The following is a 72089-nucleotide window of genomic DNA, read 5'->3' as shown; positions in this document are numbered from 1 at the left end:
TCATTTCATGAATCCAACTGATTTGGTGCAAGACCAGTCGTCAATGAATCAATGGCACTGGTGATACGATTTGCTATAATGTGCTCCAGGATCTTTCCCACCGTATCAAGCATACAAATTGTATGGTAAGCAGCTGGATCGCCCGGAGGCTTATTGGGCTTAGGCAGTAAAACCAGGAATTTGACCTTCTAACGTTTAGGAAAAACAGTCCTCCTTACACAAGTGTCCAAAACTTTGGCGAAAACTTCTGGATATCGCTCTAGCGCTTCTCCTTCTTTTAAAAAGAAGTGCGTCTGGGTCCCATAATGGAATGGATTTAAGCTTAAAGGGTGAATACACCAAAACTGCGACACTTTGGGAAGCTTATAACTTACCCAAAACGAATTCAATATTTTGAAATTCAAATACCATAAGCTGACCACATGACCTTAGTTGGACGTAGAAGAAATTTCATTTGAATTTGATTCCTAGTTGAGTTAAAAATGGCAACCGAGTTAGAAACGAGACAAACCATTTTGCACGAGTTTATAAATGATCCGGCCTTAAGTACACGTAAAATTGCTAAAAAGTTAAAGATTGCACTATTCGACAGTTTGCAGGGTTTTAATCGGTACAAATAAGGCCTGGCAGTTACGAGAAAACCAGGGAGCGGGGGTTAGCGTGGTCAAAGTGATAAAAACAGTGCTCGGAAGGTCCTCAGTGCGTTTTCGCGAAATCCGAAGATTTTGTCGCGTTAATTTTGCAAAATCCGTACGCAGATCGCAGCTTTTCGTACAAAAGGTAAAGCGGGAAGCTTCATTGAGATGTTATACAGCTCAAACAGCGCCAGACCGAGGCGCAAAGTAGAATGTTACAGCGAAATCCCGCACTCTGAAGTTGTATGAATTCTAAATTAAAAAATACAACTGCATTGTACGAAACCTACTGCTATAAAAATTCAAAATATGTTGCAGGTCAAGATTTTTATACTGGTGCAAGTCGTGAAGATGCCCCTGAAAGTTGTAAGCTGAAAATGAAGTCAAAATTTCCAAAAAACACATGGTTTGGCAAGCTATTTGATCCTGTGGCCGTAAGAGCAGCCCTTTATTCCCATCCGGGACAATGAATGATCAAGTTTATCGGGATGAGTGCCTCAAAAGGCGTCTTCTGTCATTTATCAACAGATAAGGAGTAGGCCACTGTTTTAGGCGGACGTGGGAACCTACCACTATGCCAAGGACACATTGCCGTGGTATAATGCAAATAACATCAATTTTGTACCTCACGACTGCAATCCACCCAATAGCCCAGAGCCACGTCCTATTGGGTAATATTGGTCAATTGTCATAGAAATCTTGAAGAAAACAGGTGAAACAGTGAAAAATATTGAAGAGTGCAAAACAAAGTAGTTGTCCGCATCGCGTAAAGTCGATGATGCAGTCGTGCAGAATATGATGGGGCGTGTGCGATGAAAATACCGATCACTTGCATATGGAGCAAATAATAACCAATATTTTAACATTTTAATAACATCTATACTTCCAAGTTATATAATACAAAAAATAATAATTTCAAAGCCTGCTAGTTTGTTTCTGGTAGTAATTTCTAAGTGTCGCAGTCTTTAATCTAAATATTTAATACTTATCTGAATCCTAAACTCAATCTCAATCGTAATTCTAATGTTACCGATATTTAAGTTGTCATCGCAAAACAAACTTCTCTTCAAAAAGAATTGGCGCTTCACACATATCGCTTAGTCCTTTACGGAGCTTCTGGTCTAATATTTGTAATGGCAGATGTTTTTTTATGAAAAAAACTTGGTAAAACATGGTAGAGATACAATCGCAGGTTTTCCACTGCCTGCCGAGGGACAGTCGCTATCACAAAAAAAGTTTTTAAATTTTGTTGGTACCTAAAACGTACCTAAAAAAGTAAATATTTCACGCTTGCACTTTTTCTAATGCTTGGCCGGGCTTCTCCTCCGACTTGTGGTGTGCACCCTAATGCTGTCAAACAAATAGGGAGGGAGCGCCGTCACCCATGCGTACATGTTTCTATGCCAAGATTTATTCTTCGCTCGATCTCCAGACTGACATCATTGGTGGTGTTTATGCTGGATCCTAAGTAAATAAAGTCCTTCACTACTTCAAAGTTATGCCTGCCAACAGTGACGTGTGTCCCAATACGCGAAGACTTTTTATGTGTTGGAGGTGCTTTGCCTTGTCGTCGTTTACAATACTGCGCTGACATCCCTGGGTTTCAAGGCGACAATTATTTTTTTACTTTTATTTAATTACTCCTTAAGTAACCGTTATTTCTGACTTTTATTTGATAAATCAAAAATCACAATTATTTTTGATTGTTATCTTAATAATTGCAAATAACAGTTATTTTTGATTTTTAAATTATATGTCTCAGATACAATTTATCGAAGACTTTTATATATAAAAGTCATAAATAAAAATCAGTCTCTGACCTTTATTTTTTAAATCATACTTATGAAAGTCATTTGTATAAGTCGTAGAAAACTTTTGTTTCCCCATGTTAATGACTTTTATACGAATGATTTAAAAAATAAAAGTCGGTTACTGATTTATATTGATGACTTTTATAAGTAAAAGGCTTCAATAACTGTTATCTAAGACATAATATAAAAATCAAAAATAATTGATATTTTTTTTTTAATTTTGCATAAAAATTGCAAATTAAAATTTGAGTCTCGGTGAAAAAAAGAATTCCATTGGTATGTATCACTTAGTTGTAGAACATTTCCTTCATAGTGAATTTTTCCATGACAGTTTTTATCAATAACTCTTCGGTCGCTGACGCTTTCCAGCATCAGATTGGAAAAGTCGCACGAGAGTGAATCGTCTTGTCTAAAACCTTGTTTGGTCTCAAATTTAAACGGATCTTAATGTTGTACACAAAGTCTTTCTGCATAGCCTTATACGTTTTCTGGGGTTCCAAGTATTCGCACAGCTTTGCTTATCTGGTGTCTTCTCTAGGATTTGACGAACTGTCAAGGTACCATCAGCTGGTTAATGAAGGGCTTCAGTCTTTCACACAGTTTCGGCGATAAGTCTTATCCCGTGGTAATTGGCACAAAGTGCGCGGTACATGCTCTCTACCAGCTCTTCGCCGCCGGTTTTGAACAGCCCATCCGATAACCGTCTGCTCTGGAGTCGAGGGGTTCGCGTTCTTCTTCATAAAACGCACCAAAGGCGTCATCTTTGCAAGAACCAGCCCTGCTTGTAAAACCAGTTTACCCTTGCCTTATTTTTTTATAGAATTTGGAGCCGCATTTCTGTCTGTCAGCATTGCAATCGTCGCGCACACGCCAGAGTTCCCATATCAGTTATTAAATTTAACCGTTGTTTGAGTACGCGGTAGACCTTCTTTAAGGTCAGATTATTCAATGAGTACCCTGCAGTGAGGGAGAGCGACTACAGGACTGATTAATTGGTATCTACCAAGTAAACTCCGTCGATTACCGATCGACTACTTGCCGTGTATTTCAGCGATTACTCTTACAAGGCAATGCCCTAGGCGGTAGTCACCATCGGCTCTCTCCGCACTACTAGGAGTTACTAAAGTAGTTAATTGCGTGCTTTATGGTCAATCCCTTTCGTGCAAGCACAAAGCTTGATTAACTCATGAATTGAAAAGTTACTTTCACTAAGGTTGCAATTTTAATCATTTTTATGCCGCTTAGAACTGTATGTCAAGACAGGAAGGCTAGTACTCTTTTTATCAAACGTTGGCATGAACAATTTTTCCGTTATTTATTTGATTTAGTGCCGTTTTTTCAAGCAGATTTTACAATTTTTGTTTCCTTCAAATAAATTTCTTGAGAAACAAAATTTAGAAACGGCCCTTAACGTACAAATCGCTAATTTAATCCAGACGTTTTCAGACATTTCTGTATTTTGTGCAATTTTTTTTTCAAATTTGACTTGGTTGTAATGAGCGAAATTGTGTGGGCTCGGACTTTTCATGTCGAAAATAAACATTGACGATAATAAGAAGTGGCGATTTTAACAAATCGTTGAAGTTTTATGTAGGAAAAAAACTATTCATACACAATTGCGTAGATTCACATACATACATATGTATGCAGACAACATTGTAGACAAACTACATACATCATTAGGTATCATCGAATTAATAAAATAGAAAGAAAATAATTAAGGAAGAGAAAATCTTTATATTCGTTTTGAAAATTCAGCAGCAAAGTATGTTACTCTGCGCGAGAGTTTTTCTTTGCATTTCAGAGAAGAAATTTTTACAGATGTGATCATTGAAATAGGTACACATGACATCTTTTGTTTATTTAATGCTTATTATCTTTTGGCCTTATTCATAAAAAATAAAGTAGCTTTATAAAAAGTTTATAAATTGAAAAATGTATGAAAACGTCAATTTATAAAGCTCTTAAAACCTACTTTATTTATTATGAATAAGGCGATTTATCTATTTATCTATATATATAAAAATGAAATGTTTTTCGTATGACCGCGATGCCTGACCAAACGGCTGAAGCGATTTCAATTCTGTAAAAAGTGCTTTTTTGGACCTTTTGTGTGGAAGGTTTTTCGATTTAAAAATTTTTAAATTTTTTGTTGTTGCCGAAAAATGAGGAATGCTGAGACGTCACGATTTCACAATTTCATGGAGTTTTCCGTATATTGAATGTCACTAAACTACTAAACGGCTGGACCCATTTCGTTCATATTTGGAACATGTGTCAGCGCCTAGAAAAGAAATATTCTGACCAAAAATGCATTCGCTAGGTGGCGCTAGGATCGGAATATTCCTAAAAACTGCATTTTCTTGCCGATCTGGCTCATATTTAGAATACAATTCAGCCGATTGAAAATAAATATTTGGACTTAAAACTTAAGCTGAGATCCCACGATTGCCGCAATACACCAATTATTGCCTCATTTTATGCCCCAATCGTGTGATTTCGCAATAAATTGACTCATGCGGCAATAGAGGCCTATATTGTGCTTACAATGACCAATCAAATACAACCCAATTGAGGCAATCGTAGGGCAATGAAAATTTCAAAATTGCGGCAATATTTATTGTGTTCTTGTGCGGCAATTGAAGTGAACAATACACAACAATATTTAGGCTGTTTATTAAAAATTTACTTTTTTGCTTCATTTTGTGCCCAAAAATCACTGAAATGAATACCTTGTTTTCGGAAGCAACATATCTTTTAATTTGATTTGTATTCAAATTATAATTTTTCTTGAAGTCCGATGACGGAATCTTTGCTGCGATATATAACACCACAAGCATCCGAAAACAATACGAAAGATATTTTATGTCACCAATTGGCGAGCTGCCATGACAGTATAAATTTATTTTAAAAAAATACTTAAAAGTTCAATACAGCCCACGACGCAACGGTAGAACCTCAACATTTTGACCAGTTTTGAATATTTTTCTTCTATTTGTTTAGTGTTCATTATTTTTCTATAAAAGTATAGCTCATTGTCTAACAAAAACCGCATAAATCAAAATTGCAAACTTTATACAAAAAATATAAAAATTTCCTAAATTTTCGAACATAATTGCACGGTTTTTAATTTGGATTTCAAGAAAAAAAATTGTTATTCAGTTTTATAGCTCATTAAAATTTAGTACAATAAGGTGCAAGTTTGAAATTGCTGAAAAATCCTGTCGGCTTTTATAATTTTTTTAGCTGGCGGTATTATACATTTTCTTCTATGCAAATTACTTTGTAAGCTGCATAACAAAATTTTTTCTAGAAATCCAAATTAAAAACCATTGAATTGTGATAAAGAGTTTAAGAAATGTTTATAATTGTTCTATAAAGTTTGAAATTTAACATTAAACAAGGGAAGAAAAAATTTAAAACTGATTAACATGTTCGGGTGAGATCTTTTGTTGCGGGCTGTACATATAATTATAAAATTTCATTCCAAACATAAATTATATAAATTCACAGCTTTCATTTAAACAAACATAATTATTTTGTACCAATTTTACTTGTAATTAATAAAACAAAACCTCTACGTACCAAAATTAAAACGAAAACTATCGCAACTTGAACTCAACATAGCACGTTGCAGTTATCGTCGAAAAATAAAAAAACTGTGCACTCAAACTTCCAAATAAATGCGTCAGTTTTCATTGGACTCAAATTTTTGCTTCTTTACTCTCAAACAACAACAAATAAATGAGCCCACAATATACAAAGCAGGGGCAATTTTCTGTCTTTTTCTTAAAGAATACGCCATTTTTACACAACAAAGAACAGACCAAAATTTATAAGTCAGCGCATCATCTTATTGCCACAATTGCTGCATGCTAGAACAATCGTGTGATAAGTATGGGGCAATTATTTCCCTATATTGCTTTTCGACAACTTACGGCAATCAAAATTGTATAAAAAGAGGCAACCGTGTGACTGTACAGAATTTGATTGGGTAAATTTTTTTATTGTGCTCCATTACTGCACAATAAAAATTGTTCCAGATTGGTGCATTTGCGGCAATCGTGTGATCTCAGCTTTATACGATAGGTGCCCTTGGGCCGAGATATTCCCCAAAAATTATTTTGAGCTAAGAGAAGGATAGATATCTACTATATATTTGTGGAAGTATGTGTGTATGTATATATGTGCCAGGTTGCAGCCTAAATGGACGGACAGAATCGAACGAAATTTTGACTGAGTATTTCCATGACACCTATAATAGCGAGAAAAATTGGGATTCTGTCTTTTCCTTAATTGAGCTAATATTAATAATGGAACAAGATTTTTAGTACAGAAAGTGATGATCAATATATATTAGCTGAAGTACGATAAAGCTGAAAGTATGGCTCATAAGGATGCCTTAATTTAAACAGAAAGAAAATAGTTTTCCTCCTCTAAGTTATGCTGAGCTGAATAATTGTATTACTGTTTAATATTTTGATTTGTTTACCCCGAATGACGTCGGGTGCTCTGCTAGTTTCTTTATAAACGTCTAGGTGATTTTCACCAAGATTTAAAATTTTTAGAAAAAATTTTGGTATGCAGTTTTGTAGTTCATTTATTTATAGTCTAATGAAGTTCAAGTTTCATTAGACTAGATAAAAAATTGACTTTCAAGAATTTTTTTGGTTGAAGGTGTTTCATACAAAGTTTGTTCGACAATTTTCATTTATATGTAGGAAACTTCAGACTTATGGCAGTCCTACGGCAGTACGGTTACCATTCGCACTGTGTTTTGTAGTGCCTTACTGTTATTCAAAGGTCTGTCCTGCGTAGCGTCTACAAACATAAACACCTACTGATTTTTTCCAAGTGTCCTGCGTTTTATTCGATATTTTAAAATTACCGGCGGGAGCCATTTACTGATCAAAATATAAGCAGTGATTGATAACTACTGAGGGTGAGGCAAACTTTAAAGCTTCAACCAGTCAATGCGTTCTAAATATTGTGCAGTCATGGACAATAGATGACGAGCAAATGGAGACCAGCATCAGCATTAAAAATATCTGTAACACTGTTCTACAAATTTTGGGGTCATCGCGTGAGACAAAAATGTTTTCCAAGCTAATTTTGGTTCGCTGAACACAAACACAATACCGAGTTTTTTTCAAAGAAACATCCAATCAACGCAAACGAAAGGTGTTGATGTGCCTCTTACAAAAATTATATAACTTGTGCCGATTTCAATAGAAATTATTAGTTGTGACGTTATGCTACCAAAGTCAAAAAAGTGAAATCTTCAATAAAACTAAGTTAAAAAGTCATCAACATGATTCAACATAATTTTTCATAAGTTTGGTAATCGTTATTCAATTTACAAAAATTTGATATCTTCGGAAAGGCAATGAATTGGACTACACATCTATCCTAAGAGATTTAAAATTTTCATACACAACTTTTTTTTTAAAAACGTTTTTTTTTTATTTAACCTACGTTTCATATTCCCAAGAATTTTTTTTAACAAAATATATTTCCCGAAAAGAGAAAACAGTTACCTTTGATATGATTATTTTTCCGAGCTGGAGTCTCAAAAGGTCGAGAAGTTATGAATATTTGAAGTTACCCTAAAAAGTAAAAATATAAAAAATTATGTAGCTGAGTCTCCTTAAAAATTTTTTCCCACGCACTGTATGGAAGGTTGTTTTTTACCAGCATTTTAATCGTATGTCTCCCTTCTAATGAACGAACGAGATTATAGATTATAAAGATTATAAATCTTTATTTTATTCAATTATGGTATTAAACACTAATTTTAAACCGGTTGGTGTTGGCGAACGCGAACCTGTACTGCCTTTCCGAACGCACCCCAATCAGATGGAGTTTGACGTTTAGCTTTGTGAGGAGAATTCGCTTAGGAGAAAAATATTTCCATCAAGTTCCTTCCTTTTTCCTGCAGGCGTGCCAAATTTTAGTGAGAGTTTTTAGTGACCGTACACTGGCCATCCCACCTCCGCATCCTATACAACAGGTCGGGAGCGTGAGGGCATGAGCGTTATACCCTCGTTTCCAGGATTTATAAAAGGGTGGTTACAAGTTCCCACCCGAATGTGGTTATTGAGACTGCAGCAACGCAACGAATCTTAAGCAGAAGTCTCGCCACTTCTAGTCTTAGACAGTTAGACTAATCATTATTTTTCGATTTTTATGATATCCATCAATTCATTCGTTGTCCGCCGGACAGTAAGCGATAATTCAACTTATTGTCAAAGAATCTTTAATGATGTTTTGTACATTTTATGTTGAGCATTCTATTTCAACATTAATTTAAAATTTTGATATGTAGAATTAATACTTTGTAAGTCGCATAAAGAAGGTACACGAAAAAAACTGGTCACAGTTAAAACGTTCTAAAACATAAATATATTAATGGAATTCAACGATATTTACATATATTAACATATAAACTTAGTTTTATTGAAATTCGTTAAAAAAGAGTTAATTCTCCTTGTAATAAGCAAACGATCGCAATTTTGACTTTATGTCCTTCATTAGCCCTTGCACAGAAGTTTCAGTGATTTCCTTGGAAACCAGCTGCCATTTATTTTTGAATTGTTGTGCGTTTTTTACAGCTTTGTGGGTCTTAAGAAGTTTGGATTTCATAACGGCCCAGTAGGTTTCGATCGGCTGATGCTCTGGACAGTTAGGTGGATTCACCTCTTTTGCTACAAAATACACTTTGTTTATATGTTACCATCCTAAAGCCATTTTTCCGTAATGACATATCGCGAAATCAGGCCAAAAAAGCACTGGATCCTTATGAAGCCGTATAAGAGGTAAAAGTCGCTTTTGCAGACACTCCTTAACATAAATTTCTTGGTTAATTGTACCAGTGCTTACAAAAGGATCACTTTTGAAGCCGCATTGGCAAATTGCCTGCCAAATGAGACACTTTTTGGGAAATTTGTCAAATTTTTTGTTTTTATATTTTTCTGCAACATTGCCTCTTTTATTTGCAGTGTGAAATTCGCGGCCCCGGATTTGTTTAAAATCGGCTTTTACGTACGATTCGTCATCCATAACAATACAGCCAAATTTTTGTATGAGACTGTCGTACAATTTCCGAGCACGTTGTTTCGCCAACAAATTTTGCTTACCGTTGCGATTAGGTGCTGCATTCACTTTGTAAGAACGTAGTCCTGCTGTTTTGCATACTTTTTGTATATACGAAGACGACATGTTTAATTTTTTGCCGACATCTCTTACCGAAAGTCCAGGATTTTTCTTAAAAGCAGATAACACTTCCTTTGCCTTAATTTCGCAAGCAAATCCTTTCTTTCTGCCACTACCAGGGTTCCTTTTTAAAGATAAACATTCATTGTATTTTTTAAGCACATAAGTAACGGTAGACTTTGGAAATTTTAGCTTTTTTGCGATGTCGTTATGGAACATGCTGGGATTTTCCAGCTTTTTGCGCAATATTAACTCGCGATCGATTTCTTTCTTGGTCCTCGTTTCTACACTGATTTTTGTTACTAAAAAGAAATGATGCAGTAAGGTGGAAAATGCTTCAAGCTTTTTAAGTGTCTACCGATTTTTATTTTAATGTTATGGTTAACCGAGCTATGCTTGGTTATGTGCGACCAGTTTTTTTTCGTGTACATTCTTTAGTCTCGCACGGCACAGTGGTTCGGATAGCAGATCTAGCTGGACGAAAGTCAAAATTTTTTTGTTTTAAAAATACTTAATGGTACTTGGAATACATTCCTGACAATACATTCAAATAGAAATTGCACTTATTAAAGCATTAACATATGAAAAATAAAACAAAAAAAGGTAAGTCAACGCCGCCTATATGAGAACCTATTTTAAAAGCTGAAATTTAACTTAAAAGATTGCTGATTGCACTCACAGATATTTGCATAATGCACATTGACTTTATAAACAAAAAATTACGCTTATTCCGCTGTAGATTCAGAGGTCATAACGCAATTTATGTCCACATTGGTATAAGCAAATTTATTCTGAAAAATCGTCGTTTTGATTAATTAAAAAAATAAATTAAAGAGTAGAAAAAGTAAAGGCCGCCGAAGGCCGTTATAAAACTACTTTGCATATTATTCTTTACACCTTCGCAAATGCAGAGGGTAAGTTCGATAGCCAAGTATAACCAATTGGCTTAGATATTTACATTTTAGTGACAGTATGTCAAACCTCAAAATTCAAAAGTAAATATTAACAGGAATGTATCTGAATATAAATATAAGATCAGTGGCAGATCCACGTGGAAGAGGCGGCGGGGTTGTGTGTTAAAACAGAAAAATACTTGGAGTTATAAAAACTTTGGTTATGTAAGAGTCAAAAAAAAAAATAGTAACTCGCGAATTTTCTGCTTTCTGAAATTAAAAAAAGGCATGCAAATCTTTAAGCGCTGTTATACATTTTTGTCTGAAAATTATTTGTGTTTCTTGCTGTGATCTTAAATTTTAGTCATAGTAAAGAAAATCTTAAGAAGTGAGTTGTTTGACATTTGGAGAAGTGTTGCTGAAACTTCTAAAAGACAACAAGGTGTCCGTGATTATGTGATTAGTAAATTGAAAGAAATATCTGTTGAAAATGCTCGTTCCGAAGTAAATAAAGCAAATTAAGTAAGTGACTTTAGATATGTAATCAGCGACCCAGTAAACCCCCAGATAACCAGTTTCATAGAAATCTACCGATTTTTTTTTAATTTTCGTCCGCCATATTGGATCCGTCATTTTGAATTTTTGATAAGTGACTTCAGATTCGTAATCAGCGACCCAAAAATCCTCTAGGTAAGAAGTGGTGTAAAGATCCATCAACGAGTATTTATTTAAATAGTTTCGTCCAGCTAGATTTGCGATCCGAACCACTGTGCACGGGTGTGCTGTTATATCAGAACCGTAGCGCTGGTGAGAGGAACAGGTAGGGAGCTATAGTGGGGCGAACATATTTCCGCAGCTCGACTATTGCCGCGCAAGACGTTTGTAGGTGGTAGGTTAAGGATTATAGCGGGTGACTTCGTGTTCAGAAACCCTACAGTCCCCGAACCAGTTCACCTTAGCATTTGGTGAATCTCATCAATTTGTAATTCTTGCGAGACAGGCCGAATTTGCGAAGAGAGCGAGATTAGGCGACAAAATTGTATAAGCTTAGACATCCATTTGATTGAATTAAATTTTTAGTGTTCCGAAAAGCATACGAGCGATTGAACGCGGCAGTCTGAACGGGTCATAAGCATTAGTGTTACCATGTAAGTTAATTTTAAATAACACAATTAGGGGATTCACAAGACGTGTTAACCGTCGTAAAATCTTAAGGTTAACATCTTTTTTAATTAAAATGGTTTTAGGGGATTTCTAACTAAACCGAAATTCTTTTAAACTGATAAAGAATATATAATTAGCCAACCCCCCAACCATTTTAACCGCTATTTTACATAAACAAGTGTTAAGCTTAAGATTTTACGACGGTTAACACGTCTTGTGAATCCCCTAAATATGAATTGATTGCCTTACAGGAATATGTCGTTAATCATTTCGGATGCCAGACAGACGAACGGTAATGGGGGGTAGAGGGGAATGACTGGGCGGGAGCGTGATGGCCCCCGGACGATTATGTAAGTGGGTACGGAATTTTTTGTATGGTGCGTACGGCATGCCTAGTGAGTTGCAAGAACCACCCCATAGTCCGGCGAGCTTGCTCGTGCTTAAACACAAGCGTACCCAGGCGGCTCGAGGCATTCAGGATGAGGATGTGAGGGCTGAAGTGAAGGTGTTCGCGTTAGCTGCACAGAGGCGAGCATCCGGCGACCCGTACGCAACAAACTATCTATACTAATCTATATATATAATACGCGAAGGCATTTTTTGTGCAGCATAAAAGATCTGCACCGTTCGTTCATTTTCAAAAATGCGGTGTCAAATTAAAGCGCTTGGCCTGTAGATATGCAAACTGGTTTTATTTTTACGAAAAGAGTTGACGCCTGTTAAATAATTAAACTCAAATTATTTACTAATCAATGCCCTCAGATCCGCACCGTCCGTTCGATTTTCAAAAGTGAGGTACCAAATTAAAGGGCTTAAGGTGTGGATGTTCAAGAACGTTTTACTTTTTCAAAAAAGTTGCCACCTGTTAAGAAATTAAGCTCAAATTAATTAAAAAGTTAAATCAATTATTAATTATGGGTATCAATCGAAGTGAGTTTGAAAAGGCTTTATAACTTAACTACGTATAAAAGGGTTGCCATATGTTAAAAAAATTCAATACAATTGTAATTAAAGGAATTTAGTAAGTGAATAAGGTATCGGCATATGGGTGTCATACAAAAGAGGTTTAAGAAGGTACTAGTGGAAATACTTAGTTTGACAATTTAGAACAGTTTTGATGTGTTTGAGGGTTGCCCCAGTTTAAAGTTAAATGAATTACTAACCGATGGTTATCAATGGAAAGTGGTATTTCGTTTAATTATACATAAGTTACATGAAATTTTAAAATATGGCTATCAAAAAACGAGTGTTAAGAAATCTTTAAGCTGCACATTTGTTTTTTTTTTTGTAAAAAAATTAAGCTCAAATTATTGAATAAGTTAAATGGATTGTCAAAATATGGGTATTAATCGAAATGGGTTTGAAAATAATTTATCTCTAAACTGTATTTAGGAGAGTTGCCATGTGCTTAAAAAATTAAATTCAACTTAATTCATCAGTTAATTGAAATATATATAACAATACCAGACGAAAGATTTTAGTTTGAAAATACTTTTAAAGGGGTTGCCACCTGTTTGAAAAGTCGCATTTGTTTTACTTATACGGAAGATACATAAATGAGATATCGAATTATTAGTGCCAAACGAAAGAGTTTTAAGAAAACTATTATAGGCTGATAATATTTTTAATTAGAATTGCCATCTATTGTTTTTTTTGAAGGTCATCACATCTGCACCGTTATTTCCAATTTCCAAAATTAGAATTCAAATTAAAGAACTGGGATTCTATATAGATGTGCACAGGTTTTATTTTTTGAAGTTACAGGGAGATTTGATAAAATGAAAACCGACACCATGCGAGACCTCTCATCACTGATAAATGGTTTACATTAATCATTAGGAATATTTTAGAGGTTTTTGAATAGGGTTTTAGCGGTTTAAAAAATTTAATTTAATGTTAGCGTTTTGACGCGTTGCGGGTTCACTAGTTATATAAAGAAAAGTCCCTTTTTTGTAGCAGATAACCTCGCAAACGGAGGGACGGATCTATTCGAAAAAATCGTATTTATAGTCCGATTTGCCTGAAATTTGGCACGTAAGGTAGCTTTTTGCCTAGATTAACATATAGGATCCTTTTTTCCGGTAAATGCACCAGGGACCGATCGATTCAAAAAAGCTTTGTTATGGCTCGATATGCTTGAAATTTGGCACGAGGTATCAACTTCCTCCAAAGGCCCAACAGTGAAAATTTTCACTCTTTCTTCGAAACTTATTTTTGCAAATTTTATAAGCTTAGAGGCAAATTCCAAATTGATTTTAGACTCATAGTTTCTTGGACAAATTTACTGAGAATCTTCGTAGAATCCGCCTATCCGATGTTTGGGACCAGTGTGAAATGGTACTTCAATATCTCGTTAATTTTCATTATTTGCACCATAAGAAAGCATAATCATTTATATGTGACGAACTGTACTTGTGCGAAATGAGCGAAAAGCACACAAGAACTAATGCCACGATGATTCGAGCAATTTTTAGATTGAAAAGTTCGAAAATTCGGCACATTTCGGTTTGGTAGCTCGGTCCGTACGAATGTCTTTGCCGCGTAGATTTTTCGCTGTTTTAATTGTGTGAATGTGTGCGTGCGTGTGCATTTTTCATTTTCGCACAACAACAACGCGTTGCGGCGCTTGGTGTGAAAGCATAACCGGACGACCGATTGTGTAGGGCCTAAACATATAGAAATTAATTTTACTGAGTTTTCAAATTGACGAAAGATTTTTTCTAAAAATCTATTCGTTAATAACGGATATTCGTGAAAAACATCTTTCATTTTGAAATAAAAAGTGAGTTGAAGAAATTTGTAATCTAAGCAGAGAGACCAATGCGTCTCTTTCGTAATCGTTGAAATTTTGTGTTGCATGCAAATTTTATAGACTATGAAATTGCTGCAGATTTCTACATAGCTGATGAAGCATTTGTGAGTTGTTGCGAAAATTGTGTGAAACTACATATGTACATATATATATACATACATACTTATGTACATATGTACCATGTGTATATGATTGCAACATTTAAGCCAGCTATATGCTATACTGCCACTTAACTAAAGTATTGAAATATTTACTTATACTCAAAAATATTCATAAAATATCTGTTTTTAAAAATAGACTGAAAATGTGTGCTCCCGTTGGTGAAATTGTGTCGCCACAATGAACAGCGTGTTGAAGAGTGCCGCAGAATCGCCATAAAAAATATTAAAAAAATATTTGGTTTTAAAATTGAATGTTTGAATATTTGTGAGTGCAATATATTTATTATGAGTTGCAAATTTTCAATAATTGCGCCTCCACATTTATAGACCTTTTTTTTTATGGCAGATATTGGGGTTCTGTGATTTTTTCCTTTAATATAGCATACCAAATATATTTTTATCTACATATATGTATAAGATGTACATATGTGTGTATATAAATACCTATAGTATAATCGTATGACCTTTTCTAAAGATAGAAAAACATGTTTAACAAAGATTCTTTCATACATATGTATGCATATGTTTATGTATTAGAGTATGATTTTTTTTAGATTCCAAATACTATGGTCATATGCCAGCATTTATGGTCAAAATCACCGGAAAATTTACATGATTTTGTTCAGATATAAAAAAAATCTCACGCGCATAACGGTATTTCTCTTTTTATTAACTCAAATAAAATCGACTTGTTCTTAGCTGACTTAAGAATGACAAGTAATTAATAGAAGTAAGGAAAATAGTATCAGAAATTCCATAAACTTTTAATTCGAGCGTAGGTAAATAATATATATATTTGAAGAAAATGCTACGCTAATACACATAACCGAAATTTTACAAACATCATTTCATTGCACTTGTCAGAATCCAAAATATACTTATGTATGTACGTAAATATGTAGGCAGAATAGCCAGTAAGTAGTTTAATAGTAACAATTTCGGGTCGCCGATTTCGAATATACCCTTAAGCTGATGTCACATAAAACTTTTGCTTCGCTTTACGTGACAGATTCGCTTTGACAGATAAGATGAATTGTATGAAAATGCACAAAGCATGCCACATAAATCGTTGAAGCGGCAGCGCGAAGCGAAAAGATGGTCAACTCCCATCTTTTTGCGCGCTTTGACAATCAGCCGGTTTAATATTTATTTTGTTTCGTCCAAATTCGGGTTTTCATGCAGAAACATAAAACTTAATTACATTGCTGATAATTTTAAATCAAAATAATTAAAATCCACAGCAACTTTGATGAGTAAAAAAGCGGTACAACATTGTTTTCTTGGCGTTCATTGTGGCATACCTTTTGCGTCTGGCGCTTTGCTGGCAAAGTTATAAATGTCACGCAAAGCTACAAAGTTTTATCTGGCATCAGCTTTAAGCCTGGTTTTCATTGGGTCATATTTGACGTCAAAATAATGAAAATGGGTTGTCATCTGGTGTCATTTGCGTTTGTTTTCATATAACACCACGCACTCATATAAAATGACATCCAAATGAAAACGGCACTCGCCGCTGATGTGGCAGCATTTGACAACCAGAATGTATTTGCCAACATGTTGGTAATTTTGATTTCGTTTGCCATGCGAACAGCTGATTCTAGCTACAATACGGACCGTTTAGATACAAAAAAAAAAAAAATTCAGATCCATAGAACTTTTTCACTCTGATTGCAACCATACCCAAATTATTTGGGGGTACAACAAAGAAAATACAACAGGTTAAACTTCAACTTTCCTATTTTTATATGTCTAATATCTCGGAAACTACTTGAGAAAAGTATTGAGGCCAATTCAAAGATAATTTCAATACCTTTTTTACAACGTATTTACTATTACCATCTTTAAAACAAATTTTGGTAAAGGCTGTTTAAAAAGATATATAGATATATATATACAATTTCGATTTTTACCTCTACTTTCGTTAAATGTTGCCCTATAACAAACCTTTCTATATAAGGTAATAATTTGTACTTCCTAAATAATATAAATTTCTGTAGCATTAACTCCTCTGCAACTATCTCCAAATAAGGTAATTTAATAAAAAATTAAATTTTTTTGTTTTTTAGTATTTTTGACTTAAAAATATAAAAAATCAGAAAAATTAGGTACATCAACGGAAAGATAAACTAATCATCTTTATTTTGACATCATTAGTTGTTTAATCGGTTATGTAGTTCATAAGATATTGATATTTCAAAATATCGAAAACTTTAACTTAAGCTCCTATATCTTCTTAGGGCTGGTTTCTCCAACTCAACTTAACTTAGTTTAGCCACTTTTTGGACTTAAGTCAAAAGTTAGCCTACGTTTTACACAGCTTATTCTTGACTTAGTCAAGAAAATTGGCTTAACTAAGTTAAGTTGAGTTGGAGAAACCAGCCCTTAATGTTTTACTTGCGCTAAATAATTTTGACAAGGTTGAAATCAGTATGAAGAGTTCTATCTAATTACATTTTTGGTTTATCTATAGCTAAAAGGTCGGTATTCAACACTTTTTGTAAAAATTTAACATCACATTGAATATCAGTAATGAAAACGCAATGTCAATCATCTGATACCGAAATTTGACGACAATCTTTGACATGCACTGCGATATCGACATTTGGTCAGTTTTTAAAATCTAATGAAAACGCATTTGACACCAAATGAACAGCTGCCAGATGAAGGCAGTATTTGATGTCAGTGATTTTGACCTAATGAAAACCAGCCAATTGGTAGACGTCGATTATAAAACTGTAAATGCCATTGGAGGCTTTAAGTGGTCATCAGTGTTGCTACGCCGTCTCACGAAAATGTATCACTGACCAAGCCAATAATGTATCCAAATTTATCCAGTTTTCTCTTTTTACGTATACATCTCATAATTTGCAAGAAAACCGAAAATTTTCAAGAAAAAGACATAATTTAACCCATCCTAAGGACTTGGAATACATGTATATATATTTTTATGCTTCATAAAATCAAACATTTGTAATTTCAATTTATAAATTACATTTTTTGTGCATAAGTATTTTGCAAAGTAAGTATAATAAATAATAAGTAATATGTTACATTTATACCTGTACACTCTAAAAAGAGCATGTAAAACTACTACTGAAAAGTGTCTATTTTTCAACAAGAATCTGTATAAATATACGTATAAGATGTTCAGGATTTGATTTTGAACTTGAGATCTTTAAAACATGTACATAACTACACATAAAATGTTTAAAATTGCAAAAATTTTCAAACTAAAAACATTTCCTACTAATAGTAAACATTAGGGGCTCACATTTACTCTATTTTAAACTTTTAATGTGTAATTTTGCTCTTCGCGACAAATGTGGTATGTAAAAGTAAACAGGCAATGTTTAGTTTTATTACATGGTGTGCACATTTGCACACATTAAAAGAGGAAACTGGTTACCTCTCTTTGCGTGCCAAATGAAGTTTTCTCTCAAAGTTTAAACTGCTGGCAAATGTAAATAAGGATTAAAATTTAATAACTAATTAATACAACTACTTCAGTTAATCAAAATTTCTGCCAAAAAACGGGACATTTTCTGATCAAATTTATAATATCTTTAATTCAATTCATCGCAAAACATAAACTGTATAGTATTTTTATGAAATATGTCAAAACATTAGTCCCGAAGTTCACCTTGATCCATAAAGATATCTTAGTCAAAAACCGAATCGTCACCGAAAATTTTGGTCTGAAATAATTTTGGTTATTATTTTTGTTCCCATGTAAGTATATATGTATGTATGTACGTATGTATTTCTAAATGGCCTTGTGGGCGGTAGGTTTTTTTAAATCTGCGCAAAATAAGGTTGTTTACGTGATGCTATATGCCGAGGACTATCACATGGCACCGCAGGCTTTAACTAATTTTGAAAAAATATACAAAAAAAAGTCTTAACTTTAATAGGTGTGGGGGTAATATCGGTAGCGGAAGATGCTTCTATAATCCGAATAGAATAACTTACTGGCAGAAATCAGTTTCTAGTGAGCATATATTTATCTAAATGAACATTTAATATGTGTATACTATGTACATGCATACATAAGTACACACATACGTATGTACATACATATACAATAAAGTATTAAATAATATGAATGAACAAATGTGACTGACCACATTCGAATGTTTTCAAATTGTAAGGGACCGATTTTAGCCTGATCACCACTTAACAAGCTTAGTATACACATGTATGTAGTATGCGATAGATATTTGGCATGGGATTCAGATCGCCAAAAATCCGCTTACGTCTCAAAACGTCACCCGACCGCAAATCTTTCCAATGCGTCCTCCCATTCATTGTCCCTTATTGCCGCGGTAAAAAAAAAAAAACAAAATCATACAAACGCAACGAAAATAAAATGTGTTGGAAATAAAACAAGTACATATGTATGTATGTAGGTATGTAAAGAAAATTGTCAGAAGCGCCAGAAGCATTAGAACTGCAACGTCTTGTACAACTACATACATATTTGCCGATTTATTTTTAGCTCTGGCTTTTAAATTTTATGTTCAAATGTTTTGTTAGTGAATTTGCATTGATTGGCGAAAGATTTTCTTTGGCGTTTGCATAAAAATATCTTACTTGGGCGTCATTATTTTCACACAACTTGCTTTTGACTAAAATATAGAAAAAAAAAGAAATGTTATGACAGAAAGTTGGGTCAACACAACTCAGCTTCGAATATAGCGTCAGGTGGTGAGATTTTTTTCGTTATACGTATTTTTTGTTCTACGTTACGTGCTAATATGCCGGCTTCGCCCAAACTGCACCATATTTCATCTCTTGAACTGACCTAAATGATTTTCACTACTGTGTGCTGCCTACATTAAATAGTTATATCGCAAAAGCATGTATCTGAACAATGCGTGGTATAGGAGATATAGCTTATACATTATTTAAGAAGTAAAATTAATTAGAAAATAGCTCATTCCCACTTTAAGCTTTTCGTTGAAAATGAGTGAAAATAGTGCATAATTTCATCTTCCTAGCTGCATAAATGGAGGAGTTACAATGAAAAATCTCATATCTGAACAATCAGTTGTATGGGAGATATGAAGATAGAAATCTTTTGAGATGGGGATTTTTCAATAAAATTTTTCAACATAGTATCACAATTTTTTTCCATAAGTTATCACTTATCAATCTACTTGAAGTACATTATACGCCGCGCAACTAATATTTTTAATTGCTACTCTATTTAAACCATATTTTTTAAATTATTTCCTACTATCTTGGTCAAGTTAGATTTTCAAGGTTGCAGCAGCTAGCATTAAGTTGAAAATTGGTACTAATATAACGAACGACATTATAAATGAAATGGAAAAAGTCCTAATCGATCCCAGTTCTGTAAAAAAAAATTCAAGGTCAAAGGTCACATAAATTGATATTTACAATTTTTCAGCTAAACCGTAATGTTTATCATAAAACTAGGTTAGACAAAAGTGTAAATCATGCAATTATATCTAAAACCAGTCTTGACACTTTTGTTTCTAAGAGTCACCATTTCTGGAATGTAACGACTCGATCGACATCCATTTTGTAATAATTCATTTAACTTACAAAATACTTTGAATTGTAGTTAATTTTTTAACAGGTGGTAGTATAACAAATTCAGCCTGTATGGCAGGTGCCACGGGCCCTTTTCCAAGAACCATACATTTTTTCCATGAGTATAGTATTGATTTCATATACACTGCCGGAACAAAGTATTGGCACAGCAAATTTTTCGCAATATATGCAACAATGTTCATTCTAATATTTTTCCGCTAATTTCGTATAAAAATATGGTTCATTCTACAACAAAAAACATAAAAATATAATTTCTAAACTTTGTGCAAAGCTCGCGAAAATTCAGCAAATTTTCATAAAAATGTTCAACTTTTTAATCAGATTGGGCGTGGCACCGCCCATACAAACAGAAATTCTCATATGGCTTATTTCTGGAACCGCTTATACTAACGTCCTGAAATGTGACACAGCTATTTATGATATCATTAACGTACTTATGGCGAAAAGTGTTAGATAATGGGAAAGTGGGTGTCGCACCGCCCATACAAACTGAAATTCTCATATCGCTTATCTCTGGAACCGCCTATGCTAACGTTCTGAAATTTGAAACAGCAACATATGTTGCCAATACCGTACATACGGCGAATAGTGGTCGATTTTGAAAAAGGGGGCGTGGCACCGCCCGTACAAACTTAAATTCTCATATCGCTTATTTCTGGAACCAATTAATATAAGGTGATGGAATTTTATACACCTACATTTATACACATATAAAATCGCAAGAATCATTTAATAGAGAACCATTTTCTCCCAGATTTTAAAATCGCATTGAATGATTGTTGTTTTGTGCAAAATTTTTAGAAAGATCAGTGTGTTCGTCTCCCGATAGGTGGCGCAGGGATTGAGAGCTATGCTAAAAAATCATATTTATGTTCAGATTTGTTTCACTTTTAGAACACATATTAGTAACATAAAATTTGGTATAACTTGGTAGCCCAATTGTGTGATGAAAAAATATTGGGCTCTGGCCCAGTCTTGATAAAAACCCGTGTGAAACCGCCGTTAGAGAAGGAAATATTATATTTTGTTGTAAACCTTCAAGAAACTTTCTCAACCGTTAACGACTCTGATGAAAAATAGAAAGAGTTTATGTAGATGTGGGCAATTTAGTTTTTAGCCTCCAAGAGGTTCTCAGACAAATATAATGGGACAACTTATTTACGGTCTGAATTGGTATATGTTTGACATATTTGTCAGTGATGAACATCTCATCTATACATACAAATACATATGTGTATTTTTTATAAATGAAAATCGAGGTCCCTTGTTCGGTCTATTTTCAAATGCTACTCAGGAAATTTGAAGAGGACTTGGTAGAATTAGCATTAATCAATCCGGTATTAACGTCCATAATTCGATTTTAGGTTTTCCTGTAATTCGCTGTAGTATAGTATAGTTAGTATTGATGACAGGTAAAATTCAAAAGTGTATGAAAAAAGATGTCGAATTTCGACAACTGGGCGATACTAGTAAAATGAATTGCTGTTTTTGGTTTTTTGAGTTATGGCAGTATTGAAGTAAATGAGTGATCGTTAAATGCACTTTATCAATACATTTGTTTGTATTTTTAGCAGACTTCAAAAAAAGGAGAAGGTTATCAAATCGTTGGAATACTTTTTTTAAGTATGTTACCGCATAACTTTGGACCATGTCAACCGATTTCGATACTTGTTTTCCCATCGGAAAGCTAGTGTCTCACAGGTATTCCTAAATTTTTATATGAGAATTGAAGTCGGCTGTTTTTTTTGCTTAAAAATTACTTTTGTTTTATGGAATCGGCATCGGTATCTGAAAAAAATTGGAATCGGCCGGATTCTAATAAAAAATTACTAGTGTCTTAGACGCTTCATATAACGCAGAAGCATTGACAGGCTCAAAGTTTGGAAGGTGGCTTTGATACAAGGGCCGATCCTATTATTTAGGATGCTCACAGTTCTATATTATCTACTGTGTTAATTTTGCCACCTGGTAACTTTAAAACATTTTACCATGTGGTAACTTTGTTTGTTGTTGGTTCCCATACTAATTAGATATAACACTTTTGGGCAAAATTACTCGACTTTGGCTCATGTTTTTGTTTGGTGTTAAACTGGCATCTCTGATCAGCTGATTATTCACGCTAAGAAAAAATGGAAAGTGAAGCAGAAAAAAGTGAAACGCGTCAATTCTGCTAGTTTTGGATTTTGGTCTCTAACATCAACGCCAATTTCAAAAAATTAAAGCCGGTTTCCTGATAGGAGCATAACAAACCAGACGAAGGCTCCCCGCTCTTCTAAATAAATAATAATTTTGTATTATTTCTGTCTGAATTTATATATGACTCAACTGGATCTTTTTTTAAATACATTGATACTTATTTATATATAAGCAATAAGCAATTACATCCCTGCAGGAAATGTATCTAACTATAAGTTAACTTGAAGTTGATTAGGAAGGAACTAAAAGTCACTATTATCTGTATATTCTCTTTGAGGAAAGCTAACTATATTTCTATGGCGATGACCGCGAAATAGTCAAGGGTGTAACTAACTATTTTTGGACACAAAATATGACTAAGATTTTTTTTTAATTTTTTTACTGTGTATTTACTTTAATTTAACGTAACACATTTGTTTACATCATTCTGCTCATATTCTTTTTCCGTCAGACACAACTTCAAAATGATAGTATAAAATTTTGATATTCATTTATTTGTTCTGAACTCGACAAGGGATTTATGAAATGTGGAAAAAATGTATATTCGAAGTAAAATTTGTTTGAGGATATTTAAATAGAAACTTGTACTTTTCAACTAGTTGCAAGTTAGCCCTTTGTAGTTAACTACAAGTTATATATTTAAAAAAAAATCCCGTAAAAAAGCTAACTAAAAGTGAGTTATTTTTCATCAATTGAAATTTTTTTCTGCGGGGATTTGTACATCTATACCTATATACACATACATACATACAAACAATGCATATCACACACGTTTTTCAAAAGTGACTTAACTCAAAATTTGACATTTGTGAAATTATGTTCACAGATCGCTTATTTACTTTTAAGCAAAAGCTGGAGCAAATTTTTGTTAAAATTTGTTGAAAAAAATTTAAGGTAAAGTCTCCCTTGCCCATATGATTAACATGTGCTACGAAATAGTTTTTCGCATTTTCTGACGAACGCGTAATTTGGAGTTGTGTCACTTTGAAGATCGTATCCGATATGTATGTAAATATGTATGTAGATCACTGCAAATGAATGTTCTATATTCATTTCTTGGCAAATTATTTCCTTGCCCACCTGGTATAATAAAATACATTTTCCGTTCTATAAATACTTTAGAAATATGTAGGTATATATTTACATACATACATACATACATACATACATACATATGTAGTACTTAAGATTATTTTGTTTATATTCGTCATTTAATTTGCCAATACATATGGAAAGAATTTGAATATTTTCGACCTAACATTAGAACCATTGAACTATTTTTAACCCGTTCAGAACCATCGTTCAATATATTGGACACACTTTTTTGTGCTTAAAGCTCTTTTTTTTTTGTAAATAATAGATTTTTTTGTATGGATATCAGTTGTTTTGAGCAAATTGTATCAATCTTCTTTACCGCGTTTCTTTAATTTAATTTTTGGAATGCAAATGACCGTATGTTTTCACAAAAGTGAAAAGTGTCAGAAAAGTCGATAGTTAGCAGTGTAATCGTTTGAAAAAAATATTATTTTTTCGGTGGAATTGCTTATGCAAAAATTTTACATTAATTAAAAAAAAAAGACTACACTTTTCTTTAAAGAATGTATTAGTGAAGCTACCGTTAAAATTTTAAATCGATCCCGTGTAATGACATATATAGATGTAGCGTTTTCGTCCAGATTGAAAAAAGTAATTTCGAGAAAGTTTAAAAGTTTTACAAGTGCTCAGCGGGCGATCCAAGGCGCTGCAGGAAAGTTGAGCAATATCCATAACAAGTTTTTTCTAATAACAGTCGCCCTTCGGAGGGCAATGGCAAACCTGCGAGTGTTCCCTTGCCATGCAAAAACTTCGCAGAAAAAATCATCTACCATTCAGAGTTGCGGTAAAATTTCGGTCCCTTCATTTTTGTAATAATAACAAGAAATTTTTAACCAATAAACAAAACCGACTTCAATTCGCATATAAAAATGTATGAGTACCGTTAATTTCTTCATGATCCAATGATCGGATATAACCAAATTGGGCCACCTCGGAGTTACCGCCTTTCCGTAAAAAAAAGTTATAGAAATCGGTTAACGTGGTCCAAAAGTATGCGGTAACATACATAAAAAAATATATATAGGTATACATTCCGACGAACTGATAACGTTCTCATTTTTTTGAAGTCGGTTAACAAGATGCACACCTCAAATTTGCGAACGCCAAAAATATTTTTTTTTCTTAAGATTTATAGCGGAAGGAAATATATTCAAGGTACCAAAAGCGAATATTGTTCAAGAGAGGCTGCATTTTCAAAACCTTATGGCAGCAAATTTATAACTGCCATAAGAATGTTGAAAACTTATAAGTTAGGTAATAATTTCACCATCAAATACTTAGCGAACAGAAGTCGAAAAGTCGTGGAATGAGAGTCGATTCTAGTCGACTTGAGGTCTCTGAACTCGATTCCAAAAAGGCGATTTTATTTTTATATCAAATAGTAGGATTTTTATTAAAGTCAGAGGGGGTTATCGTCATCCTAAAGCAATAAAAACTTCCTGCGACACCCTTATGTACATATGTACATGAATGTGCCTCACTTCCGTTATTTTGAAATTTTGTGTGCCTTGAACGATTATAAAAATAGTAGAGAAACCTTTGTTGAACTTATAAAAGATTTTATTTTATTTATTTAGAAATACATAGCTAACGGCATACAAATCGTAACATTGTTTCCAGAATTCGACATATGTACGAATACACCTTATATACAGTTTTATAAACCAACAACTATGCAACAGCATGCTAATGCGTTTGTGGTATTTAAAAATAGCTTAAAAAAAATTCAATGTGTGTACATCTACTAAGTTTTGACACAAGGACACCTTTAACTCAATCTACCTCCCTTCCACTTTTCCCTATCATTTCGCATTTTCTAAGTTATATTTGACGCATTTAAGTTTTGGTGCTGCATAGTTTGTCGGCGCCAAAAGACTACCTAGTACCATGACTGTCGGCACCCTACATTCTATTGCCGCACTTACGTAAATTGACGAGTGTCTATAGAACACCCATCGTCCTGGCGTTTGTGCCCCCTAGCGACATTGATGGGCTTACTAACGGCAGCGGAACATGCCACTTAGCACGTCGGCAACACACTCGGTTCTCTTCCAATCGCCTGCAATCCATTCCAACTACACGATACCGTTTCTCCTCATGGTGATTTTATTACAGTTTTGCTCATGAATGTGCTTACATACTTATGCACTTTTGAATACATATGTACATACATGTATTCTCGTCCGCAGACGTCGTTGTATGCACTTGTCTAACAAAAAAAAAATGCACGTCCTTCAAATGTTGGCCTACCACTTATATACATACGTACATATATCCTCATTTTGCTCATTAAATCTATGTGGATATGTACATATGAACATACATACATATGAACATTTGTACCTCATATTTGCAGGAAGATTGCGCTTAGTATTCCAAAAAATCAAAACCTCCAAAGAAACAAAATTTAAATTTAATTTATTCTATCGTAAATAGAAATATATAATAAATCTTTTAGTAAATGCACTTACCGCTCATTAAGAAAACTAAATTTAATCGTTTATATTTAAAATGTAATATTTTTATAATGTCATGACTTCGTCTTTATAACACAAATACGTTTTATATACTTATGTACATACATATATATCAACGAGGGGTGTGCACCGGGAATATCCGGACCCTTAATGGGTAAGGTGCCTCTGCCCGGCTGGTTGATGTCCTCGAGAAGACAAAGGTTGACATTACGAACATCCAAGAAATCCGATGGAAGGAAAATGTGAAGGCTTGCGGCGTCTACTACAGCTGCCACGTAAAGGAGCGCCAATTCGATGTTCGATTTGCGGTGGGGAGAGACTCCGTCACCGGGTACTTTGGTTCACCCCAGTGGACGAAAGTCTAGCCACAATCCGCATCAGAGCGAGATTCTTCAACATATCGCGGGGCGTCCAGGGGTCACTTCTATGAGCGCTTGGAACGTACATATGAGCGCTGTCTCCGTCACGATATCAAAATCGTGCTTGCGAATTTCAAGGTCAAGATGCACGACGAAACGTCCGATGACGATCTGAGGCTGATCGACTTTGCCGGGCCCGAAACATGCTAGAATGTATGTAGTACTAGGTCCATGCATTAATGGTTAATGAAGCTCAGCATGGCTGTCTCCAGATCGAAAAAAAGAAAAACTAAATCGATCTTGCTGTGATAGCAAAAAATGTACGCCCAATAATGCAAACAAAGCTCAAGAAGAAAAGTTGCAATCACAAGAATATTGATGCTAATTTAACGTTGTTTTTTGTATACAATCTGACATAACGACAAGGAATGGAGCAAGCCCATTTTATCATTATTATCTCATCCAGGGACCGAAAACTGTCATGGAAAAATTCACTATGAAGGAAATGTTCTACAACTAAGTGATACATAGTACCAATCGATTTCTTTTTTCAGCGAGACTAATTTGAAAATAAATTTTTATTTGCAATTTTTATGCAAAATTAAAAAAAATTACAATTACTTTTGATTTTTATATTATAAATCCAAAATAACAATTATTTTTGATTTTTATGTTATATGTATGTCGTAGATATTGAAGACAATTATTTATAAAAGTCATCAATAAAAATCGGTGAGTGACTTTTACTTCTAAAAGATATCAATATAAATCAGTTACCGACTTTTATTTTTTAAATCATTCGTAGAAAACTCATTAACATTTTTCGCAGTTAAGAAGGTGTTGGGCAACAAAAGTTTACTACGACTTATACAAACGACTTTTATAAGTATGATTTAAAAAATAAAGGTCAGTGACTGATTTTTATTTATGACTTTTATAATTAAAAGTCTTCGATAACTGTTGTCTAGAATATAGAACTAGCCGCGACATCTACCCCGCCGGAAGTAGAGAAATATTTAATAACCGCATTATTATTACTGCGCCTAAAATTATGCATTGCGCTGGAGCTGAACTGCACGACACGCCATCTCTTTAAATGAAATTAATTATCAAAAAATCAAAGTTGTTTTTTCTTAACGCATACGCCTTCATTTTATTGGTTTTGTCTTAAAAACAATCCAAATTAAGTTTTATGTAATTCGGACCACGGCTACCCGTGTCGACTTGCAGTCAAAGTTATCAGAAAAATCAGAATAATATAAAAATATTATCCCTCAAGACTTTTAGTTTTGAATGCATTTTGAATAATCTTAGTTGAATTTAAATCCACGAATATAAGTATATAAGGATATTAAAGGAAATTATTTTCTAAGGATATTTCTCAAAATTTTTAATTAATTCTTCCACATTTGTTACTTAATCAACCCGAGCGGACATGTCAAATACTAAAACACTTTATTTTGCTTATTTATTATTATGAAAGACTTTTTTTTTAAGTAGGAAAACAAGTTCGCACGTTTAATAATATAGAGAAGTAATCGAAAGTTTACGTTTTAAGAGATTTCATCATCCAATTAATAAGCTTGATAAGGAGCATATTCAGCCTAATAGATAACTAAATTGCTCAAATGTGTCTTTCTATCCGTCCTTTTGTATACCAACTGTATGAATTTATCAAACTTTGCTTGCATTTTTCTACAAAATTGAAATTTTAAAACAATTCTATTTATTATTAAACGTGCGATTTGTTATTAAAGTTGAATTTAATAATTTAACGTTCATCATACGCCCTGTCAGACCAATTAAAAACTGTTCTACAATTGCAAATTTTCAGGACATACACAAATTACACAGTGCTAAAAAAAAATGTCATGAAATACACCCGAAACAAAACCTAGTGCAGATTGTAGGTATGGTCGAGTACAACATGAAAATAGGTCCCGTATAGTTTCGGAACCCTCTATTTTATTTTTATACCAAAAAAATCGTGATTTTCGTACCTGATGCAATAGCTTGATTATTTTCCATCTGATAAAAATCGAACAAGGTTTAAAAAGAGGATTTATATATATTGTTGGACTTAGCTTGTTTACAGTTTTCATCGGTTACATTTTAATGAGCCCCTACTTTTCTCAATTTTTTCAACTTTGATCATTGCTAATTGCAAAAATTTCAAAAGAGCTTGGCCTTCTTAAGCACCGTGTTGATTTTTAATTTTTTTTTTTTGAAATCGGACAAACATTACTCCCCCTGAATTATAGCTAGCCTTGAGTTTTTTTTGAAATTACCGTTATGTGGGTGGTCTATGTCTATTAATACCCTTGACACCTAGATGGTCTCTTACGTGCACCGGAATGCATCTGTAAATCGTTACATTCTAATAAACGAATGACAAAACCGTCTACCTTTGGTTGATAAGATGAACGGTTGCCGGAAGCGATCAGGTACAGATAACAGATCAATTAAGTACTAGAGGTGATAAGTGACATAGAACGTTTTGCAGTATCACCGACGATATGTTATTTAGGCTAAAAAGCACAAATATAGAGGGTATGAATATCAAAATTTGCAAACGCATTTTTTTCCATATACATATATTCTTGGGACAGTCTAATGTACATATGTACGTGTATACATACATAGGTGTATGCAATTTTGAAAGTAATAACATAAAAATGAAAATATTTTGAAACGAACATCAAAACAAATATCGATAGCTTAGAATGAAAAATTGCTAAGTCCACTTTTTATGAAAACTCATATTTTGATACAGGAGGTTAGAGAAATAAAAAAATGCATTGTTTCGAAAAGGATAAAGGTACTTGTTTTATGTTTTCTCGTTTCATAATTAGCAATTTTTAGCAAAAAAAACCGACTTCAATTCTCATATAAAAAGAAAATATATATGTTTATTTAATGATCCAATGATCGGGTCTAAACCAGATTAGTATGGGACTACCTCTGAGACACTACCTTTCCGATGCACAAAGTATTCTCGAAATCGGTTGACGTGGTCCAAAGTTATGCGGTAACATAAATAAAAAAAAAAATATTCCGACGAACTGATAACCTCCTCCTTTTTTGGAAATCGGTTAAAAAATAAAGAAGACTTCAACTGCTTTATAAATCGAAATCACTTTATAGAGCTTTATAAATCTATTTTACTTTTTATGAATAAGGCGATATGATTATAAGAAGTCTTTTTCATCTCATGTAAAATTTAAAAAAATGGGACTTAGCAACTTTTCATTCTAAGCTAGTGATATGTACATATGTAAGTGCAGAGCGTTAAAAGTTCGCGCAAATAGCTGACTGTCGCCTTTGATTAACACAGTTTGCGAAAATGAAAAATAATTCGATTCTGAAATAAATGTGGATTGCCGACGAAAGTGGGCAAGAATATACTAAAATGTATTATTCATCTGGCTGCAACAAAATTGAATGGCCAGAAATCTGAAGACAAATCGTAAGGTAGAGGAAGAGGAAATCGAAAATCAGTGTGTGGAAAAGTATGCATTTTCATACATACACATATGTATGCATATACAGCTATATGTATATGTACAAATATTTGTACGTACATATATGTATTTATGTGTGTACCTATACATAGGCAATTCATATTCAATAATATTTGCAACGTGCGCCCGGCACTTTAGTAGCTCAAGAAATTCACATGTGTGTCGAATGTTTATCGCAAGTGATTTCTGCCTCGCGAAAAAGGAAAAGGGAACGACATTTATGTATTTATATTGTAAACTTGAGTTGTATTTAGTGTATGTATGGCTCACCAAAATCGTAAAAATGCCACCAAAATTAGGCTACCATCATTATATATATTTGGCCATATTTACACATATACCTGCTATATAGCATATAGTATTAACCATTGATTTTACGTTGCTCATTTTACCGCTTAACGATTCGTTACTTAAATTTTCCACGTTTGGCGGCCGGCCAAATGTTTTACCTCGACCCACAGTGGGAGCGGCGAGATTCGATATCGTGATTCTGTTTCCTGCATTTCGGCTAGTTTGTGATATTTTGTTTTTCCGATAGTATTTCCTTGCCGCGTTTACTGTGTCACTGCCTGTCTGTACGCATTTTGAATATTGCTTTGTACTTTCTTGTTTTTGGCTTTCTTGCTTTTCGTCAATTTGTTCAAAGTCATGCCATTGCCATTACTCTTATTTATTTTATAAAAAATATTGTTCGTACTATGTATATCCGGAACATATGTATGTAGATATCAGAGGTGTTAAAGAATGCAGTCATCCTGGCTTTAAATCATTGCAGTCATATTCACTGACTAACACTTTTTAACTGCAGCCAATCAATCACATGTTTGACTAAAGACTGCAAAATTGGGGTCATTAGTCTTTTCTGTTATTAATGACTAATTAGTCATTTTTGCAGTCTGAGGTGAATGATAAAATTCTAAAGCAATCTTTGCGTGCACATCTTGATAGAATTATAATACTTACACTGCCGGAACAAAGTATTGGCACAGCAAATTTTTCACAATATATGCAACAATTTTCATTCTAATATTTTTCCGCTAATTTCGTATAAAAATTATTAAACTTTGTGCAAAACTCGCGAAAATTTAGCAAATTTTCATGAAAATTTTCAACTTTTTAATCAGATTTTTTAGAGTTTTTTTTTATGTATTGCAGATTTAACACCTATGGTAGATATGTAGGTATGTACGAAAGTTATGCACATACTTTATAAAAGTTTAAAAAAGTTCAACAAATTCTAATCAAATTTTTATACTTTTTAATCTGAGTTTTTACACAATTTTTGGGAATGCAGCGTCTAAAACGTTAACGACACATAAACATATTACTGTGGCGCTTTAACCGCCTAAGCGTTTCTCATCTGGGCCAACTGATGATATCAATACGTTGACAATTGTAGCTCGTTTGGTATCAAAACGGCTACTAAACCCCGCTCGGGTAGGCTCATCCATTAACGTTGTCGTCTGTTTCAGTTAAGGGGAAGCCCAGGAAGTGCGCGACTTCAACGGGATCTCTCCATAGGAACAGAGGCGCTAGCTGGGTGTGCTTTTAGGGGCATGCGAAGAGGTGCCGTGAGTCATGTGGCGACTCTCCGTATGCGGGGCATTGGTTGGGCACATCCTCGTTTATTCTGCTCAGGTATGAGTTTAGCCTGCTGCAATAACCACAGCGAAGTAGCATTACATCAACCAGCCGGGCAGAGTCACTTTTGCCGTTAAGGGTCCAGACATTCCAGGTCCTTTACTCGCTCGCAGTGGTCATCGTCATCCTAGGCACAATTTTTATTTTTATTGTTATCTATTGTTTATTTAACAATTTTTTAATGTTAAAGATTTTTTATTGGTCCCCTATTGCATTTTTTGGGGTTTCTGGCGGACCTATAGAATATATGTAGCTACTATAAAAAATTGTTTAAGTAAACAATTGGGTATTATTATTGGAAGTCCAAGACCGTGATCCAAGGCCTTTTTGCACATGGGTTGGTTGCTCATGTTATCCAGAGTGCGCGGGAATGCAAAAGTCTGGATTAAGTATGTTGTATGTATTATGAATGTCGGTACATCAGGGTAGTAAAAAAGGTAAGTAAAGCCATCTAGAATTGTTCTATATCGGAAAAATTTAGCCTTAAATATTTTTTTTTATCTTGAAATCAAAGAAATATTTACAGGCCTCTCGAAGCACTCAACGTTTCGATGTATTTTATGTGGGGGAAAAAACAACTTTTCGTAGAAATGGAATGCTCTTCAGGAGACTTGCAATAAAAATACCCAATTGTTTATTTAACCATTTTTTAATGTTAAATATTTTTTTATTGGTCTTCTATTGCATTTTTTGGGGTTTTTGGCGGACCTATAGAATATAGTTACTATAAAAAAATGGTTAAGTAAACAATTGGGCATTATTGTTGGAAGTCTCCTGAAGAGAAACAGAGTTTTCCGATCGAAAGAAATTGGTTTTTAAGAATTCTAGACCATTTTAACGAAAATTTATTTTTTTCCATATAAAATACATGGAAAACTTTGAGCGACCTCTATATATTTTTTCATTTCAAAATAAAAAATAAGGGTATATTTCTGCGGTATAGAACAATCCTAGGAGGTAAGAGCATTAAAATTCCGACTTTACTTTTTTTACTGTACATACAAACATAATCATTTTATCGGCCCCTTTGCGCGAAATTATCGTATGTGCCAGAAACAAAATTTTACAGGAGAGCGTTTTTTCGCGTTTAAAAACACTATTTTTTTTTAAATTTTTTCTTTAGTGCGCCCGCAAGAAAAAATGCAATGTAACATGCTATAAAGTTTACAGAAAATTTTCGGTGTAACTCTAAAGATTTCAGCTATAATATTTTACCAGGTGATGCATTGTGGGGTGTTGTTCAATTTCGATAATATAGCACATGAGATAATTTCGCGCAAAGGGGTCGATATCATATGCGATGCTTAACTTATACATAGTATGTATGTGTGTGCGCACATTTGTATAAGTAGTTAAATTTTGTGGTAACTCAACTTTGACGGCAAATCATTTTCAGCACAAACAGTTCTTATTACATATATAAAAATAAACATACATATATATGTATGTACATAATTAGAAACATATATACATATGTACAATTTAAGTTGAAATACCGTTTTGTCACATCTACAATGTATGTTCTTCTTAATACAGATAATACCGACTGCAGCGATATGGTCCAATTGGAGCCGGAAAAGAGCACACAGTGCGTAGTGCATGATCTTACGCCCAAGTCAGAGCAAAAGAAAATAAATATTGTAGTGCGCTCACAGTACACCGTCGAGAAGGTATTTCGCAATATCAGTACACAGTATCCCTACGAGTTGTACGATTTGGTTCTGCAGCCAAATGAGACGGAAAATACGCTGGTAGGAAAGATCAACAATTTCAATGTAATTTATATTTTGTACGAATTTCCTTTTAAATATCATTTTCAGATACATTTGAATGCGCGTAAATCAGAGCTCCTCTTCGCCATACCCGGCTTTGCTCCACAGGAAAAGAATGTACTTGTTCTGCTGCCTCCAGGCGTTTGGGATGGAAATGTTAAGAAACGTTTTGATTTCGCAAAACCATTGACCAAAAAGAAATGCATTTCAAAATCGTCCAAGTTAAGCACAAAGGAGACATCCACAGCAACAATTAAAGCTGCACAGAGTCCATCTACACCTGACGAGAAAGTCACTACAACTTCAATTGTTACAAATGGTGTTGATTCCACCGCCGCCTCTATCAACAGCGCAATGAATGGTGATAGCGAAATATCAGCGCATAGCGCTGATATCATAGCAAACAACAACCACAACGAGAGTTTAGTAACAAAAAATATTTGTACTGATTTGAATGGTGCTGGCGATGCTTCATCAACCACTACAGATGAGTTATCTTCTTCCCAGCATACAGCGACTGTCATAGCCAGCACAAGAACAACAAATACCGCCACCATGGCGCATTCATTGAAATTGAGTCCACTTTCCGATCCAGAGCTTTTATCTGACGACGACTTGGCGCTTGGTGCATCTGCAAGCCCCACCGAGACTGAGCCATATAGTGGTGATGGTTTGCTCAAGATTCGCAACACTTCACCACGAAGTCCCAAATACGGTCCACTTACAGAAGGGGAAATGTATCAACAGATGACACTTCACCGTGATTTCACTCGATTGGGGAAAAAGTTGCAACCCACATCGGCTTCAGCGTCAACTACCACGAGTGCTTCCTCTGGCTCGACCACAATGTCGACAATGTATACAGGTGGTGCGAATGGGTATGTGGGTTTGGTGAATCAGGCCATGACTTGCTACCTGAACAGCCTACTTCAGGCGCTCTTCATGACGCCAGAATTCCGTAATGCACTCTACCGTTGGGAGTTCGACAATGACAACGAAGCGAAAAATATTCCCTACCAGCTGCAGAAGCTTTTCCTCAACCTGCAGACTTCAAAGAAATCTGCTGTAGAGACAACAGACTTGACGCGCAGTTTTGGATGGGATTCAACGGAAGCATGGCAGCAACACGACATACAAGAATTGTGTCGGGTTATGTTCGACGCGCTGGAGCACAAATTTAAAAATACCAAGCAAATGAATCTGATTGCAAGCTTGTATGAGGGAAAGATGATCGATTATGTGAAGTGTCTGGAGTGCAATACGGAGAAAACGCGCGCTGACACTTTCCTCGATATACCTCTACCGGTTCGTCCTTTTGGCAGCACTGTCGCCTATGGTAGCATCGAAGAAGCATTGCGTGCTTTCGTACAACCAGAAACGCTCGATGGCAATAATCAGTACTTCTGTGAAAAGTGCAATAAGAAATGTGATGCTCACAAGGGATTGAAATTCAAAAACTTTCCTTACATACTGACACTGCATCTGAAACGTTTTGACTTTGACTATCAAACTATGCATAGAATCAAATTGAATGATAAGTAAATACAATGCCGCTATTCAAAAAGAACAATAATATGTTATTTGTGTACAATTTTATTGCAGAGTAACTTTCCCGCAAACGCTAAATTTGAATAGTTTCATAAATCCTGCTGATCAGGAAGGCCACGCACCTGCAACTTCTGCATCCGCTACTGTGGGCTTATCTGGCGGCAATGCTACATCTAATAGTTTCATGCCTAATGGTACAATTGCCGCCAATGATGATTGCAGTACTACAGATAGTGGCTCCGCCATGGAGGAGGATTTATGTTGTAGCGGCACCGCTACTGCCAGCTCCAGCCAGCATGAAAATGATATGAACGATGATGATGAGGGCATCGATATGAGCACCAGCACAGATCACCGTGTGACTAGTAGCAATGCCAGCGTTGAGCAGCGCATAAAGCATAACACCGGACCATATTTGTATGAGTTATTCGCTATAATGATACACTCAGGCAGCGCCTCAGGCGGACACTATTATGCTTATATAAAGGAGTTCGATAACAATGAGTGGTATTGCTTTAATGATCAGACTGTATCGCCGGTAAGTACTGATAACGAAAAATTAGTATGGCGCTTATAGGGCATCATTGCAAGCAAAGATACTCAGTAAATATTTTATGAGTGCGTAAATTGTAAAAAACCTTTCTAGACGTAAAAAAACCTTTCTAGACGGCATGCAGGGAGGCACCTTCCATCTTTTAGAGATGCTTTGCTGAACAGTCATTGCTTTGATCCAAGAAAATATCACTTTGGGTTGGCAACGCTGTTTTAACTTGGATTAAAATAAAGGATATGTTTGAAGAAGGTTGCCGATGTTTTAAAACAAGATATTTGTTTTCCCGAGCGCACTTGTGCGCAAGGGTGAATTAACTTTTTCCGCATAACGGTTGTTTGTAGCGGCCCAACGGAATCGAGATATGCAGATATAGCAAATATCTATCTGTCCGTCCTTCCATACGTGTGTTCAACAAATGTCGGAAATTTACTTATTAAAAATAATTTCTTTCAAATGTGTACCGCAGACAAAATATAACCGTCAATGGCGAGCGTTACCTCACCATGATACCGGACTTTTTGTTGCCTGAAATGGAAGCTCTTGATGTAGCTGGAAAGAGGAATTGAAAATTGCACCTTCTGAATGGACCACCTACAGCGTAGTCTCGGCCAACATTTGAATGCAACTAGTTTTAAATAGTAAATGTTATTCGCGTGATAATAGAGACCCCAAGATCCAGTTCTGTTTATAGAGCTTTACATAAAACTAAAAAAAAAAAACAAAACTAAGGTCGAAATGTATCACCTCTTATGGGGAAGAAAATTTAGAAGACCGTTCGCAAAAAAAAATGTCAAAAATTAATGGTAATTGGTAGCAATTTCAAACTTATATGCTACTATACTAAAATTCAATGGACTAAAAAACTACGTCTCTGAAATATTTCTGAAAAATCTGCTCAATAAGTTGCAATCAATGAGTTTCATATATAATCATTATCTCAATATTTAGGCGTTCCAAAAAGATGCTTTGTTGAACTCGACAAAATCGCTCAGGCGGTTACACCGCAAAATAAGAAGAAAAAGAACAAAAACAAAAGTTTCTAACTCAAGTTTAAGTTGAATGAATTCTAAAGGTCGTTTAGTTTAGAGAGTATAGCTTAAATATTGCACCATAAAATTATTCAAAGTAACTTTCTAGTTGCTCTTAGGAGAAGAAGAGGGTTGTGACAGAGGAATAATTTTTTAGGAATTTACCGTATGCAGGATTTTGCACAGTAGAAGCTCTTCTCTGGAAGGTGTTCTTCTTTCGATATGATTTCCTCGCCAGTTAATTCCTCTGTTAGCTTTGGCTTCCCTTATTTATCATCCACTGAGATCTCCTTAAAACCGTTTACTTTAATGAAAAGCGAATTATTTCCAGTGAAATTATTTATTTACATTTTTGCTATACACATTTGTAAGCACTACGTTAATTTATGCTAGTTGTTTTTTTTTAATCTCGGTTTGATGGTATAGCATTTTTGTGTGACTTTTTATTGTAGATTACTGAGGAGGATATTGAAAAGTCTTTTGGTGGAGGATCCAGTCGTGCCTACTACTCCAGCGTTTACAGTTCAAGCACAAACGCTTATATGTTAATGTACCGACAAATTGATCCGCAGCGCAACGAGCGGGCCACCAAAGCAACTGATTTCCCCGAGCATATTAACCATTTGCTGCCGAAACTGCATCAGGAAGAAGAAACACGAGTTACACGCAGCTCTGGTCGCCACGGAGTTGTCGTTTCTGATTTATCAGTTCAAGAACTGGTGAAACCACGCGTAAATTTCTATAATCCTGAATTGAAAAAGATGAAATCAACACGAGTTTACGTAAGTAACTTTAATGTGAACTCGGTTCTGGAGTCGGCCTATCAATTGTTAAATATAGAGCAATTTGCACCTTTGTCGCGTTGCCGTCTCGTAGTATACGATGATATGGGCGAACAGATTTGCCAATCTCTGGAACATATTAGCGATCCATCACTTACAGAATTACGTCGGCAAACAGATGGGCCACTGGAATTTTTGCTGGAGACAAAAGTGGACGGCCAGGAGTTCGAGGTCTACAAACCGGGCGGAGTAACTTGGAATGTATACATAGTGAATGTTTGGAAAATGCACCTGGATGGCCCGCATCTTGTCTATGCGCCCACAAGAGAAGCCAACTCGGCCCTTTTGCATTCGATTGCGGTACGCCTTAATTTAAATGAGAACCAATTGTTATTGGCCACAGTGAAGACTGACGCCTTTGTAGCGCTAGACTCTGCGCCACCTAACAGTGATACGGCGGAGGGAATGCAGCAACAAGTTATAACACAAGAAGACTTGCAAGAAATCGCACAAGAGCAGTTTAGGGGCTTAACATATATTTTCCTTAACGTGCCCAATACCGACCCGACCACCTTGGAAATATTGGGCATACCAGCTTTGGAGACTCCTACAATCGAGGTACTTCAATAGTTAAGCTTTCATATTTTAGTTGAGTAAAGAGGTAAGTCAGGAAATAGTAAACAAAAATATTTCTCTTAAAGGTCAGCGCTGATGTTGTTGATGCAGTGCAAATGAACTCAAATGTCATGCATACAATTAATCCATCCATTGGAGAAAACACGTCCACTCTTTCGCAAAAGAACTGTCATCCCACTGGCAGTGCACGCGAATCGCCACTCCCTCCCGTCACCTGCCCGTTGACTGGCCAAGAATCCAACTCTGAAGACAGCAGTTTGAGTGACGGCGACCGTACACTTGTCGAATCGATGCACAATCGATACGGTGGCGATAGTCAAATTTCGTCAACCAGTCACTCGCCTTATTTATCCAGCCCCGAGGATGATGCTTACAATAAAGCTAATTCGCTAAAACGCATTCACGACCTCTTTCAAATGGCACCCGATCACACAATAGACAGTAGTTCTCAATCGCGCAGCAACAGTGCGCCACAATTTTTCTATGCGGAAAAACTCAATGCAGTCGATCCCAGCACCATCTCATCAAGTATCCACAGCAGTAGCACAAATGATCCCAACGAGGAGTTGGCGCGTAAACCAACACATTCGTATAAAATCATAGTGGATCCGCATATGAAAATGTCCACATTTACGCGACATGTTGAATCTCTGATCGGTGTACCATCGAACTATTTTAAGCTGCAACACAAATACGAGGTCATCGACCTGATGTCGACAGTGCTTTTTGTTAGTATGGGTGAAACGTTGAGCATTGAACTGGGGAAAGTGCTACAACCGGACGAGCACAAGGCGAAGATCTCATTTATGCGCCTGTCTGAGTTGGATAATGATACCGGCAAATTGCCCTGCATATGTGAATGGGTGTACAAAGCTAGCATGACGGTGGGTGAGGCGAAGAAGGAACTGATAGCGAAGTTGCATCGCATTGACGCAAAATACAAATCGTTGTCATTAAGCAATTGTCGTCTATGGCTGAAAGGTGGACGCAACCCTATAAAAGTTATGAGTGATGATGAAACATTGGGTACTGATCTGCGCTCATCGGTGGCAGCGGAGGTAAGTGGCGTAGCCTCATATTTAATGTTTACCTTGTTCCTTAATTGATTTTTTATATACAGTTCCTCGTGCAAGAGTGTGAAGATGGTGTGAATCCGCAGGTTGGTGAAGATAGTCTTACCATTTTCGTACGGCGCTGGTATGCGGATAAGCTGCAGTTGGATAAATTCCAGGAAATCACTTTAGAAAGTAAAAATAATATGAATCATAAATAGTTTGAAGGCTCAAATATTTATTTTTTTTTATAGAGAATAGTGAAATAAGAGAGGAGTTGGCCAAAATTACTGACATACGACAAGAACATATAGCGTATAGTAAGGTAAGTAAAGGCATTTAATATAAAAGGGCATTTATTATTTATCGCTCTAAAATCGTTCATATTTTTCCATAGATAAATGGTTCTTTTCCGTGCACAAACATTTCTCTGTTGAGTATCAACAGCACGCTTAGTTGGTTCTCAATACCCGCCACATTGGACAAGTATCCACTAACCACGACAGTTAATGGAAATGTTTATTTTTACAAGTAAGAATAGAAAATTCATTTTAGTTCGTTTGCCTTTTTTAGTTCATTTTAAAAATACGTATTTCTACTCGTTGCAGAGATGTTACCAAAGCACCCAAAGAGCCAACAACTGAAGAACGGCGCGAACTGAGCGCTCGCGAAAAGCTGCGTCTTGATCGCCTGGGTTGCATGTCAACGTCGCTTTATTCCCCGCGGCGTGAGCGCGCCCTCAAAATATATCTTGACTCGCCACAATCGAACAACAACAGTAGTACAACGACATCGTCTTCGTCCGGATCAGCAGTAGTAGGAGCGTCAAGATCGGCAGAGGATTAACAAATATACGACAGAAAGTACTAATAATAATGACAACAACACATCTTCCGGGTATATTCAATTCGTGGTATATTTAGTGGCTGCATTAACAGTTCGGCTATAGTATAGGTGATGGTTTCTGACTATATTTGCGCGACGGCCCTTCAAAGGAGTTGAAAAGCCCCGATAATGCATATTATTATTGAGTAATGTGAGGACTGATGCAAACAACTGCCAACAAGTGAATGATCAACATCACCATTGTTGGCACTTAAGAAAAAGTGATAACGCGATTTTCTTTGAATCTTTTTCTGCAGTTAAAAAATTTATTCATTTATTTTCATCAACAAATAAAATAAGATACTGAAATTATATCATAAAGAATCTTAAAAACAAGCTTCATGCATAACTAAACAATGTTCTTTGTTTTAATTTTTTCTAATTGACGGATGAGTCCAAAGGGGGGAATAGTTGTTGTTGTTGTTGTTGGAGCGGCTATTAAGCCCCGTTCGGGGCGGTTCATCCATCAACGTTGTCGTCAATTTCAGCTAGGGGGAGGCCCAGGAAGTGTGCTTCTTCCAAAGGGGCTGTCCACAGGGACAGGGGCGTTAGCTGAGTGGGGTTCTAAGGGCATGTGAAGAGATGCCGGGAGTCATGTGGCGACTCTCCACATGCCGGGCATTGGTGGGACACATCCTCGTTGATTCTGCTCAGGTAGCTGTTGAGCCTGCTGCAATAGCCAGAGCGAAGTTGGGCTATTGTAGTGCGGGTCTCCCGAGGCAGACAAAGTTTTGTCCCGTCCACGTCCGGTGGTTGTGTGCCTAGAACGGCATTCACAGTGCGGGAGTCTACATAAATTGAGACTGATTCCCTGTGAATGCCGTTCATGGCCTGTCGGTAGGTTGTTTGATATACCTCTGGACTTCGTCTGTCAGTTCGTAAAGATGCCTCCTGACATGCCGTGGCGAAGGCTCTTCTGCGAGCAGTTGTCCGCTGGGATGGCCACATCTGTGGCTTCCAGTAAGGAACTGCTTGCAGAGCATTATGTTATGCTCCTTTACTGGCCTCGTCTTGAAGGTGGTGCTAGTCCCCGGCGACCATACGGGCGCTGCGTAGTTTAGAACCGGCCGGCCGATTGCCTTGTATGTTGCCAACAACGTTTCTTTATCTTTGCCCCAAGTTCTGCCGGCCAGCGACTTGAGGACATTGTTGCGGCTCTGTACTTCGTTGACAATTGCGGTTGTATGCGCCGAGAAGGAGAGCAGACTGTCGAAGGTAACTCCGGGGATTTTCGGGTTATTCACCGTCGGTATTGTTACGCCATCGACTTGAATACCCAGTGGCAATCTGACCTCCTTCGTCCAGGTGGTGAAAAGGGTTGCCGAGGATTTCGCAGGGGATAGGGCAAGGCTCCTTGCAGTGAAGAAGCGAGAAAGTTCGGAAAGGTAACCGTTTACTTTCTTAAGTGCTGTTGTTGTACTATGCACTTTACGGAACCCATGTTGATGCTTCGCTGGGATCAGGTGGTTCATAAAATACGGGAGCAGCAGGGCCTCGAGTGTCTTCGCTACCGGGGAAAGGAGAATTATCGGGCGATAAGACTCTCCTTTGTTGGCTGGTTTCCCCGGTTTGAGCAGTGGGACCACTCTCCCCATTTTCCAGATGTCTGGAATGACGAGAGTGGCCATAGGCAGGTTGAGGACCTCCGTTAGGTATGCTACTCCCGCAGGACCCACATTTTTCAGCATCAGCATGCATATTCCGTCGGGTCCAATGACTTTGGAGGCTTTCGCTTTCCCGATGGCTACCCTTACCTCACCGCTGGTGAAAACAAGAGGCGCACTGGGTTTTGGCATTTTGTGCAGCCTTCTGGTCACTCGACGTTTGGCTTTATCCACCGTAGGATGCAGAATGAACTGCCGGCTAAAATAGCTCGCGCATCTCTCCGGGTCCGACGAAGCGTGGTCACCAAAGTCTATCTCGACTGTGTCGTCGCGCTTCGTCGGGTTGGACAACGACCTCACGGTTGACCAAAGCTTGCTCACACCAGAGGCGAAGTTGCAGGTCTTCAGATGCTCTTCCCATTTCTTCCGCTTATGTACGTTCACAAGTTGCCGAATCTCCGAACTGAGATCCCTAATACGGGGATTTCCGGGATCGGCCTGACGAAGGCTGTCACGCTCATCGGTTAGAACAGCCGCTTTGGCAGGAAAATTCGGACGTGGATCCTTAATACATCCTGCTGGGATGAAGCGAGCTGCAGCAGCGGTGACAACCCTGCGGAACTTACGTTAACCTATATGAACGTCGGTTGGTATGGGTAGTGCAGTGAAGGCGCCCTCAGTAACATCCGTGAAGCCTTTCCAGTCAGCTTTGGAAGGTTGACATAAGTCTGGTGATCCACAGAAGCAAAGTCGGCAGGTTTATCAATCGAGATGAATATGGGCAGATGGTCTGATGCTAGAGTCAGCATAGGTCGCCATGATACGCTGTTTATCAGACTAGCGCTAACAATTGTTCGATCTGGAGAGCTGCAGCAGCTGCCCATAATCCTGGTGGGCGCGTCGTCGTTCATTGTGCAGAATGTCGAATCGTCTATCTGCTTAGCCAGATGTATTCCCCTACGATAATTTGACAGGCTTGAGTGCCAAAGATCGTGGTGCGCGTTAAAGTCACCAACTAACTATGGTTTTCATCTCTGAGTAGCGCGTTACAGATATATTGTAGCACCTTTGTGTGCCTTGGGAGACCGATTGTGATGTGTGGTGTTAAAGAGTTGTGTTGCCTGCCGGCCCACTGCTATACGTGCTGCAAAAGGGGGTGCTGCCTTGTGATGGTGGTTGGCAGCGTCGCGGGGGAGGAATGCGACGCGGCAGTGACCTCACGATTGATAAAAGCATGCTCACACCAGAGGCTAAGTTACAAGTCTTCACAAGCTCTTTCCACTTCTTCTGCTCATGTACGTTCACATGTTACCGAATCTCTGTGTTGAGATCTCTAACGCGAGGATTTTTGCTCACCAGCTATCACAGCCGCTTCGGCAATGTACGGTGTGATGCGTGATGAACGCTGGGCCACTACTATTATTTCGCTCGCAATCTCGACGGTGCACTTTGTATCCGGCGCAATTCAACAGTGTTGAATTAGTGTGCAACTTCGTCTCTTGGACCACAGTTATTAATATTCAGTGCTGACCCATACAGACCGTAATCTCCTCGTCCAATCTCGCGTGGTGCATAGTCCCGAATATATATGCTCTATAGGCAGGAGTTGGAATACTCTGGTCTGACATACCCAGCAGATGGTTGGAGGAACCGGGAGTTGCAATTGAACGATGTCACGTTACGGAATATTCTGGTCTGACATACCGAGCAGATTGTTGGAGGAACCAGGAGTTTTGGCGGCGGCGTATGGTGGTGCGGTGGTGACTGTGGTGTGGTCTATTGTGTTGTGGTGCAGTCTGTTTGTATTGAGTTGCTCAGGCGGACTCCACTGTACCGCTGAATTATGGCAGCCCTGAGCAGAAGTGTGCGAAGCAGTTGTAGTCCCATAGACGAACAGCGTCTGAGATATTCCACCGACCTAAACAGGGCTAGATCGCCGAAACAGCAACCCTTGGTTGGGTAAAACCGAGTCATTCCGGTTCGTATAACCGGCTGTCGTTTTTTTCTTTTTTAAAAGGGCACGCTGCTAATGCAACTCTGCTAAAAAAATAATAAATTTTTGCACATCTATAGGCTAACTGCCGTCCCTAAATTGGAGCGCTAAGCGTTGCGTTATCCATTGTCGACGAGTGTCAGCGCGCGCTATCCCCAAATCAACGCGTCGTAATTTTTGACGTTTTCTCAGATCCTCTCGTTTTTATTCTCGTTTCCTCTTTCACTTTTTTGTCCTTTCTCTTTCTTTCCGTCTTCCGCATCCAACTTCAACACTTAACGCCCTGTCAAAAATGAAAATTCCATTTGCTCGGCGTTAGCGCCGCGTTATTGTGGGATGCTTCATGCAAATTGTAACGGCATGAGGATTTTCGACAGTTGTTTGGCGCTTGACGCGCCAATTTAGGGATGGCAGTAAGTCTTTTCGTTTGGCAGTGACGATGCAGAACTGATAACTTCGCTCAAAATGATTGAATATGTAATTTTCTTCACAGGTGGCAACCTTGCTCAAAAACAAAAATCTGTACTCTAACGCCCTGTGCTGCCACAATAACATTTTTGTCGGCAAAAGTATTTAAGTCAAGTTAAAAACCAGCTCAACATAATGCTTACGGCGGCATCTGTACGAACGTGCTGGTTGCTTATTTATAACAGTTAGTTTGTGATAAACTGTTAATGAACAGAGTGCTCCAAATGAAAATTAATTTAAAAGAGTGGATTCCATTCAACAGAACAAAGTTACGAAGCTTATGTACGGACATTAGGGTGGTCCTTAAATGTAGGAAGCAATTTTTTACATCAGATTTCCTAAGCCCTCAACTCCTACAGTCGTAAAAACACATTTTAAGTCAAAGGAATTTTTAAGATTTATATTTAATAAGCTATAAATCTGCTTACACAAAATTTTTATAGAAATCTGAATTAAAAAGCTTGAAATTTTAAAGTTTTTTTAGTTTTTTATGTTTTGTACAACATTAAAAAATTAGTAGACACTGACCAGTACTTGATTGCTATTCAAGTGGAACCAAGTGTATGCATATAAGTATATATAATTCAGACAAATAAAAATAATAAGTTTATTTTATTATTATAAGAAGTTATTTGCACTCAAATAAAAAAAAAATATATATATAATATCTTTAATTTACAAAGTACATAATTTATAAATTTATTAATGATTTAATTTTCAAGCAATTGAGCGTTTCAAGTCAACACCTTTCACGACGATAGTACTATCGATACTATCGAAGTTTCCAACTATCGTTTCGAAAACTATCGAATGGCGGTACTATCGACAATATCCCAGCTCTAGATGCTACTATAGCCGAAGATATCACATATAAATTTTGGTCCTGATTGGAGAGGGTGTCGCACAGGGGTCAAAGTTCAGAACACCCTGTGAAGATGTCATAACCGAATCTGATATCCTCGACTATAGAAGTGTCGATTTTGGGTATTAAATGAAAAAAAAATTTTAAATCAAGATCAAAATCAAGATCAAGATCAAGATCAAGATCAAGATCAAGATCAAGATCAAGATCAAGATCAAGATCAAGATCAAGATCAAGATCAAGATCAAGATCAAGATCAAGATCAAGATCAAGATCGAGATCAAATTATCAAAAAGGTAATATTTTAACTTCTTTTCCATTTCGCACTTTCATTTATTACTTTGTATGTCTTCATTCCTTATGTACCTATTAGTTACATATTAAATAACACCGTGCGAAAACAAAAAAAAAGTTCAAAACACACGAAAAAATCTACTGTTTTTTCATCGGAATTATAAAATATATCATATTTTAAGATTTACGTGAGCTGGACCGAGTTTAAGGTTAAAATGTTTTCATACAAATATTTAAAAAAGTTTTCAACGGAATCGTAATAATGAGATTTTTGAAGCTGCTTTTCAACATTTTTCAAAGATTGGTTAAAAAAAAAGCTTGAATAACTGAAAGGAATTTTCTCACAATTTTTATTACTTTGCAAATAAGCTCAATTGAGTCAAGAAAGACGTGTTGTTGGTATTTGATAAAGAAACAAGTAATTTTTAGCAAAAAAAGCGACTTTAAAAATATATATATCTATATATTTCATGATTCAATGATCGGATCTAAACAAAATTAGTATGGGACCACCTCAGAGACACTACCTTTCCGTTGCAAATGCAATGAATTATCGAAATCGGTTGACGTGGTACAAAGTTATGCGGTAACATACATAAAAAAAAAAAAAAATATTCCGACGAAGTGATAACCTCCTCCTTTTTTGGAAGTCGGTTAAAAATTGGGACGCGAATGAATTTTTTCGCAAAGAAATAAAAAGGGTGAGAAAATACCTTTCCATTGACATTGATACCTCACATGTCTATAGCGGTAAAGGTTTGGCCCAGTTTCATAGTTAAGAAACAGCATCAAAAATCTTATTATTATTCTGTAAAAAAACAATTTTGAATATTTTTATGCAAGGTTTTTTTAAAAAAATCCTTTAAGAAACTGTTTTTAATCATAAACAACTCCATGTTTGGGGGTATTTTCCAATCGGTCCAGCTCACTTAAATGTTAATATTTTTCCGAAATATTTTGGTGGACATCTTAAAATATAATACATTTTTTTTTGGTGATGCAGTCCAATGTATATTTGTTTTCCTGCATAAAAAGCCACATACAAAAGGAATGGAACAGGTATTTATATATCGACAAGCACCCGTGCAAAAAAATCTTAATGAAAGTGAAGGTTAAATCCAAACCCCAGCCGTTGTAAATATGTAAATGCTGTCCCAAATTTGCAAAAATATTGCATGAGTTGGATTTGTGGTGGGAGAGAGACTCCGTCGCCGAGTACTGTCGTTCACCCCGGTGGACGAGCGTCTAGCCACAATCCGCATCAAAGCGAGATTCTTCAACATCTCGCTCATCTGCGCCCATGCCCCGACGGAAGAGAAGGACGAGGCATCCAAGGATCTCTTCTATGAGCGCTTGGAGCGCACGTACGAGCGCTGCCCCCGTCATGATATCAAAATCGTGCTTGGCGACTTCAATGCCAGGGTGGGCAAAGAAGGGATCTTTGGAACCACCGTCGGAAAATTCAGCCTCCACGACGAAACGTCCGACAACGGATTGAGGCTGATCGACTTCGCCGGGGCCCGAAACATGGTAGTATGCAGTACTAGGTTCAAGCATAAAAAGATCCATCAAGCTACCTGGCTGTCTCCGGATCGAAAAACGGGAAACCAAATCGATCATGTTGTGATAGACGGAAGGCACGCTTCCAGTGTTTTAGACGTACGCACACTCCGAGGCCCAAACATCGACTCGGACCACTATCTTGTTGCAGCCAAGATACGCACCCGCCTATGTGCAGCAAAAAATGTACGCCCAAATATGCAAGGAAAGCTTAACGTCGAAAAGCTGCAATCACAACAGACAGCCAGCGCTTTCGCTACTCGACTCTCACACCTGCTCTCAGAGAGCACTCTTCAACAAACCGACATATGCGAGCAGTGGAACCACATTTCCCGCTCATTAAGTACCGCCGCCGAAGAAGTAGTCGGATTTCAGCGAGCCCGAAAGAACAACTGGTACGATGAGGAGTGTCAGGAAGCTGCAGAGAAAAAAGATGCCGCCTACAGGGCCACGCTGCGATCGGGCGCAACGCGCGCTATGTGGGACCGCTATAGGGATCTGAAGAGGGAAGCGAGACGTATTTGCCGCAACAAGAAGAGAGAGGCAGAAATACGTGAGTGCGAAGAGCTTGAAATGCTGGCCGACAGGAGGAATGCCCGAAAATTTTACCAGAGAGTTCGGCGACTTACGGAAGGTTTAAAGACCGGGGCGCACTCCTGTAAGAACAATAATGGCGACCTAGTAACTGATGTCCAGAGCGTACTTAAATTATGGAGGGAACACTTTTCCGCCCTACTAAATGGCAGCAGCACAGAAAGTTGTGGAGAAGAAGAACCCGAGCCCGCAGTCGATGATGACGGAGTCGACGTTCCACCGCCTGACTATGACGAGGTACGTATAGCAATAACGCGGTTGAAAAACAACAAAGCCGCTGGAGCTGACAGCCTGCCAGCTGAGCTATTCAAGTACGGCGGCGAGGAGTTGATAAGGTGCATGCATCAACTCTTGTGCAGAATATGGTCAGATGAACGCATGCCCGACGACTGGAATTTAAGTGTGCTCTGCCCAATCCACAAGAAAGGTGACCCCGCCATTCGCGCCAACTACCGCGGGATCAGCCTTCTAAGCATAGGTTACAAGGTCTTATCGAGCGTATTGTGCGAAAGACTGAAGCCCACCGTCAATGAACTGATTGGGCCTTATCAGTGTGGCTTTAGACCTGGCAAATCCACCATAGACCAGGTATTCACAATACGCCAAATCTTGGAAAAGACCCGCGAGAAAAGGATCGACACTCACCACCTATTTGTCGACTTTAAAGCCGCTTTTGACAGCACTAAAAGGAGTTGCCTATACGCCGCTATGTCTGAATTTGGCATCCCCTCAAAACTCATACGGCTGTGTAAAATGACGTTGAGCAATACCACCAGCTCCGTCAGAATTGGAAAAGACCTCTCCGAGCCGTTCGCCACAAAACGGGGTTTCAGACAGGGCGACTCCCTTTCATGTGACTTCTTTAATCTGATGTTGGAGAAGATAATAAGAGCTGCAGAACTGAACCGCTCAGGAACAATTTACTACAAGAGCGTGCAATTGCTGGCTTATGCCGATGACATCGACATCATCGGTAACAAAAACCGCGAAGTCTGTTCTGCCTTTTCCAAGTTGGATAGGGAAGCAAAGCGCATGGGTCTGGTGGTAAACGAGGACAAGACGAAGTATCTCCTGTCATCAAACAAACAGTCAGCACATTCGCGCCTTGGCACCCACGTCACTGTTGACAGTTACAATTTCGAGAAAGTAGAGAATTTCGTTTACTTGGGAACCAGCATTAACACCGATAATAATGTCTGCATTGAAATCCAACGTAGAATCACTCTTGCCAACAAGTGCTACTTTGGACTGAGTAGGCAATTCAGGAGTAAAGTCCTCTCTCGACGTACGAAAACCACGCTCTATAAGTCACTCATCATGCCCGTGCTGGTATATGGCGCAGAAGCATGGACAATGACAACATCCGATGAGGCGGCTCTTGGGGTGTTTGAGAGAAAGATTTTGCGGAAGATTTACGGTCCTTTACGCGTTGGCGACGGCGAGTACCGCAGACGATGGAACGATGAGCTGTATGAGCTTTACAACGACATAGACATAGTGCAGCGAATTAAAATACAGCGGCTCCGCTGGCTTGGCCATGTCGTTCGAATGGACACCGACGCTCCAGCTCTGAAAGTATTCAACTCGGAACCCGCTGGTGGTAGCAGAGGAAGAGGGAGGCCCCCACTGCGATGGAAAGATCAGGTGGAGAAGGACTTGGCTTCACTTGGCGTTTCCAATTGGCGTCAGTTGGCACAGAGGAGAAACGACTGGCGTGCTTTGCTGAACTCGGCCAAAATCGCTTAGGCGGTTACAGCGCCAAAAAAAGAAGAAGAAGAAATAAAACTCAAACATACATAAATATGGTAGAAGAGAAGAGGACATTTAATATGTTGCTTCTAATACATTGTTGAAAAGGCTTCGCGCGTTAAGTTGTATACATATATGTATATGTATTCGTATTGTGCCAAAACTTTTTGATAGTGATTTGTCGTGGCTTTATTTGAGCTTTTATTACAAATAGTCCTCTATTCAGCAGCAATAGCTTACTTCAATTTGTTGTTTACTATGAGTTCCAAAGTCATTGTTTATGTACATACATATCGCACACGTTCTTCAAATGTGCATTAATTCAAAATTGTGTCTTTTTTGATATTTTGCGCTCAAAATGTGAATCGTCTGCATTCAAGAAAACGCGGAAGCACAAATTTGTTTTTCGTTGTTCAAAAAATCTACATTATAGTCTCCTTTGTTTTTATGAATTGCATGTATTGAAAACTATCTATCGATTTTTGCATTTTCTGATAAACGTAGAATTTATAGTTAATGCGCTTTCGAAGAAAGTGCGCGTTATGTCCCTTGCGAATATTTTTTTAATGCTGTCTGTAGTGCAGCTGCTTTGAACTTCCGCCATGTGTTGCTCGACTTTGGTTTTTCCTTTGCTCTCTACATTTTTCCTTCTAGTCATTGGCCATTTTTTGCTTTGTCTCAAATAACAGTTAAATTGGTTTAGCAAACCAAATGAAATTTTTTAAATGCCAGCCGATAAATCAGATTTCTTTCATGACTTTTGATCTATGTATGTATGTGGTTGTAAGTGGGATAATTTATGACACTTTTTCATAATATTGCCCACTCATACTTTTCCCATTTCTTATGTATGTATTTATGTGAGTGCATATGTACATATGTATACAATGTATATTATGCGTACGTATATCCATGTTTGGGGGGGCGTACATATGAGTAACATAGCAAAAGCATTGCATAGTAAACACAAAATTTGATGTAAATATTTAAGCGTGTTTGTGGTTATAAAATATGGTCTTTATATGGGCGACATTCAGTCTTGGCCAACAAATTGTGCAACCAATTTCATTTTAAATAAGCTCATAAATTTGATTTCAAGATTATTTTAATTAAATTCAAGTACATAAGTCTTTTGATTAAATATGCAAGCTAGCATTAAGAATTTAAAAATGCTAAGAACTATTATAAAACTTCACTTGAGTGATATAACTAAATATTTGTTGTCTATTTTATAAGCACATTCACGGCAGTTTTACTATTTGTATCAATTGCTTTTGTTATTATTTTCTGGTCTTATAACAATTTATATTGGAAAAAGTAAGTGCGCCTGGACCACCAAAAAAAGTTGCGGGTTTTCCGCCAGGATTACAAAACTTATAATATTTTAAGACGTCCGCCAAAATATTTCGGAAAAATATTAAGATTTAAGTGAGCTGGACAGATTTGAAAATGCCTTCAATGGAGTTTTTTATGAATGAAAATAGTTTCTTAAAGAACTTTTTGAAAAAAGTCCCCTCAGATGACAAATTAGATTAAGCTTAAAAAATCTGCATAAAAATATTTAAAAATCTTTTCAACGCAATCGTAAGAATGAGATTTTATTCTATTCTTATTTAGTATTTGTCAATGTTATTGTGGCTTGTTAACATTTAATTTTTAATATTTTCATTGAGCTTTGTACCACGATTGTTTATTAGGAAAAATTGAAAAAGCAACAAAGTCTAAGCGGTAGAAGTTATAGCACTATTTCGGAGATCACCACATCTCCTCATCAGACTTCTTTTTTCTAGACTTCAGCAGGGATCGAACCTGCGTATTCGATGTTCACAGTCAGAAGCGTTAACCACTGAGCTATGTACATCCCATAAACTCTTGTTGCTAATTTATTTTCCTTATTCAACCAACTACTATCAAGTGCAGCTGATTTGCCGCTATTCTTATTTAGGCTTATGTGATCTCGATAGAAAGGTATTTTCTCACTGTTTTTATTTCTGCTAAAAAAAAAGTCATTCGTGTCCCATTTTTTTCTTTTCAAATACCAACACATCTTAATTCAACTTTGAACGAAGTTCGTTCATCCTACCTTTCTCTTTCATCCTTTTAATGAGTTTATTATCAAAGAAATAAAAAGGGTGAGAAAATACCTTTCCAATGAAACCTCTTAAGTCTAAATCGGAAGAGCTTAGGTTCAGTTATTCAAGTTTTACTTATATCAATCTTTGAAAAAAGTTTAAAAAGAGCAGAAAAACCTCACCATTTCGATTCCGTTTAAATTTTTTTTTAATTTTTTAAAAATACTTTCATGCAAATCCTTCAAGCTCAAACCGTTTTGTCATTTGATAGGATTTTTTAAAAAAAAATCTTTATAAACTATTTTTATTCACGAAAAGCTCCATTATTGGAGGTATTTTGAAATCGGTCCAGCTCACTTAAACCTTAATTTTTTTCGGAAATATTTTGGTGGGCGTCTTAAAATATAATAAGAATTTATAATTCTAATGGAAAAATAGTAACAATTTTTCTTTGTATGGGGAGCGATGTAGTCTAATGCAGTGCTCGTCAAACTTTTGAGTGTGACGGACCGGCTGCAGTTTTTCTATTACGTCGGGCACCGGTACCTTTTTTTATTGATTATTTTTCGTTTACGATCATCTCACATATGTATTAAAATTTGTTTAAATGAATTTCTTTATTAGCCGGGTGTCTATATATGACCTATTACCATTTAATGATAGCAGATATTAGCGATTTTTTATGAATGTTTAACAAATTTAAATTGTTTTTATTATACAAGTTGTATATAGCCTCATTAAACAGTAATATAAAACATCAAAAAATCGTTGTCCATTTCGCGACGCCCTTTGCGGACCGGCGACTTATGGCTTACGGACCGGCACCGGTCCGCGGACCACCACTTTGGCGAGCACTGGTCTAATGTACAATACATACATACATCTGCTATTGCTTAAGGTGGTATTTTTTGTCTTTTTTCTGTCTACATAGAACCCCACCTCTACCCCTGTTCGTTGTAATTACCTTTATCTTATTCTGCTTTCCTTTATCTTCATTTTTATCTTTATACTTTATCGATAACAAAATCGATAGAAACATTCAATAAAATATCGATAACAAAACCGATAAAAATATCGATAACAAAATCGATGTAAAATTCGATAAAAATTTCGATAATAATATTGGTAGCAAAATCTATTAGAAACTCGATAAAAATATCCAAACAAAATCGATAAATATCGATAACAAAATCGATAAGTATCGATAACAAAATCGATAACGAAATTGATAAATATCGATAGCAAAATAGAAAAATCCCGCTAACAAAATCGATAAATATCGAAAACAAAATGCTTTTGATGCTTTTTGTGCAAAATATCTTCGGCCATGTAATCCTTATATGTCTCAAATAATTGTAGTGGGTGTGAGAAGGGACACGTTTACTTAATCCGTGAAATAATAGGAAAGATAGATGAGTCGTGAATTGACTTCTTTAAATGATTTCCGTTTTACAGCAAATGAGTGCTTATAAAGATATGCGTTATGCACACAATGGTAATCAGAAGCAAGCGTGAATAAAATCAATCAGCATTGCTCGGACAAACGGCATTTGATGATATTACAGGTTGTACCACTATCTTCGGCTTTGCCTCTCTATTCTTTCAAAATTCCTTCGTCTTGCTTACTAAGTGTAATGTCTTTTATTGAAGAAAGTCATATAAGTAAATACATTTTTGAAGTGAAACTTAAGCGGCGGTTGGTTGGTTGGGAGTAAATTGGCAAATTCAACCGAAATTTAACACGGAAATGGTGCAACGGAAATGATGCAACGGAAAAGGTGCAACGGAAATGGTTGCGGCTAAAACAAGTGTTTCTTGTGTGTATGCATATGGTATTAATTTAACAAATGAGGATACCGATAAAAGTAAAAATGAAGATAGGGCAAGAAAGATTATAATGAAGGCGTAATTAAAGGGGAAAGGATATAGAGAGCGACACAGAGACTCAATCTGGAACTATTTTGAGATTTTTGAGCTTTTCGGGATTCTCCAGACTTATCGATAAAGTAATCGATATTTTTATCGGTTTTGTTATCGATAGTTTTATCGATCAATTATCGAAATTTTTATCCATTTTGCTATCGATATTTTCAAAATTTATCGCTACAATAATCGAAACTTTAATCGATTTTGTTATCGATATTTTTATCGATTTTATAATCGATATTTTTTACTATTTTGATAGCGATATTTTTTATAGATTTTGCTACCGATTATTATCGATTTTGTTATCGTTATTTATCGATTTTGTTATCAATATTTATCGCTTTTTATCGATATTTTTTGATTTTATTATCGATATTTATCGATATTTCTAGATTTTGTTAACGATATTTATATATTTTGTTATGGATATTTTTATAGATTTTTTATCGATTTTGTTATGGATATTTTTATCGATTTTATTATTGATATTTTTATCGCTATTTATCGTTTTTTTTCCGATATTTGAATAACTCAGTGAGGGGGAGACCAGTATGTTTTCATGTATGTATTTATATAAAAAAAGTATGTATTGGTGCAAAAATGGTGGGTAGGCACTGTGGCCAAAGTAAAGTTCTTTTTCCACTTCTTCATGGTTGTAAGCATTAGCGCACACAAGGGGTGGATTTTGAGGTTCAAACCCCCCCTAAAGCTAATAACCTCAAATACAATCTGTATTTTAAAGCTAGAATCCATCTCTCAAGGAAATTATAAGAAATATTTATTATAATTTCTGTTGCTTGAAAAAGCGCTTTGCTTTTGCTGTAAATTTTCATGAGGGAATAAATATACGAGCATTTTTTCTCTTGAGAGCTGCAAACTGATTTAAGAAATTTTGGTAGAAGAAAACATCTTTTCCATTTCTCGTCCGTCGTTTTATATGAATTTTTCGTTTTTCTTGAGAGTTCAGTTAATTTTTTCGGTATTTGAAATATTAAAAAATTTAGCAATCGTGAAAAATCACCATCTCTATCGAAAATCAGAAATCGAAAAAATGAACATAGAAGTGCAAAAATTCATGGAATCAATAAATTTATTTTTACTGATTCTTTTTTAAAATTGTTTATTAGGTACTTTTGAAAGCTGAGCGCATCTTGAGTTTATAGAACTTTGTATTAAGCAAGTAGTTTTTAAGGAAAGAACACAACCGACTTCAATTCTCATATTCCGTTAATTTCTTCATGATCCAATCATCGGATCTCTAAAACCAATTACGGTACGAACCGGTACTATCTTTCTAATAAAAAAAGGATTATTGAAAACGGTTCACGTGGTCCAAAGTTATTTATTCCGGCGAGGTGATAACCTCCCTTTTTTTGAAGCCGGTTAAAAGCGTTTGAGTTCTGTTAATCTGTAAATAAAGTGCAGTTTATGAATTTTAAAACGTTTATTTATTTATTACATACTGTACATAAAACTTGCATAAATGTATATTAAAGAGGGTATTATCTGAAGCAAATTTTCAGTATTTTCCGGTGATATATCTTCAGAAATATAAAAACCCCCTAAAATATATTCCTGGGTGCGCCCCTGGTTGTAAGTCATGCAGAGTCCGAAAAATGCCGCGGAGGCAGTGTTCGGAGGATGCATCAGACTAGGCCGAGCATACCTTGAAGTGCGATCTAATTAAAACTTAAGAAATTTCAATTACATGGCAGTGCATGTGCAAAAATTTCATAAATTGCATAAAGGAAATTTTTGGACATGCAGCAGTACATAGTATTTATTTTGGCTCCTGGTATTAGCAGACGCGTCTAAACAATATTTTTATCTATCTTGTTATCGATATTTTTCGATTTCGCTATCGATATTTATCGATTTTGTTACCGATATTTATCGATTTTGTCATCGATATTCTCTAATCTTCGTAACGATATTAATCGATTTTGTTATCGATATTTGTCGATTTTTATTGATATTTATCGATTTTATTATCGATACTTATCGATTTTGTTATGGATTTTTTATCGATTTTTTATGGATATTTTTATCGACTTTTATTTTGGATATTTTTATCGAGTTTCCAACAGATTTTGCTACCAATATTATAATCCATAACAAAATCGGTAACAAAATCGAAAAAAATATCCATAACAAAATATAAATATCGATAACAAAATCGATAAAAATATCGATAACCAAATCGTTAAAAAGTATCGCTAACAAAATAGTTAAATCGATAACAAATCGATAAAAATATCGATAATAAAACCGATAAAAATATCGATTATATTATCGATAAGTCCCGAGAATTCCGAAATTCTCTAAAATCCCAAAATGGTTCCCAGATTGAGTCTCTGTGCCTCTCTCGATATCCTTTCCTCTTTAATTACCTTTATTTTAATCTTTCTTCCCCTATCTTCATCTTGACTTTTATCGGTATCCTCATCCTCCTCCTTTGTCTTTACTTTTATGTTTATAATTTTTCCTCTTTAATTACCTTTATTTTAATTTTTCTTCCCCTATCTTCATCTTGACTTTTATCGGTATCCTCATCCTCCTCCTTTGTCTTTACTTTTATGTTTATAATTTTCTTCATCTACGTATTCCCCTTCACCTTTGCCCTAATATATATAAGTAAAGTGTTTAAATTAACCTTGGTCTTTATTTTTGCCTTTATCTGTATGCATCTTTATTGTTTTTATTTTTACCTTTGCCTTTATCCTTTTATTTATCTATGTACGTACTCACCTTTACTTTCATTATTGTATTGGTATTTTTCTAAGTGTTATTCTTTAACCTTTTATTAGCAAATTTTTGTTAAATCAATACACTTGTTTCAGCCCCAACCATTTCCGTTGCACCATTTCCATTGCACCATTTCCGTTGCAGCATTTCCGTTGCAGCATTTCCGTGTGCAATTTCCATTGAATTTGACTATTTACTCCCAACTTCAAAAAGACAAAAAATATAACCTTAGGCAAAAGCCTATATGTATGAACATATTGATATTGGTTATGAGACAAAATAGATATGTACATATGTAACGTAAGTTTCACTTCTCCAGCGTGGCCAAGGCGCGCTTACTTTTTTCTTTGGTTTTACATATTATTGTGATAATGTTAATAGGAAATACTACAAATAAATCTTTTTGCGGTAGGAAAAAGAGGCTTATTACTATTCTCAGCGGATCTGTGATCGTGTCTATTAAAAAATTCGGAAAATTAGTGTAAAACGCGTCAAGGATATAACAGCTCTCAGTAATGGACGAACATGACAAGCAAGACGTAGAGATTCCGCGACTCGTGGAGAGCGAAATTTCATAAGAAGGAAAAAATTCGCATTGTTTTCCTTAAACTACTTTTTACGACGCTTGATGCCTCATGAAAAGTGGACGTACGCAAAAGAAATATTTTTCAAAACAATCTTTAAAATCAAATATCTCGAAAACGGTCAAGTTTTAGACATCATGTCCTAATCAGAACTTACCAAGATAATAATGTCCTTAAGTATATAGGATGCCTTCCCCGGAAACCATGCATATTATTTCTAAATTTCTTGAAGTATTGACATTATTAAAAGTAAACGGAGTCAGACAAAGTGAATTATCGGAAGCCAGATTCGCTCCATGTGGCCGATGTGGCATTGGGAATTCACCAACAACTTACTGAAACCAAACCAGAAGGACATTGGTTGGCGTTCAAAAGCTTATAGCAGTTATGTAAATACTTGAATACGAAGACATAGCTATGTATGTATGTACATTAGGGTGGTTCAAAATAAGTAAAGTCGGAATTTCAATGCTCTCACCTCTTTGGATTGTTTTTATACGAAAAATATCCATATTTTTTGTTTTGAAGTAAATAAAAATATTTAGAAGTCACTCCAAGCGCTCAAAGTTTTCCATTTATTTTATATGGGGAAAAACAACTTTTCGTAGAAATTTTTTCTATCGAAAAACTCAGGTTCTCTTCAGGAGACTTCCAGTATTGATATCCAACTATTTATTTAACCATTTTTTAACACTAAAGATTTTTTATCTAACCCCCCATTGCATTTTCTGGGGGTTTTGGCGGACCTATAAAATATAGATACTATAAAAAAAAAGGTAATAAATAATTGGGAATTATTATCGGGAATCTCCTGAAGAGAAACAGAGTTTTCCGATCGAAAAATATTGGTTTTAAAGAATTAAAAATATACCTACCATTTCTACCAAAAGTTGATTTTCCCCATATAAAATACATGGAAAACTTTGAGAGACCTCTAAATATTTGTTTATCTCAAAATAAATAGGGATAGATTTTTTTTGGTAAAGAACAATCCTAGCGGGTGAGAGCATACAAATTCGGACTTTACTCCTCCTTCCCCCACATGCATTTTGGGACCGCCCTAATGCACATGCATACATATTCATAGATATGCGAGTGCATGTACGTAATTGTGTCAGAATGCCTTGCTTAAGTGGCTCGCTGAATGCAAATCTAAATTCTGTTGCCGTTCAAAGTAAATCCCCAAAAACTTTTCATGAAATTTCCTGGCATGTCTGTGCATAAAGAATCGAGTGAAAAGTACACTATCCCACGATATACAAACCCAAGACAGTCTAAGCTTCTTAACTTCATTTTACCCCTTCGTAACTTACTTCTTTGGCAAACTTAAACCATCGATTTACTTTTTTTTATGCAAGGGTGAAAGTGCTTTATGATAATTCCGAAAGTTTCACGTTTCTGTGTAAATTCACGTTAAAGGCTGGTATGCAGCTCTCAAGAAATCCGTCAAGAAAAATTTGCCATTATTTCGTGTGCGTGTCCAAGGAATTTTGACCTTTTCTATACTTCACAGCCTGTAGCCTCACTCTTTCCTCAAGAAATAATGGAACGGGCATATATTTCTGTTGCAAACCTGGGTTGCTTTGTGCTCTTTTTTCACAAAAAACTTTAGAAAACCGTAGTAAAAAGCGCAGCAAATTGCTTAAGAACTGCGTACTGTCTGAAGGAAATTTGACTCAAGAAAATTTCTTAGCCATTTCTTGTACGTCATTTTGTATGGAATTTTAGCTTTTCTTGAGAACTGCATACAGGCCTTAAGTTAAACACGAATACATTTTCTTCAAAAACATGTACGAAAATGCGTTTAAAGTTTCCTTTAAGAATGTATGCACATTTTAATTTTCTTATTAGTGCTAACATTACTTGAAAGGCTGAGCAGATTCTTCTATTTTCAACTGCTTAACAATTAACTCGTACATATGCATAACGCTCGTGTCTTTTCTCGTACAAAAACTGTATATACTGCGAAAAAATGCGGCTCGCAGTATCTCCATTTGAAACAGTTATAATTTAATGCGACTAAATTGTTCTAGGTTTGAATAATCGTAATTTTTGAAGTGAAACTTCTTTAGCGGCGGTTGGTTGGTTGGAAGTAAATTTGCAAATTCAACGGTAATTGCACACGGAAAGGCTGCAACGGAAATGATGCCACGGAAATGGTTGGGGCTGAAATAAGTGCTCCTTGAGTGCATGCCGATGGTATTAATTTAGCAAAAATTTGCTAATAAAAGGTTAAAGAATAACATTTAGAAAGAAAGCAATACAAGAATGAAAGTAAAGGTGAGTACGTACATAAATAAAGAAAATGATAAAGGCAAACGTACAAACGAAAACAAAAACGAAGATGCGTAAAGTATAAAGGCAAAAGGCCATAGTAAATTTAAACATTTTACTTATATAAGGGCAAAGGTGAAGGGGAATATGTAGATGAAGAAAGCTATAAACATAAAAGTAAAAAAAAGATATATATAAAGAAAAAGATGAGGATGAGGATACCGATAAAAGTAAAGATGAAGATAGTGGAAGAAAATTAAAATAAAGGTATTAATTAGATGGAGACACAGAGACTCATTCTGGGAATTATTTTGAGATTTTCGGTATTCTCTGGACTTGTCGATATAATAATCGATGTTTTTATCGGTTTTGTTATCGAAATTTTTATCGACTTTGAAATTGATATTTTTAACGATTTTTTATCGATATTTTTCATCGACATTGTTGTTGGTTTTGTTATCGACATTCTTATAGTTTTTGTTATAGATCTTGTTATCGATATTTCTATCGCTTTTTCTATCGATAATAATCGATATTTTTATCGATTTTGTTATCGAAATTTTTATCGACTTTGAAATTGATATTTTTAACGATTTTTTTATCGACATTGTTATTGATTTTGTTATCGACATTCTTATAGTTTTTGTTATCGATGTTTTTATAGAATTTGTTATCGATACTGTTATCGATTTTAATATCGATTATTTATCGATTTGGTTATTGATATTTTTATGGATTTTCTAAGCGATTTTTGTTATCGGTTTTGTTATCGCTATTTTTATCGATTTTCTAGACGATTTTGCTACCAATAATATCGATTTTGCTAACGAATTTGTCATCGATTTTTCTATCGATATTTTCATTGGTTTCGTTAATGCAAAATATCATTACTGGATGGATGGATGTTACTATCGATTTTGTTATCGATAGAGTATAAAGATAAAAATGAAGATAAAGGAAAGCAGAATAAGGTAAATGTAATTAGAACGAACAGGGGTAGAGGTAGGGATCTAGAGAGAAAAAAGACAAAAAATATAACCTTAAGCAAGAGCAGATGTGTGTATGTATATTGCTTATGAGACAAAATATATATGTAACGTAAGTTTCACTTCTCCAGTGTGGCCCAGGCGCACTTACTTTTTTTACTATATAAATGTATAGCTTGTAGAAAAAAATTTTGCTGTGTGGTAATTTTTACTTATTTAAAATGTTCTTCTATTTAAAAACGAAGATTACGAGTACAATATCTATATTCTATGATTTTTGTTTCAGGAGCATTTTTAAAATTTATCTGCCCTTCACATACACTTTTTGAGGACAAAATTTTTGTTTAAAGCAGTGACCGTAACGGATAAATAGGGTAAAAATTTGAATTCAAACTTAAAATGGGATATCTATTTTTTTAATAAAATTTAGGCGTTATTTTTGGATTTTTACTTTTTCGATCACATTATACCCATGATTTTCAGATTTGATTTAAATATCATAAACAATTTAAATCAGTCATACAAATGATAGAAAATTTAGAAATCCAAAGTAGCGATTATTTATGGTGGGAAAAATTAAAATATAAAAATGACAATTTTGCAATAATCCTAATCTGCATTAAAGGGCAGATAAGCCTTCTAAACGAAGTAAGGAAATTTACCACCAATAATACGTAAGCTATGACTTTGTCGTACCCAACCACATCAGTAAAGTTACTTTTTTTATACCTCATCAATGTACTCGACATTTGGTATATTTACCGGTTCAAATCTTGTCACCTGAACTGACATAACTCATATCCCTTTACAAATATTCAGGATTACAACTTTCAAAGACTATTATGATTGATTTGTTTTGAGCCATGCAAACCACGAAACTCTGACAGGCACACACTCGCATATATCAAGTAACCAAATAGCCAAAGTGCAATTTCAACCACATTTTCACAGGAAATAGGATGTTTGTACATACTTATAACAGCTTTCCGTAATTTGTATTATTCCCCGAATTGAAAGTGCCATAACGTTAACAAATCCACATACATTCAAATGTCGCTGCGAACGAAAGGTGCCTTAATGTCGTAGGATGGCAACGGCAGCAACAGCAGCAAAACAATATGTATGTAAACCACCAATAGAACACACCCAGCGCATATTGTATCGCATGCGTACACATTCCTGTCCTTCATATGTACCTCTCTACCATATCCAATCACAATCAGTACGTAAGCGGACAATAGTCTGGATCTCATAATTCATCCGATGCTAATACGAATGTCTCCAAATATTTTACAACCATCGATGACGTTCACTGCAGTCGCACTCCAGTTTTTGCCACACATCCCTGCAGAGAAAAATCAATTATCAATTGATAAAAAATAACCAACTTGTAGTTAGCTTTTTTGTGTGCTTTCTATTAAATATATAACTTGTAGTTAGCTACCAAAAAGGCTAACTTAAAACTAGTTGAAAAGTTATGCAGTAGTAATGCGGACGCAATTGGGAGATTGTTTTCTTTAAACAAGTATCTATTTAAATATCCGCATACACATTGTACTTTGATACACTTTTATTCTACACTTCACAAATCCTTTTTCGAATTCAAAACAAATAAATAAATATCGAATTTTTACGTTATCATTTTGAAGTTATGTCTGACGGAATTCGAATATGGGACCACCTAAAGCAGAATATGTTGTGTTAAGTAAAGTAAATAAATAAACAGTAAAAAAATATATTGATATTTTGTATCCAAAAGTAGTTGGTTAGAAGTTAGTTACATCTAATGCAGGGGTAAGCACCCTTGAATATTTCGCGGCCATCGCCACAGAAATATAGTTAGCTTTCCTCAAAGAAAATATACGCAGAATAGTGACCTTTAGTTAAGTTAGTTTAGGGATGGGAATATATACATATCTTACAGGGGTTCGCAGTGTAACGGATGCTGTAAAATTCTTGCGCATGGAATGATGGTAAAGTATTACATTCCTAGATTCCACTAGCCATACTGTTGGATTGGTATGGCTTCTTCTTAAGGAACCAAGAAAGGCTAATATAGACGGTTTCTTCATTGGCGAAACTATTTACTGAAACAAGTAGTTACATTATGTACAGAAGCGGTTAGATATACATTAACGCTTTACCTAGATACCAGAGCTGTGTAACTGTGAAATCAATTAAATACTAACTATTTAAATCGTATTCGTCTAAGCCAGCCATGTCCAAAATTTTCAAATGGAAGTGCCCGCACCACTGCGATCAAATGCAAGACAACAACCAAATTTACTAGTGTTGTGAGGTATCAAGCACTTTTGAGCATCAAGTTCTCTAGTAACGATACTTTTAAGGATCGGGTATTTTTGAGAGTACTGAGTACTTTCTTAAAATATACTCATCAGGGTGATCCAAAATAACTAACCTAACGAATTTATGGCCTTAAAAAGACCTATTTACTGAGAAAAAAATTTTTAAATTGTTTATTCCAATTTTAAAACGTGTCGGTGGGCGTTTGAAATTTTCCATGTAAATAACAAAAATTTATTTTCATTACAAATTTAATATCTATTGAACCGTTTGAGATAAGATTCGTTTATTGGCTTTTTAAGGGCTTTATGATTGGAAATATTCATGCTAAATGAAAAAACGTACACTAAAATGATAAAAAATGTGTAGAAAATGTTGATTAGAAACTAGATTTGTAAGAGTAGACATTTTTGAAATTTTTGAAAAATACATTTTTACCGAAAATGTTGAATATTATATTTCTTTAATATGTATAAAAAAATATAAAAAAGTTTACTAGACGAATGGTTTTCTACTATGCTATCGCACGGTATAAAGCTTCGTTGCCTTATTTTTAGATTTTTTTTTTTTGCTTTGTCATCGTTCACAATCAGTGCCACCAAATCAAAACTAAAAATATTCGAAAGTAGAGCCAAATAAATGGAAAAACTTTCTATTTGATCCGAAAGTGCTAGGTAGTAGAAATTCATATTCGTATCGAATAAAATTTTCGAGTTATTTTAACTTTTGAATCGAATTACATAGTAACCCCCCTGATCTAGAAAAACGGTATACAGATCCGTATTCTACGACCCAAGATTAAATTAACCTACAGTATTTTTAGTCATTCATTATCAAAGCGCGAAACAGACTGCCCACGAAACAAAACGTGAAGCCTTTAGCTGATAAGGCAAAAATACTTGGCTAACTTTAAGTGCACGATGACAGAATTGGGCAGCTTTGATTACACCGTGCGACAAAAACAAAAACGAAAATATGTGCCAAATATAGTAAAAGTGCGTTTTTAATTTTTCACTCTGACGTCAGGGTTTTTTTTGAAAGGACTTTGAAATTTTAAGATATGATTAATTCAAAGAATTATTGTGAAAAATAAAAAACCTGTGCTATACAGAACAACAATATGGGTACCAAATCATAAAAAAAATCTTTATAATTAAAAAACAATAAAGTTTTTATTTTGGTTTACAAGGACGAATAGATATTGGAAAGGCGCTTTAATAAATTTGATCTTTTTAAGTTAATAAAGTTTGCAAGACGAAATTTGATGATAATTAAAAAAAAAACATTGAAAATTTTCAAGGATATTTAAGCACAAGATTTGTAATTGCACCAACAAATTTATTCTATTATAAATCTACAGAACTTTTTCTTTTATATGATACTCTTACTGTTATCCTACATTGCACCGCATTTTTTAAATAATTTTTTGAAGTAATCATATTTTTTAAATTTCAAAGTCTTTTTGAAAATAATCCTGACGTCAGAGAGAAAAACTAAGTACGCAGTCTCATTATAATTTACCAATACATAAGAATATGTATATTAATTTTTTTGTGTGTAAAATTTACTGTCGCACGGTGTTATATATTACTATTGCTATTTACTAAACGCTTTCAGTGTATGCGCTACAAATCCGCAAGTGTTTATACATATGTTGTGTGCATTTTAAGTGTTGAATCCCAAATGACTGGCATTGGTGGGGAAGCACATATGTAAACGTGTCTAATATACAAATTACGCTAATATTACTAACCAATTTTCGCAACGCTCGTTAAGTGCTAAGAGGAGGTGAAGAAGCTGTCACAGATGTAGCGAAAGCAATCAACGACAGCGAAGCTAAAAGTTGCATGTTTGTTTCGGTTAAGTTGCAATGGCTTGAATATGCAAATGTGTGTATGTGCAAGTTAACGATGCCCTGCAGGAAATTGAATTAGTTTTAAAGTAATTTATAAACTCTTTTTTTTGCAATGATAACTAATTGAAGCTCTCTCTATTTTACCCGCAACGAACTCATTTATTTAACATGGCAATGTCCTAGGAAGCAGTCAATTGCCTTTTCCTGCATGTATTTTCAACTACTTTAAAATGCATTTGGCCTTAACAACTTCAAAGTCAGTATGTTTCTTTTGAATACCCTTGCATTCTGGACTTCACAGATGCTTTTTCATATTTAAAAGACACTAAAAAAAATATTACCATTTCCACATGTTGCTTCCGTTGGGACTCGAACCCGGACGTTCTGGAAGCAACAGTAAGCAACTCTGCTCTCCCAACTACAGCCAGACATGTAAGTGTGCCTTCAAATGTTCAGTTTGTTTGTTTGTTTGTCCGACTCCGCATTTAATTTCAACTAATTTAAAATGAATTTGGTTTACACAACTTCAAAGTCAGTTTGTTTCTTTTGAATACGCTTGCATTCTGGACTTCACAGATGCTTTTTAATACTTCCAAGACACAAATTGTTTTTTTGAGTAAAAAGAGTATATAAAATCGAAACCTTTACTTATTGAATTTGTTTTAAAGTAGTCTTTCAATTAGTTGATTTAAAAAAAAAGTCACTTGTTTCCGTCAGGGTGATTACTAGCTAATGGAATAGGCGAACTAATACTATTTGTATATACGCATATACACACATACTACTGTACCTATACATTAAAGATAGTTTATGTATATGTATGCTGCGTTTCCAGTATGGCTTATTTACATATTCTAACTTTAAGTAAACGCTCAGTATATATACCAAGTAAGCAGCTCCACTAAATATCCCTCTGCCGTGAACAAATACTACACACGGGTTGGTTAGCGCATCTAGCATATAATTTGATCACGATACTCAGAAGCGTATACGGGCACACAAGAGTGTCATTGAGTATAGTCAAGCAACTGCAACTACATATTTAGAATAACGATCATACCCCTTATATATTTAATAATAATAACCGTCATCGATTCGCCAACAGTTAGCGAGTGGCGAAACGAACGAACTCAATGAGGTACAGCCAAACTCGCTATCGTCTATCCGTGCTAGCTAACTTTGTTGTTGCTTTCACATGCAAAATTCGGTAATTCTCTAGTGTAGGGTAACAACCCCTAAAAAAGGGCCGGAAAAGTCGGGAGGGGTACCAAACGACGCGTTTCGGTCCCCCTATTCACAATCCGGAGGGGGAAGGCTAATATTATTAACCATTTAAAAGTTATGAACAAAAAACTTTTGTTAAATTTCGTTGTTTTCTATGGGCAATTACACCGACAAATATTCACTAAATCACCTGTTGTCACTTTTTAAACACTATTAAAACATATAATTTAACTTATTTATTAAACAAACACATAGTTTTATCAACCTAAGATAGATTATTTTGTTATTAAAAAGAAGTTGAGAATCTTTGCGAACTGAACCGAGATTCCAAAATAGCTATAGTGCTGCCACTGTATTAGTATTTCGTAATAATTCTCTTTTCCTTATAAGGTGTGTGCACTGTTCAATGTTTTTCGGTATCTTCTTTCGTTTAATCAATATACAAAAAATGAAAATTTTTAATGAAAAAATAGTAGAGAAAAGAATAAAATAAAATACGATAAATAAATTAATTTCTATTTAAAACATTGATTGCGGTATTTAAAATTGGTATTTGCAATACGGATAATGTAAATTTCTCATCGCGACTGATTTTTTAATAGAGACCTCTAATTTTAGTATTTATTAAAAAAAAAAAAAAATCAATGAAATTCAATAAAATTGACCTACAGCGCCATCTAGCGCAGAGCTAATAAAAAACAAACTACAAAAATGAATTCCTCGTATCAAAATCCTTTACATGAGTATTTTTTAAGAATACCTTTCCAGAACTTAACCTAATTAAACAATAAATTGTGTGCAAGTATTCAATCAAGGATATCTTCCTTATTTGAGCTAAACTCGAAAGAAGCCATTAACGTAGTATCATTGGCACCTAAAACTATCGCTTTTACTCAATACCGATTTCAGCTGTCGCACAGTGTTATACTAACGGGTGATTTTTTAAGAGCTTGATAACTTTTTTTTTTAAAAAAACGCATAAAATTTGCAAAATCTCATCGGTTCTTTATTTGAAACGTTAGATTGGTCCATGACATTTACTTTTTGAAGATAATTTCATTTAAATGTTGACCGCGGCTGCGTCTTAGGTGGTCCATTCGGAAAGTCCAATTTTGGGCAACTTTTTCGAGCATTTCGGCCGGAATAGCCCGAATTTCTTCGGAAATGTTGTCTTCCAAAGCTGGAATAGTTGCTGGCTTATTTCTGTAGACTTTAGACTTGACGTAGCCCCACAAAAAATAGTCTAAAGGCGTCAAATCGCATGATCTTGGTGGCCAACTTACCGGTCCATTTCTTGAGATGAATTGTTCTCCGAAGTTTTCCCTCAAAATGGCCATAGAATCGCGAGCTGTGTGGCATGTAGCGCCATCTTGTTGAAACCACATGTCAACCAAGTTCAGTTCTTCCATTTTTGGCAACAAAAAGTTTGTTAGCATCGAACGATAGCGATCGCCATTCACCGTAACGTTGCGTCCAACAGCATCTTTGAAAAAATACGGTCCAATGATTCCACCAGCGTACAAACCACACCAAACAGTGCATTTTTCGGGATGCATGGGCAGTTCTTGAACGGCTTCTGGTTGCTCTTCACTCCAAATGCGGCAATTTTGCTTATTTACGAAGCCATTCAACCAGAAATGAGCCTCATCGCTGAACAAAATTTGTCATTTCGAACATTTCGAACCGAACACTGATTTTGGTAATAAAATTCAATGATTTGCAAGCGTTGCTCGTTAGTAAGTCTATTCATGATGAAATTTCAAAGCATACTGAGCATCTTTCTCTTTGACACCATGTCTGAAATCCCACGTGATCTGTCAAATACTAATGCATGAAAATCCTAACCTCAAAAAAATCACCCGTTATATGAAAAAATTTTTAGCTATAAAAGTGTGAGTGTTTTCTAAAGACTTATAGCTTTACGAAAGGTTTATAAATTGAAAAAAGCATGAAAATATCAATTTATAAAGCTTTTTAAACCCTACTTTATTTTTATGAATATGTCATTAGATTGGACTGAAAGAAAACGAAATAACTATTATTAGGTATTAAACGAAAATGTCGTTATTTCCTATAAAGCAACACTAGCCGATCGACGGTGTTTGATTTATGCCAATATTAGCAATAGATGTGAGACATGTATCGGTAGTAAGCGTTTCCTAATTCGATTAACCGCAGAAAAATATGGTCGTTTACCAACCTAATCTGCTATAGAGAAAGATTTTGTTGAAGATTTACGACGGCGAGTACCACTATGAGCTGTATGAGCTTTACAACGGTATGTACATAGTGCAACGTATTAAAACACCACGGCTCCGCTGGCTTGGCCATGTCGTTTGAATGAACACCGACGCCCCAGCTCTGAAAGTGTTCAACTCGGAACTCGCTGGTGGTAGTAAAGGAAGAGGTGCCGGCACTGCGATGGACAGACCAGGTGGAGAACGACTTGGCTTCACTTGGCATTTCAAATTGGCACAGAAGAGAAGCGACTGGCGTTCCTTGCTGAACTTGGCCCAAATTGTTTAAGTGTTTATTGAGCCAAAAAAGAAGAACAACAATCTTCTGTAGAGTTGTGCCGTTATTGCAGAGGACCATCGATAGGCATTTTTTATTAAAAAAAAATTTAGCAAAGCTCACAGAAAAACGAGAGAGCATTAAAATAATTTCGGTGCGGATTTTTATTGGTTAATTGTATGGGTAAATTTTATCCATTTTAAATGTCAGGTTGCAAGCCGGCAGCTGTTGTTGCATGCACTAGCCTATGGCTGTTTCATTGCCATCCTCATCAGTTCCGTGGTCGTCGCTGAGGTAAAATATAAATACTATAATTAAAACAATAACAACGTGGAAAGTTTAAACTTTAATTTGGGTGTATACACACACCAACTATGTACTTAATAAGAGCATATTTGGGTATATTCGCGAATTAGCATGCAGAAAAGTGGTTTAAACATGTATACAAATGCAAGCAAGTAGTTATTAAAGTGTGTGTCTGGATAGCAGTCTAAAACCAAAGCGAAAGATTTGAGTAAAATAAGATAAAACAAGTAAGAAAGTCTAAGTTCGGGCGGAGCCGAACATTAAATACCCGGCGCAAGTATTAAATATATGTTTATTCACCTTTCCGAAACCTTCCGCTAGATGGTAAGCCGAGGTGTATCAATTTTGAGTAAATTAGCGTCCTTCAATTTCGAAATATTGAAGTTTCAAGCATTTCTTAAATTTACCGTTATATGAGAATCGGCCGTTATTTTAGTCCGATTTCAATAACCATACCGAGTTTGGTACAAATTGGTAGAACGGTTACCGATATACTTATGTGTGATCATAAGTGGGCGGTGCCACGCCCATTTTCCAAAATTTTACCATAAACGTATTTATTGGTAAAGAATTGTTGCAAGCATCAATTTTGAATAAATTAGCTTCAATATTTCATGATTTATCGAAGATTTTGTATTTCTCAAAATTACCGTTATATGGGATGTGGGCGTGGTTATTGTCCGATTTTAAAAAGTTTCGGCGGTTTTTTATGCTGTACCAAGGCCAACAACTGTGCCAAGGTTGGAAGAAATTGGTGCAGCGGTTACCAAGATATACACATGTAACCATAAGTGGGCGTGGCTACGCCCATTTTCCAAAAATTTATAATATTCTTATTTTTCGTCTAAAAATTATTGTAAATATCAATTTTGAGTGAATTACCTTCAGTAGTTACTAAAATATCGCAGTTTTCGTATTTCTGGAAATTACCGTTATATGGGAAGTGGGCGTGGTTAAAGTCCGATTTCGCCCATTTTCAATATCAACCTACCTTGGATTAAGGGAAACCTACATACCAAATTTCGTTGAGATATCTCAGTTTTTGCTCGAGTTATCGTGTACACGGACAGACGGACAGACGGACGGACAGACAGACATGGCTTAATCGATTTCTTTTTTCATCCTGATCATTTATGTATACATTTGTCTATATCTATCTCGATTCGTTTTGGCTGTTACAAACAACCGTTATGTGAACAAAATTAATATACCCTTGTGCACAAGTGCGCTCGGGTATAAAAAGTTTGACTGCATTTTTCGTTATTTTCAGTGCATGGGGGCGTATACGCAATGTCAATACATGGCCACCGCTTTTGCAATTTAAAAGTAAGGAATATGCAATAGAAAAGTTACCTCTGTCAAAGCGCGAAATAAAAACGAAAATAAAAATAAAAATAAAAATAAAAATAAAAACAAAAATAAAAATAAACACAAAAATACAAATAACAATAAAAATAAAAATAAAAGTTAGCTCTCTAAGAAGCAACATTTTTTTAGGGAAAATTTTCACCTTTTTGATATATTCGATATTTTTTTATTAAAAAAAAAATCGAGGGAACATAAGAGTGTATCTCTGCCCAGAAATATGCTATTCATAAAATCTATTTGCCTCACGGAGGTGGCGTTAAACTACGGCTTCCTCCATTTGACGCACACCACATATTGGAGGAAAACCTCGCCCAAACACTTTGCTACAATGTAAGAGCCGAAATCTTATTATTATTGCTTTTAATATTATTACTAATAGCCGTCATCGATTCGCCACTTCTCGCTCGCTATGTTTGAGTTCCGGTCGCTTAAAGAAGAATTTTGGGTAATTCTCTAATTCCCCTAAAAAGGTCCGGAAAAGTCGGAAGGGGTACCAAACGACGCGTTTCGGCCCCCGATTAACAATCTGGAGGGGAGGGCTAATATTATTTACCATTTAAAAGTTATAAACAAAAAACTTTTGTTAAATTTCGCTGTTTTCTATGAGAAAATTACCACGTCAAAAATGCTCTAAATCACCAGTTTCCACTTTTAAAACACTATTAAAACGTCTCCGGTTATTATTTTATGCAAACCAAATCATTTATTCACTTTTATTTTATATATTTCGTTAATAAAACAGAGTAAACAAACTTTGCGCCTGCCAAAATTATTATAACCTCAAATCGCTGGTATTGCCACTTTATTTCACATTTCATTTGCGCTATTATACTCAGTTTACACTATACACTTCTTCTTCTTCTTCTTCTTCATTTTTTACTTCCACCTAAATAAGATATTCTAACCAAAATATAATAGCGCAGCCATGGTATAGCGAAATTTGAAATGCTGGAATCACTATTTTAAGGAATTATTTTATTTTGTGGGTTATCGATAACAGAAATTTATCACTATTGCTATTTAAAAAATGGTTGATTGTGAAAGAAAATATGAACATTATTGTTGGATATTTGTTAGTGGATAATGGCTACAGCTGATGATGTAAATGCAAGCAATAACTTTGTAAATTTTCCCATGACAATGATACAACGATTTTGAAAATCAAAATAAAAAGCAAAAAAGAAGGAAAGTTTGAAGAAAAAAAAACAATATACAAAATAAATTTATTTCTTTTTAAAATAACAACTGCGTTGTTTGAAAACACATCCCGACTGAATTTTTTGGTAAAGAGTATTTATTTGAAAAAAAAAATAAAATAAATGAAATTCAATAAAATTGGACCCTGATTCGTTTAAGGAATACTTAAGCTGCCCCTCAGTACAGATTTAAAAAAAAAAAAATCCATCCCAGAGTCAGTTAATCATTCATTATCGGCATTTAATTAACATTTATGTTGTTCCTCTACTTTATTGGCACTGTAACCACCTAAGCGACTTTGACCGAGTCCAAAACAGCACGTCAGTCGTTTCCCTTCTGTGCCAACTAAAGCCAATTGGAAATGCCAAGTGAAGCCAAGTCCTTCTCCACCTGGTCTTTCCAACGCAGAGGAGGCCTTGCTATTCCTCTCTTACTATCATCGGGACCCGCTTTGAATACTCTCAGAGCTGGAGGCTTTCTGTCCATTCGAACGACATGACCTAGCCAGCGCAGGGTTTGTAAATCACGCACACTCACGTTCTGTTATATTTTTTTCAATCACGTTCTCGCACATTTCCTAACCAAATACAAGTTTATATAGCGAGCCGCTTGCTCCAATACAGACGCCCGCTTGGAGTCGCGTCTACTGGTGAACAGACGCTGCAGACTTCAGTGAGTCCTTAAACTGAATATGTAGGAATAGCCCCATCAACGCTCCCTCTATTTTTGTGGTGACCCAGACTCGGATTGGTTGGCGCATCTCGCACATGGGTTGCTCTTGTTGCCCAAAGTGCGCGGACGAGGGTGCAAGAGTTGGGATTGATTAACGCCCAGAACAACGACTATACCCGCATTGCACATTGCTTACAGTTACAAGGTTGAAAAAAACACGACTTCGTCTATATGGGAACCAGCATTAACGCCAATAAACGGAGAATCACTCTAGCCAACAAGTGCTACTTTGAACTGAGTAGGCAGTTGAGAAGTAAAGTCTTCTATCATCGTACAAAAATCACTCAACATGCCTATGCTGATGTATGGCGTGGAGTTTATGATAGAACGATTCTGCGCAAGATTTACGTGCCTTTGCGCCTTGGTGATAGCGAATACCGCAGACGATTTAACGATGAGCTGTATGAGCTTTACAACGATATATACATAGTGCAGCGAATTAAAATTCATCGGCTACGCTGGCTAGATCCTGTCGTTCGAAAGGACAGAAACGCTGCAGCTCTGAAAGTATTCAACTCGAAACCCACTGCTGGTAATAGAGGAAGAGGTAGGTCTCCTCGGCGTTGGAAAGACCAAGTGGTGAAGGACTTGGCTTCACTCGACATTTCCAATTGGCGTCAGGTGCGTGACTGGCGTGCTTTGTTGAACTCGGGCAAAATCGCTTAGGCGGTTACAGAGCCAAATAAGGATAAGCTTATATTTTCATAGAATAGTAATGAATATAATTTAAACAAAAAAAAAAACAAAAACTTGCCAAAATGCCTTCTCCCTATTTACATTTTCGCCGCTGTACTACGTCTGTGGGAGGTGCCCAGCCCACCAGTTAACACTCACCCTCTTTAAGTTTACTGCAAACCCCTACTCTGGCAATGCCTCCACACCAACTCATGTAACTTATGGTTTCGCAGTTATAGCTGACTAAAAATTTCACGCCTGTGCAATGTGCCATGCTCCCATGCTTATATTTTGGAGGATAGAAAACTTGAATGAAAATCTGGAAACCGGTTTAAAACATATGTATGTATCTTAATTTTTAGGAAATTTTTATTCTGCGCAGACTTTATTAAA

At 35.8% G+C, this 72089-nt stretch overlaps 1 protein-coding gene across 1 annotated transcript; it reads left to right on the top strand.

The window, feature by feature from the left end:
- The first annotated feature begins 14240 nt into the window (after positions 1-14240).
- LOC118745944 (ubiquitin carboxyl-terminal hydrolase 47-like) lies at positions 14241-40146 on the top strand. The gene is made up of 10 exons (XM_036479610.1): positions 14241-14497; positions 33091-33305; positions 33375-34864; positions 34929-35412; positions 36908-37855; positions 37939-38931; positions 38994-39120; positions 39180-39250; positions 39323-39456; positions 39534-40146. The coding sequence occupies exons 2-10, from the start codon at positions 33111-33113 to the stop codon at positions 39769-39771; spliced, it is 4680 nt and encodes a 1559-aa protein (XP_036335503.1). The 5' UTR covers positions 14241-14497; positions 33091-33110; the 3' UTR covers positions 39772-40146.
- Positions 40147-72089: the final 31943 nt, after the last annotated feature.

The sequence above is a fragment of the Rhagoletis pomonella genome, unplaced genomic scaffold (assembly GCF_013731165.1).
Source record: "Rhagoletis pomonella isolate Grant_MI unplaced genomic scaffold, Rhpom_1.0 Rhpom_scaffold_00010, whole genome shotgun sequence".
Taxonomy (NCBI): Eukaryota; Metazoa; Arthropoda; class Insecta; order Diptera; family Tephritidae; genus Rhagoletis; species Rhagoletis pomonella.
Note: the sequence above shows the minus strand (reverse complement) of the source record. Positions and strands in the feature narration are given on the sequence as shown.

Excerpts from the sequence above, each read along its gene's own strand:
- LOC118745944 (XM_036479610.1), top strand. The coding sequence starts at position 33,111 with ATGGTCCAATTGGAGCCGGAAAAGAGCACACAGTGCGTAGTGCATGAT. Across the intron at positions 33,306-33,374 it reads ATGAGACGGAAAATACGCTG|ATACATTTGAATGCGCGTAA; the intron begins GTAGGAAAGATC and ends TATCATTTTCAG. Across the intron at positions 39,121-39,179 it reads CCAGGAAATCACTTTAGAAA|AGAATAGTGAAATAAGAGAG; the intron begins GTAAAAATAATA and ends TTTTTTTTATAG.